The sequence below is a fragment of the Schistocerca cancellata genome, chromosome 3 (assembly GCF_023864275.1).
Source record: "Schistocerca cancellata isolate TAMUIC-IGC-003103 chromosome 3, iqSchCanc2.1, whole genome shotgun sequence".
NCBI lineage: Eukaryota > Metazoa > Arthropoda > Insecta > Orthoptera > Acrididae > Schistocerca > Schistocerca cancellata.
Window position 1 is genome coordinate 160602857 of NC_064628.1, and position 72089 is coordinate 160674945.

Sequence of the window (72089 nt, forward strand, 5' to 3'; positions counted from 1 at the left end):
ATGCCTTGTAGGGTGCAGTCCACTGAGCCCAAACCACCGCCATTTGCGACTTACGAGGCATCAAGCGAGAGCTCAGTGGTGGTCAGAATTGGGGTATGTTGTCGTTTAAAATGTAAGCTGGTTCTGCCTCGGTGCCAGTGATGGCCGTAAATCGGTTAGTACCGACACACTGAACATAAACCTGGTGTTACGACCAGGGGTGCAATTTCGTATGACAGCGTATGAATGCAAATTTGTGTGTCACGGTGATTCGACCTGTTGTGCTGCCTTTGCCTTGCATGGTGCTGAGGTGTCTATTGCCCAGGGTAAGCGAGTCACCCTACAGTGTTGGCAAGGTACAGTACAATCACTTTCTACGAGACCTCTTACACACTTGCGAACAGTACCTGCGCGAACACTGAAAGAACGAGAGTTTCCTGCACATGTGCGGATCAGGCGATAGTTGCCTCTGTCGAATTCTGAAGGTCTTTAATATGTCGCTCCTTCAAGCTGTCAAATACTAAAAAAAAAAAAAAAAAAAAAAAAAAAATTAAAAAAAACACCTATGCAAAAAATGTGGAAAAAACCCGCAAACTGACATTTATAGGAAGAGGAACAACACAAAAAATGCAGCAGGAGCGTAATATGTACAGAATCGTCCACGCAACCTGTATTTATAGTTCAAAATATTACTACATAGCCCGCAGCTCGTGGTCGTGCGGTAGCGTTCTCGCTTCCCACGCTCGGGTTCCCGGGTTCGATTCCAGGCGGGGTCAGGAATTTTCTCTGCCTCGTGATGGCTGGGTGTTGTGTGATGTCCTAAGGTTAGCTAGGTTTAAGTAGTTCTAAGTTATAGGGGACTGATGACCATAGATGTTAAGTCCCATAGTGCTCAGAGCCATTTGAACCATTTGAACCATTACTACATAACAGCAAAGACCAACCACCAGAACTGTTTATAACCTATAGGTATACTGACCAAAATGTAAACTAAGTAGCAAAAATATGTACATATTACAGACCAGTGAAGATACCTTGCAGAAAATAAAGGCGAAACGCGTATGGCACGAAAATTGTGTTTCATACAGTTGTAGTCGGACGGTCGATAAAGTAAAAAATGATCAGCATACCGTAACAAAAACGGCTAATTATTTATTACCTAACTAATTACGGTCATTGTCAATTTCTCAACCCACCTATTACAGAAAACAAACGTTTCTACGAATGGATGTATCGAATATGGAAAATAAAGGTATCAGTAATAACGGGGTCCAGGCTACTTACGGTATTTTGTATTTGAGATGTTCTTTGTGTGGACATTTCTATTTGTGTCATCACACTTCAGATGTAGCTTATTGTAGTACGTCAGTGTATCAGCGTAAAGTATATTTATATTAAATGTAGTCCCTTCACTGATCTGATCCACGCGACAACGATATTTCATTAACAATATAATGGAGAATCTGTTGGCGTTAGAATTCACTTTGTGTCATGCTCACTTATTTTCGTAATTTAGACGAATGTTGATACAAAGAATTTTATTATATGCTTTACATAATCCCTGAAACATTCAGTTTACTCTGTGTTCGCATTATCGCAATCGGAGTAATTAGGATATTTCAGAGATTAATGCATTAATGCAACCACAGAGTAAATTGAATATATCAGAGATTATGAAAGACCAAATAATAAAATCTTTGCATCAACATCTGTCTAAATTACGATACCAGCTGAGAAAATAAGATACCGTGGCACACAGTGAACTTCAGTGGCAACAAGTTTATGGGAGCCTTTATATTGTATGAAGTAACAGCTTTTTCATGAGATGAGAAAACATTTTATTTTCCAAGCACAGATCAAAAATTAACAAGAATAAACGACTCGTAACCAAGCCGACTACGGCAAAGATAAATATCTATCAGCTGCAGCTTTCACCCGCTGTTTTTGGCACAGTGTATAAATGACGTCGCCACATCAGCCCCCCTCCTTTTGAAACCGGGTGCACCAGGTATGTGGGGAAACTTGCACTTGATTTTTCTACCAGCTCTCGTGAAAACATCTGGTGCAGGCAATGGCTGCTCCTGTTCTGCACTTGCTGCTTCGTTATCCTCTTCTGAAACCGAGGGCTCGGCGAGACTATCTGCTGTTTCTTTGGCCTCCACGTTTGAAGGTGATTTTGCAGCACCCTCTTCGGTGTAAGCAGGTTTAAGCCGCTCAATTGAGACTGCCTCTTCTTTACCATCCTTATCGATTTTGAAGCTGTGGCTTCCTCTTGTGATTACCCTGTACGGTCCAGAGTAAGGCGAAACAAGCGGCGGGCGCACCGTATCATCCCTAAGCCACACGTGGGACGTTGCTTGCGGGTCTTTATGTACAAACACTCTCCGGTCTCCATGTCTGACAGGGTTAGTGGGTTTGATGTTTCTCATTCTATCTCTGAGTTGTCTCGCGAATTGCGTGCATAGCTCAGGGGCGAACGGCTGTGTAGATGCTGGAACGATAAATTCTCCAGGAACCCTCAATTGCTCGCCATAAACCAATTCTGCGGAAGAGCATTGTAAGTCCTCCTTCACGGCCGTTCTCAATCCGAGTAGGACCAGCGGTAGTGCTTCAGGCCATGACGTGGAACTACACATTAATGCAGCTTTGAGCGTGCGGTGTAGTCATTCCACCATTCCATTACTAGATGGATGATAGCTTGTGGTGCGTAGGTGGTTGCACCCGCACAGTAGTAAAAGTTCATTGAAAAGTTGGCTTTCAAACTGCCTTCCGCGACCTGTTGTTATGTTTTGCGGAACGCCAACCCTGGAGAACCATGAATGCAACAGTGCTTTTGCAACCGACTCCGCAGAAATGTCTTGTATTAAAACTACTTCTGGCCACGTGGTAAAACGATCAATGATTGTGAGCAAATAGCGTTGTTCTGAAGAGCATGATAGCGGACCCACAATGTCCACATGTATATGTGAAAATCTTGCAGATGGCGTCGGGAAGTCAGCAATAGGTGCAAAGACATGTCTGCTGATTTTATTACGCTGGCATGTTAGGCATGCACGCGCCCATGCACGACAATCTTTTTGTATTCCAGGCCACACTACTTTGGAGGAAACTAACTTGGCTGTAGCTCGTAATCCTGAATGTGATAGGTTATTTAGTGCACTATAAATCTCGCGACAACATTGTTCTGGTATGTAAGGTCGCTCCTTTCCTTTTGCTACATCACACCAAATTCCGTCTGGAACATTTGGGACAGACACACGTCTGAGCTGCAGCGCAGTTCTCTTTTTCTCTATTAGACGGCGCAAGAAAGGATCTTCTTGTTGTTTAGACGCTAACTCGGTCCAACGAATTGAATTTAAACTGGCACAATTCCTAGACAGGCAATCTGCGACCAGGTTGTCTTTTCCTGAAATGTGACGCACATCAGTTGTGAACTGTCCAATGTACTCGACTTGCCTGCACTGAAGTGGTGAATTGAGCTCTGTGTCTCGTTGAAATATAGCTACTAACGGCTTGTGATCGGTAAAAATTGCAAAGTGCCTCCCTTCGACAGACGTGCGAAAATGCTTTATGGCTAAGTAAATAGCAAGCAACTCACGGTCAATAGCACTCCATTTTTGCTGCTGTCGAGTCAGGTTTTTAGAGAAAAATGCGAGCGGCTGCCATCTGCCATAAAGTTCTTGCTGTAGCGCTGCACCCACTGCTGTTTGGCTCGCATCAACCATGAGCGCTAAAGGAGCGCTCAATCTTGGATGGCCCAGTAGTGTTGCCCGAGAAAGACATTTCTTTAAGTCATGGAAAGCTGCTTCAGCATCTGGACTCCATGGAATTTTACGATTTCCTGTTGTATTTTTACCTGCAAGTAACGTTGTGAGTGGCTCTTGGGCGGCAGCTAATTTAGGTAAGTGACGTCTGTAATAGTTGAGCATGCCTAAAAATCTGCGAAGTCCTTTGTAAGTTGTTCAAATGGCTCTGAGCACTATGGGACTTAACATCTGAGGTCATCAGTCCCCTAGAACTTAGAACTACTTAAACCTAACTAACCTAAGGACATCACACACATCCATGCCCGAGGCAGGATTCGAACCTGCGACCGTAGCGGTCACGCGGTTCCAGACTGAAGCGCCTATAACCGCACGGCCACACCGGCCGGCTTTGTAAGTTGTGGGAAGGGGCATCTGTTGTACTGCTTCAACCCGCTCAGGCAAAGGTGACAGGCCTGCTGCTGAAACCAAATATCCCAGGAACTTAACCTCGCGTTTTCCAAACGTGCACTTTGTTTCGTTAATAATTATGCCATACTCTGTCAGACGGCGGAAAAGCTGCCGCAGATGTTCGACAAGCTGATACACAGAACCAGAGAATACTAAAATGTCGTCCATATAACAAAATACGAATGGTAATTCTCGAAGCACCCCATGCATGAATCTCTGCCATGTTTGGGCAGCGTTTCTGAGGCCAAATGGCATAAAATTGTACTCAAAGAATCCGAATGGTCTGATAACTGCTGTTTTTTTAATGTCAGATGGAGCCATGGGAATCTGGGAAAATGCTTTGGCGCAATCAATCACACTAAATATTTTGGCATTGCTAATCGTACTGTTAAAATCAGTCACACTGGGTACTGGGTAGCGGTCGGGAATTGTGCGGGCATTGAGCGCCCTGTAGTCTCCACATACTCTCCATGAATTGTCTTTTTTACGGACCATGTGAATTGGAGATGTCCATGAACTATCGGACCTACTTACAATACCTGTTTTTAGAAGTCTGTCGAACTCAGCTCGCGCCGCGAGCAGCTTCTCTGGAGGCAGACGCCGCGGGCGGAAGGCAACGGGTTGACCTTGTGTCGTGCTGATGTGGTGTTGAGTACTGTGTCTGCATTTCCTGGTTGCGTTGACGGGTTCGGTAAGTACTGGAAAGCCTTGAAGCTGTTTACGAAAAAGTGATTCCTCCGACAGTGCTCTGATATTGCCTACAGTATACGAATCGTTACGACTGTCGGGTGTCTTCTTGCGTGACGCACACGTGTGCGCCCCGCTTAGTTGCGGGTACGAAATCGTATCACAATATCCCGACGCGGATGACGAGGTAGAGGAGCCGGAAATCTTCGTGCGGAAAAACACGGGCACATCGCACTGCACTTGAACCGACGCGGAAGACGCAGTAGGCAATATCCCTTCTGTGGGAACTGTCACCAAACGACGGTTAACCAGGTCGGGCATAAGTCGGTAGTTCCGTAAAAAGTCTGCTCCAATTACAGGACTCGGCACATCAGCAACCACAAAAGTCATTGTGGATGGAAGTTGGAATTCAGATTTAATGCCAACTGTTTCTCACCATAGGTAGATATTCTGGAATTGTTTGCCGCAGTCAGCACATGTTGCGTTGTTGTAGTGAGTATATCACTTCTCTTTCTTGGATAAACACTGACTTCTGAACCTGTGTCAATCAGAAACTTCTCACCTGAAGAGAGGTCCAACACGAACAATCGGTGTGATTGGTTGACTGCAGATACCGTGGCGTTTTCATCTCTTTGAATCACGCTATGACTCGGGCGCCTATGTTGTTGTTGACGAACGTTAGCGCCCTTTAACGCTCGCCTCTTAAGTTTGGGTAGCTGCAGGGTTGAATACATTGACGGGTAGTGTTGCCGAAGCGTCTGTGGTACCAGCACCATTGATCCGTAAAATCCTGTTGGATAGCATTTCTTCGTCTTTTCCAACTGCGACTTCGTAGCTGGTGGTGGTGTGAAGTTACTTGCACGTTGAGTTTTGCCACTTGTGCTGCCAGTTGCTGTATGGTGGGTTCGGTCGATGAGCACTGCTGTTGGGAAGTATTATTGCATGTTCCTGGCTCACTGGCGTCAGATTCCATCACACTACACGGTCTTGGGCCACTATCCTGGCTGTAGTTGAATTCGGAACACGCAGAAACTTCGGTTAAGGTGTTGGCGATGGTGTCTGCCTTTTTTGCTAAGACTTGCAATGGTAAGTCTGTTTCTCCTGCAATGACGGCACGGATGTTGGCAGGAAGTTTACGAAGCCATATTAGACGTAAAGACTCTTCAGGTAGGAGTTCCGGGCCGGCTAATGTACGTAAGGCTTTGAGTACTTGTGACGGACTCTTGTCGCCCAAATCTTCGTAAGTTGTTAGACACCCCACGCTGCCGAAATATGCATTCAGCTTGCGTAAACCAAAGCTGGGGGCGCGACGGCCAGAACGCGGGAAGCTTAACATTTCCTTGTCGCGCGTAGGTACTCCCATCTTTTGCGTTAACATCTGTCGTTCCGTTTTGTGGCGAATCAAAAGGCGTGGACTGCGATCCTTGGTCGAACAGACTGTAGTCTTCAATCTTGATTCCACTGCCCCATGCTTTTGTCTCTGAATTCATTATTCTCGTCGATATATATATTTTCTTTATGCTTCTGCTACGATTTTTCGGGGTCACCACTATGGGAGCCTTTATATTTTGTGAAGTAACAGCTTTTTCGTGAGATGAGAAAACATTTTATTTTCCAAGAACAGATCAAAAACTAACAAGAATAAACAACTCGTAACCAAGCCGACTACGGCAAAGATAAATATCTATCAGCTGCAGCTTTCACCCGCTGTTTTTGGCGCAGTGGATAAATGACTTCGCCACAAGTTCTTCATATTATATGGAATATCGTGTCACGTGGATCAGATCATGCTTCATACTGAATGTTCTACAATTAAAACAAATGTATGTTCTGCTTATACAATGATATGCTACAATAGATGTAGCTACAATTGCGACATATATTAACATGGATCTGAGCTACATTTAAGGTGTGATGACAAACAGAACTGCCCACACGGAGTATATTTCAAATACAAAATACGTAAGTAGTTACCATCTGGACCATAGGTTTGTTATTCTTGTTAGTTTTTGATCTGTTCTTGGAAAATAAAATGTTTTCTCATCTCATGAAAAAGCTGTTACTTCACAAAATATAAAGGCTCCCATAGTGGTGACCCCGAAAAATCGTAGCAGAAGCATAAAGAAAAAATATATATCGACGAGAATAATGAATTCAGAGACAAAAGCATGGGGCAGTGGAATCAAGATTGAAGACTACAGTCTGTTCGACCAAGGATCGCGGTCTACGCCCTTTGATTCGCCACATTCGAATGCATCCACTCATAAAAACCTTTGCTCTCTGTAATAGGTGGTTTGTGAAAATGGACGAAGTCCAAAACTAGTCAGCAAATAATTAATTAGCAGCTTTGGTGCAAACAGTTGAATCTCTCTTTTCTTGAACAGTTAGTACACTCGTGTCCCGAAGAAACAGAGCTACTTGAGCGGTCAGTACAGGACGTTCATATTCACAGAACATGCACATTAGTACGTTCTGCAGAAATGATTACCATTTCAACGATGTCGGCTCATGATTCAAGGTCAACATCGATATCGCGGCGGAACACCATCTACCGGTAAAATGTGCCTGCAGCTCTCGTTGTCGCCATAAACCGAAGGTAATGGATCTGTGCGACTTAAGCAGACGTCCAGGATGCCTCGCCAACGTATGCGCGAACCGTACCGTCAAATCAGTGAGTTTGAAAGAGGGCGCATTATTGGCATGAGAGAATGTGATGCATCCATCTGGAAAATTGCTGTTCGTGTGGGACGAAGCGTATCGGCAGTGCAACGGGTGTGTGCAGAATGGTTCACGAAAAGCCGTAGAACAGGACGAGATGGGTCAGGTAACATCACCCACACCAACATCCGGAAAGGTCGACACCTCAGCCGAATGGCATTGCAGGTCATATCTGCGCCCTCCTCGACTCTGGCGCAACAGTGGAACAGTTGAAAGGTGGCTACACTGAGCCACAGCGCCAGAGATCGTGCTAGAGAGTATTGTTCGGCCGCCTCCACTGGCAGTGATTATTGAGAAGTTGCGGTGGGCAGTGCTTGCTGAGATGTCGTGGTGAAGAGTTCTTGTCGAGAGGTCGTAGTAGGGAGTGCTTGTGGAGATGTTGTAATAATGAGTGCTTGTTCCATGTGTTATGCAGTTGTTTGATGGGCTACACAGCAGATGTTGTTCTAATGGAGATATTGTAATGATTAGAGTGCTTTTCATCAATATATATGAAGGTAACAAAACTCGCTTTTTTTCTCATTATTTCAATGTCTTGAATAATGCGTCATTACAGGTTCAGTCAACAAAGCATCTGGCTCGTGTTCTTGTATTAGAGTGTAATTCTGGTTTTCTTGCGTACTTATAGTTTTTCAATTTTTTTTAATTACTTCAGTATAAATGGTATTTAAAATTTCTTGTCTTGTTGAAAAAGAACCGTGCCAGATGTGTACGTTGAATCACACTCCCACACACAGAACAGTTACACTTGTGTTTTGGTTTCGTAGGTTTTATAGTTGCTGGGGACTTAATTAATTAATTGTGTTAACGAAAATTTTCATTTCATTCTTTGTTGTTGTTCTATGCAGTCAGATTGCGTACAAAAACTAGTCAGGGCCAACCGTTTACGAGGTTGCGTAACCGGACAGACAGTAAAATTATTTTCATAAAAATTTAATTAAGCCCCCATGCACAGTGTAACACATCGCACACTATCAGGGTTGACAGTCCGTAGCCGTTTCTTACGGCACGGGTTACGCGCGCGCCGTTCCCTTCTCCGCCGACCTTTGACGAATATGCAGAGATATGCTTCAGCCGGTGGGTTTCTGGCACCAGGCGATATCGATTCTTACTTCCATCTTTGATCGTTGTCCCTGTGCCTTGTTCTCTTTGCGTCTTTGAGGCAGGCTGTTTATGGTGGCGCGCGTGCGCAAGTCGAGGAGAGTGGGTCCGCGCATGAGCCGAGTCAGTCTGTGACGGGACGTGCTTTCGATGTTGTCGTTGTTGGCAGTTGGCGACACCATGTCACGTGGCACGGCCGTATGCCGTCAGGACCAGTTGACTTGGAGCAATGAAGAAGCATGGGCCGCTGCCGGAAAGTATTAAAGTTGTATTGACACGGCCGGCCAGTGGCGACCAGGATTTACTACTACCTCGAGAGCTATGTGGATGGATGGCGTGTGAATTTCACGCGAAGAAGAAAAAAATAATTGACAAGCTTTCGTGGTGGGCTCCTCCTATATATAGTGAATACACTCCTGGAAATGGAAAAATGAACACATTGACACCGGTGTGTCAGACCCACCATACTTGCTCCGGACACTGCGAGAGGGCTGTACAAGCAATGATCACACGCACGGCACAGCGGACACACCAGGAACCGCGGTGTTGGCCGTCGAATGGCGCTAGCTGCGCAGCATTTGTGCACCGCCGCCGTCAGTGTCAGCCAGTTTGCCGTGGCATACGGAGCTCCATCGCAGTCTTTAACACTGGTAGCATGCCGCGACAGCGTGGACGTGAACCGTATGTGCAGTTGACGGACTTTGAGCGAGGGCGTATAGTGGGCATGCGGGAGGCCGGGTGGACGTACCGCCGAATTGCTCAACACGTGGGGCGTGAGGTCTCCACAGTACATCGATGTTGTCGCCAGTGGTCGGCGGAAGGTGCACGTGCCCGTCGACCTGGGACCGGACCGCAGCGACGCACGGATGCACGCCAAGACCGTAGGATCCTACGCAGTGCCGTAGGGGACCGCACCGCCACTTCCCAGCAAATTAGGGACACTGTTGCTCCTGGGGTATCGGCGAGGACCATTCGCAACCGTCTCCATGAAGCTGGGCTACGGTCCCGCACACTGTTAGGCCGTCTTCCGCTCACGCCCCAACATCGTGAGCCCGCCTCCAGTGGTGTCGCGACAGGCGTGAATGGAGGGACGAATGGAGACGTGTCGTCTTCAGCGATGAGAGTCGCTTCTGCCTTGGTGCCAATGATGGTCGTATGCGTGTTTGGCGCCGTGCAGGTGAGCGCCACAATCAGGACTGCATACGACCGAGGCACACAGGGCCAACACCCGGCATCATGGCGTGGGGAGCGATCTCCTACACTGGCCGTACACCACTGGTGATCCTCGAGGGGACACTGAATAGTGCACGGTACATCCAAACCGTCATCGAACCCATCGTTCTACCATTCCTAGACCGGCAAGGGAACTTGCTGTTCCAACAGGACAATGCATGTCCGCATGTATCCCGTGCCACACAACGTGCTCTAGAAGGTGTAAGTCAACTACACTGGCCAGCAAGATCTCCGGATCTATCCCCCATTGAGCATGTTTGGGACTGGATGAAGCGTCGTCTCACGCGGTCTGCACGTCCAGCACGAACGCTGGTCCAACTGAGGCGCCAGGTGGAAATGGCATGGCAAGCCGTTCCACAGGACTACATCCAGCATCTCTACGATCGTCTCCATGGGAGAATAGCAGCCTGCATTGCTGCGAAAGGTGGATATACACTGTACTAGTGCCGACATTGTGCATGCTCTGTTGCCTGTGTCTATGTGCCTGTGGTTCTGTCAGTGTGATCATGTGATGTATCTGACCCCAGGAATGTGTCAATAAAGTTTCCCCTTCCTGGGACAATGAATTCACGGTGTTCTTATTTCAATTTCCAGGAGTGTATTATTGGGTATTTAAGGACTGTTGACTGTTGCAGTTGCTCGTGCTAGTGGGCAGCAAGACATTCACGGCAGTGGTGGCGGAGCGAGTTATGTTCTGGAGCAGCCATGAAATTATGTTACTAAAGTGGCTAGAAATAGCGCCTCGCATTTGTAAGTTTGGATTTGGTGCTTATTGGCACGCTGAAGGTAGCTGGTTCACTTCAACGTCATTTCTTAATTTAGTTATAGATTTAGAATTTTCTGATTTTTACAAATTAGTGGTAGTTGTTCTTTCTTAATAATTTCTTGCGTGTAATGAAGAGACATTAGTTTCCAAGGGGAATTTCAAACACCTATCTCAAGGTTGATTATCACGTTAGGAACTGCATGCTTCTTAATTCTGTTCATTGGTTAACTTGCAATATGTTTATATTCGTAACTTGTATATACTACAGTGTGTCTGCTGCTCGTATTTTCCTGTTTTCAGAAACGTGTATAGTGGTCGACGTGAGCAAACCTCGCCCCGCGAGCTTGCAGTGTGACGGAAATCTCAGGATTTGAACTCCGGGCAGTCCGGACCCCGTCAAGGCGCGATTTCTGTTCCATTCAAGGAGAGGCTTGTTTTAGGCAGAAGATTTCCTTCTGCCCTAAGTTGAGTATAGGTTCACCCTTTCGATCGTGTGTTTGTGAAATCGTAATAGATTAACGTTTGCTCACGTCCATCAAATGTTCATCAAATTGACGTTTCGCATAAAGTCTAGAATCTTCCGGACGTTGAGTGTAGTAGAAGGCTAAATGAAAAAAGAACAATTAATAGTACCCTTCAGGTCGGGTACCATTAAATAAATTTTACCTTTCAGTAAGTGTATAACTGAGTGAGAAAGGCGATACCAAACATTGTAAACATTTGGTTATCTGTTGTTACCGGCACGGGCCGTTGTCAAAAGTGCGACAGTTAATATTGTAAATACTAATTGTGGATAGGGCCTTGATATGCAAATGTTGTTAATTGACTATTACTGCTGATGAATTCATTGGCGCCTTACATGCATCGATGCTATCATATAGGAAGCAAATTAATGACACATTGCGGGCCCTGTGCCTTCGAGGCAACAGGACGTGAGGTGACTGAAATGCTAATCATTCATGCAGAACATACTAATGTCCTGTGAATATGGACCTATCTCTAGTCCTTCAAGGGATCTGCTTTTTTCTGAAGTAATTCTATGTTTATGATGCTTTTGTTAGTAGTTCGGTACTAGGAAAGACGATGGTCATGCCTGAGATAGAAACAGCAAAAGAAAGGAATCCTGTCCTGAAAAGAGATACTATTCACTATGTACTGCAGTAGACTGCAATCAAGCGAGTGAATCACGGTATATGGATACCAAATCGCATCAAAAATGATATATAATTGGAGGCTACTGGAATGAGACATTAAACAGAACATCGCGTTTTAATTCGGCAGTGTAACTAAATCTACAACGGAAGAATTAATATGAAAGAATTATTCCTCCTCTTATACTTCAAGTGATGTTGTCGTTCCTGGATTCTTCCCTTTGATATTCTGTAACAGTACCTTAACCATTGAAGTTTATTTTAACTATTTTTGTCTTCAGAATGAAATGTGAAGTTTGGAAGGTAGGAGACGAGATACCGGCAGCACTGAAGCAGTGAGGAGGTATGCGTCATGCTTGGGTAGCTCAGATTGTAGAGCACTTGCCCGCGAAAGGCAAAGGTCCCGAGTTCGAGACTCGGTCCGGCACACAGTTTTAATCTGTTCTTTCCTTTGAGCCATCCGTCTTTTCACTGGTTCGATGCGACCCGCCACGAATTCCTCTCCTGTGCCGTTTTTGCGTTGCTAGTCTGCTTTTGATGTCCTCCTTGCTCCGTCCGTCACTGTATATTTTGATTCCTAGGTACGAGAATTCCTTAATTCCATCTACTTCGTGACCATCAATCCTGATAAGTTTCTGGCTGTTCTCATTTCTGCTACTTCTCATTAATTTTGTCTTTCTGCGATGTGCTCTCAATCCATATTCTGTACTCATTAGATTGTCCATTCCATTCAGCAGATAATGTAATTCTTTTTCACTTTCACTCAGGGTAGCAATGTCGTCAGCGAATCGCAACTTTGATACTCTTTCACTTGAATTTTAATTTTCACTCCTGAACCGTTCTGTTATTCCCATCATCGCTTCTTCGATGTACAGATTGAAGAGTAGGGACGAAAGACTACATCCCTGTCTTACGCCCTTTTTAATCCGAGCACTTCGTTCTTGGTCGTCCACTCTTATTATTCACTCATGGCGCTTGTACATATTGTACATTTCCCGTCTCTCGCTACAGGTTACCCCTATTTTTCTCAGAATGTCGAACATCATGCACCATTTTACATTGTCGAAACCTTTTTTCCAAATCAACAAATCTTATGAACGTGTCTTGGTTTTTCTTTAGTCTTGCCTCTGCTTTCAACCGCAACATTAGAACTGCTTCAGTGTGCCTTTAACTTCCCTAAAGCCGAACTGATCATCTGACACATTCTCAACTTTCTTTTCCATTCTTCTGTACATTATGCTTGTCAGCAACTTCGATATATGAGCTGTTAAGCTGATTGTGCGATAATTCTCGCACTTGTCAGTCCCTGCAGACTTCGGGATTGTGTGGATGATATTTTTCCGTTAGTGAGATTGTATATCGCCAGATTGATACATTCTACACAAACGTCAAATGCAAGTTTTGTTGCTACTTGCCCCAATGATTTTAGAAATTCTGATGGAATGTTATCCATCCCCTCTGCCTTACTTTAATTCCTCCAAAGCTCTCTTAAATTCTGATTCTAATACTAGAGCCCCTATCTCTTCTTAATAGACTCCTGTGCTTCTACCACATCAGACAAATTTTCTCCCTCATAGAGACCTTCAATGTTCTCTTTCCATCTGTCCGATCTCTCCTTTGTATTTAACAGTTGAATACCGTTGCAATCATAGTGTTACCACCCTTGCTTTGAAGTTCACTGAAGATTGTTTTGACTTTCTTGTATGCTGTGTCAATTCTTCCGACAATCATTTATCTCTTTCGATATCTTCACATTTTTCATCAGCCATTTCGTCTTAGCTTCCCTACACTTTCTATTTATTTCATTCCTCAGTGACTTGTTTATCTGTATTCCTGAATTTCCCTTGAAATTTTTGTACTTTATTCTTTCATCGATCAATGAAATAGTTCTTCTATTACCCATGGCTTCTTCAGTTACCGTCTTTGTACCTATCTTTTTCTTTCCATCTTCTGTGATTGCCCTTTTTAGAGACGTACATTCCTCTTGAACCTTGCTGCCTACTGGACTAAACTTTATTGCTGCATCTACAGCCTTAGATAATTACAAGCGTATCTCGTCATTTATTAATACTTTCGTGTTGCATTTCTTTGCTTATTGATTTTTCTAGACTAATCTCTTAAATTTCAATCTACTCATCACTACTACATCTGGTCCTGGGTAGGTCTTACAATCCAGTATCTAATATCGGAATCTTTATCGGACCATGATGTAATCTGATATCTTCCCATATCATCTGTCTTTATCCAAATATACCTCCTCCTCTTGTGATTCTTGAACAAAGTATTCGCTGTTACAAACTGAAGTTTATTAGAGAACACAATTATTTCTCCTCTTTCCTTGTTCAAGCCCCTACTCTCCCATAAGCTTTCCTTCTACTCCTTCCCCTGCAACTGAATCCCAGTGCCCCATGGCTATTAGATTTTCGTCTCCCTTCACGTAGTGTATTACCCTTTCGATATTTTCATATACTTTCTCTGTCTTCATGTTCAGCTTGCGACGTCGGCGTGTATACCTGAACTATCGTCGTCAGCTTTGGTTTGCTGTCGATTCTGATAACAACCCTATCACTGAAGTGTTCACAGTAGCACATTTTCTGCCCAACATTATTCTTTCATTGGCTGTTCAATCATTTTCCCATGGTCACCTCCTCCTTGGCAGTTCCCTCTCAGAGATCCGAGTGGGGTACTTGCTACGTAACGCGCTCTTTCGCACATCGATGGCGGTTCTGCAACGTAAATTGTCCGTCTGCCTCGATACTGCTGCAGATCTGCAAACGTAGCTCCTGGCTGCAGCTACTTAAGAGATCTCAGAAAAGCAGTGTTGAAGAAACTGAGTTTTCATAACTACACGTCGGTTGCCGCTATAACTACAAAAAGCTGAAAATAGTCTTTTGAACTCTAAAGAATAAATCGGAAATGGGTTGCTGTTCAAATTTCTAAGTTCAAAGGTCCTTTTAAGCTTGCATTAGGATTTTTTTATTGCTACCGAGCAAGATCATCAGCCCACATGTATTCAAATCATTAAAGTTCCTGTTCACAGTCCTCATCACACTCAAACAGCCAGAACTTTTCCTATCCAATTCCGAAATCAATTACGAGAGTAACACAGTCGATAAACTGCTATTTACTTTTGCCCTCGGCATTCAGTGGTTGCCTTCAAATAGTTTTTGCTCGCCATAAATACTCAGTATAAGAAATTTACCTAGTACCGCCACACTTTTAGTTCAAAGTTTACACACGCGATTTTCTCCAGAACAAAATATCTCGAGACTCTTAAAATTTCACATATAGTTAATAGTAAACAACAGCTACCTTTATCACTGTACCGAAACGCGAAAGTCACAATATCACTTCATTTTACACATAATGCGTTCGGATCCTTTCAGCATGACCGGCTCCTTCGAAAGCTGGTCCACCACTTCCTTCTTCTCTCTGCCTCTACAAGCACCTCTATCTCATGCGTTAGGTGGCAAACAGTCTCACTTGTTACTGGCTGTACAGAATTACGGCCAATCAGAACTGAGTTTCAGGGCGTGGCTCGCGCCAAAATCTAGCAAGAACCAACCACTGCTCTCAGCTCATTGAAGACATTAAAATAAGCAACTCAAAACTCTTTTGAAACAAATAAATTGAAATAAACTTCAAGCTGTACTTTACGTATGGAATTTAATATATAGTCGAGAACATTGTCTCTTACATATTCAAACATGCTTGGACATCCGTCATCCACTAGTAGGGGAACCACTAGTGGATTCGTTCCCACAATACAAAGCTGAAACACTTGCAAGTTCCTATAGAGAATGACAAACTGAAAATTTAACATTGGCGAATGTCCCACATACTCACACAAATACTCTCCCACACTCATTCTAACACAAAACACAAATATCTACTTGAAATTCTTAAAATTATGACTACAGCAAAATTACGTTTTCTAGAATGAGAACTTTTCAAATTTGAATCTAAACACTGAAGGTGTTATCATATCTTTTCAAATAGTCACAGTTGGTTGACTTCACATTTTGACAAATTGTTCCTTTGCACAACAGAAGGTTATGGACCTAATATGAAGTTCCTTAGGCTGCTTCTAGATCAGTTATCAATTTTTATAGTTCCAGAGAATGTAACTACTCTGTAAGCGCCTCTCCACTACTTTCACATGCTGCAGTCACGCCATATGGTCATGACGCACGTCTGCAGGACACATCTCGCCCGTTGCAGATCGTATAAGATTCTGACTGCTTACGCTGGAGCCCACATACATTCATACAAGAAAGCTTTAATAGACAAATTGGATATCGCACCCTAGCTGCAACGCCTCATACCTCCTGAGGAACTAAAAATTTTAACCTCTTAAAATGTTTTTGTTTCTTACTAATTTTTCTATAAAGCTGTTACCCTAACTAATCTGATACTTTCCAACTCGAATTCAATTAAACTATCATAAGTATTAATATGACATTCTTTTATATATATATATATATATATATATATATATATATATATATATATGGCTGACCTACAATCAAATAATTCTAAACATACTTATTACATCATCATTGGATGTAAAGAAAAAACAAATACTATCTTCATAATTTTATAAATTGTTGAAAAAGAAACACCTACAATCTTCATATTTTATAACATCGTTTTTTCTTCTTTACACATCGCAATGGTGAGCGTCTGTGTAACAACATTTTACTCTTTGTACATCACAGGCACACTAACAACATCGCTTTGGAGAGCGTCTGCCTACGAACACTTTCACTTTGCTAGCACTCGTTGTCCAACTCTGTCCTGCTTTGGAGGTCTGAGTCTCGTGCTATCTCTATATTGTCAGCGCACCTGAAAAATTCAGCTGGCTTCAGATTCCATCCTTAATTGCTACTTCTTAACCTAACATCAATATACATCTCAAAATTCTTTTAATCTTTCTTTCAATGACTTTTTCTGAATAAATCTACTTTCTCATGTCACAGCGAATTTTTTTCAAAATTTACATTTACTGATAATCTTTTTAGCTAAAAGTGAACTAACTTTCCCTCAAGCAGTACCAAAGTGGCACATTGACTATTAATCTTTTTTCAAAATCTCCCTGCAATCAAACAAGTTACTGTTACAATTTTATATGCAAATGACTTCTTAAAATCATTAGACAAGTAAACATCAAATGTCAGCCAATGTTTGTGGCTCTCCAATCCTGCATAACATGTTACCTTAAAAAAAACAATATTATTAATTAAACAAGTTTTCTCCAGGCCCTCTCCTGTAGTCATGTAAACCTGACATATACACATACCTAAATATAATTATTAGTGAATCCACTGTGTGGCTTCAACACCTTCTCCACACCTTTAGTTCTTTCCAACTACCGTGACCCTCATAAGAGGCAGCATCATAACCACATACTGAAACCATCTTCCAATCAACTGTGTGGTTTCCAAACACACTTATACCCTATATGTACAAGAAAAAAGAGCTGAAAACACAAAACACAAAACATTTCTTAAAACCACTAATCTTGAAAATTGTTCTGCCGACTTCTGTGGCACTTCAACATGTCAAATTCACATACATTTTACTATTTACTAAAGTCCACTTAAGGTTTCTCAATCCAGCCTTTTATTGCTCTGTTACAATAACATCCACATCAGGTTTCACAAACTAGCTCTTTTACTGTTCAGCTTCAATGTCTCACAATTACATCAGGGTCCTCAGTCACATTCAGTCTTTATTACATAGTCATGTCCACACCACTCAGATTAGTGATGGTTAATTACGTACGTGTCTATTATTGGTTACTTCAGGTCCTTATTTATGCCTCTTGTTAGCACTTCCACCTGTTTCTAAACTTTGATCCCTTTTGTTTAACTCTTTGTTTACTACAATTAGTAGGCAACACCTTGCCTCTCACTCATTTGTTTATTCATTACCATTGTCTTACAGTCTGCCTTGCTGCTTTGTAAATACTTCCTTAGACGAAATATAACACCTTCTGAGGGTACCCAAAACCTCCATGTCTAAATTTACTTAAATAATTCATCTCTTCCTGGACAATATTACCATTGTCTTACAGCCAGCCTTGCTGTCCTGTAAATATTTTTTCGTTTCTTCTTACAATAACAACCTTCTGATGTCTCCACAGGACTCAGGTCTCACTTAATATTACTAAAGTGAAGAAGGAAAGACGACAGTCAAAAGTTCTGAATGATGAAGAGGAAGAATGACAACACGAAATGAAAATTAAGTAGTATTGTCATTAACTCGAGTCCTAGTTTTTGTCAAACACTTAGCCTTGCAAAGAGTGCAAAGCCCTCTGAGGTTTATAGTTACTCCTGGCTACGTCTCATGTTTGAACATATCTCTTTAAATCAATAATATTTCTTAAGCCTAGCAGCTTATGAGACCAATCGGTAAGCATTAGGGTGAAGTTTCTCTATTGTCCTAAATGGACCCACATACTCGTCAGTAAACTTTTTGGTTCCCGAGGTAAGGTTTTCTGATTTCTCCTTGATCTTTATCAAAACTAGATCACCAATATGGAAGCTAGTAGGATTAGCTCTAGCAGCGTGTCTCCTCTTTCTTTCCAGTGCCTTCTTCCTTATAGTAGAACGTGCTAGTTTCTTCTTTTCTTCCATAGTTAAATCAGTAAGACTAGGGAATTCTACAAGATCAAACAAGATGTTATTTGGCGTAATTCCACACATTAGTTCTACATGTGCAAATCCGGTGGCTTCATGTTTAAGATGGTTAATGACCTCAAAATACTGTGTAGTTGGCCCACGCAGAATGTTTCTTGTGGCAGTAAGTCCTACGTAATCGGTTTAGTTCCTTCATGATCTTCTCACAAATATTACCTTGAAGAAAATACGCGGAGATCTTAATATGCTCTACCCCAAGTTGTTTTAGGCACTCCTCAAACCTCTTAGAAATAAATTGTGGCCGATTGTCAGATGAGATAGCCTTAGGCACTGCTCTATTTACAAAGTAATCCTTTTCCAATATGCTAACTAGTACCTGAGAATTAGCTTTCCTGATAGGGTAAAATCTAACGTACTTGGAAAAACCATCTACCATTACAACACTGGAAGCGGGCCGAATAAATCGACTGATACCAAATCCAATCGATTCTGTAGTTCTACAGAATTGATCTGACCTTGAATAATTTTATTGTTGGCTCTGATTTTCTGACACCGATCACTTGACTCTAACCGCTGTTGAACCCTTCTCCACATGTTGTTAAATATCACCACTTCACTCAACTTAGCTATGCACTTACGAGCTCCGTAGTGTCCGTCCTTACAGTGTATATAGTCAATTAATGCACCTACATGCTGTTCTGGCAAACAAATTTTCCAGTTCTCCGTATTTTTCCTACGCCTAAATAAGACATCTTTATGCACCTTATAGCATACAGATAGTTTTGGAAAATCAGGGTGATCTATTCTGTTCTTTACTAGTCTTGGTTTTGCTCCCTTCGCAGATTCTTACAAATACGTTTGATCGAGCCTTCATAATGCAGCTGCATAAATGCCAACAACACTTCATTACATTCTCTATTACAGATGAAATTCACGCCCTGTCCGTTGTCTTTTACACTTCTTGATAAGGCGTCCGCCACAATGTCCACCGAACCCTTAATATAGATTATCTTATACTTACTGTTGTAGATACAGGGCCCCATCTCCTTCACCTACCATACTTAAGTTGACAGGTATCTAGACAGGTGAGTGCACTATGTTCCGAGAAAATCATAATCTCCTGTCCTAAAAGGTACTTCTCGAATTTTTGTAAGCCAAAAATTACAGCTAAGGCTTCTAATTCGGATATACTGTAGTTCTTTTCTGCTTGTTGAAGAGACCTACTTGCAAAAGCAATGATTTTGTGTACTTCTTCTTCTCCTTCTTTCTCAATCTGAAACAGTTCAACTCCTAATCCATATCCACAGGCATCAGATCAAAGACAGAACGGTTTTGAAAAATCTGGGTAGTTTAAAACTTGACTATTAACTAAGGCTTCTTTTAGATCTTCTAACGCCTTCTTTCATTCAATAGTCCACTTATATACTACATTTTTCTTTAACAGTTCTCTTGAGCAAGGTGCATTAAACAATTGACCAGACACAAATTTTCTGTAAAAACCAAACAGAAAATCATTTGTAAGAGCATCAGTGCATCGCGTGTTGCTGGTGAAGCATAGTCTCGGATAGCTTTAATTTTCTATGGATCAGGCATGATACCTGCTCCACTTACTACATTCCCCAAGAATTTGACCTTCTTGACAAATTCTGTCTTACCTAACTTGAACTTCATTCCTCCCCATTTTAAGTGTTTTCAGTACCTCATCTAGTAATAAACAATGTTCTTCTCAAGTAGGAGTCGATATTAAAACGTCATCTACATACACATTTCTCTTCTTAACAATTGGTACCATAAGACCTGTGACATTGCTCTTACAAATGCACACACACATTTAGGACAAACGGCACCACCTTGTATTGATAACATCTACCTTCAAATAGAAACGCCATATACTTTCTTGATTCCTTGGCTAAAGGAAGATTGCAGTAACCACAGGTTACATCCATGGATGTGAAGAACTTTAACTTCTGTAACAGTTCTTCTATATTTTCAGGTCTGTCACTCTCACGTAATACAATATTATTCAAGGCTCTAGCATCTAATACTTATCTGATCGAGCCATACTTCTTTGGTACTATAACCAGCGGGTTGTTATACACACTTATTGCTCTTTCAATGATCCCCCACTCTACCATAGTCTGAATCAGGTCACGTACTGCATCCTTGTGCACTTCAGGAACTGCAATCGGTTTTTTGAAAAAATGGACATCCTTTTGTCACTGTCAAAAAACATTCGTAATCTTTAATTAGACCTGGTTGATCAGAAAATACTCCTATATGCTTAGTGAAAATTTGTCTTAGGTCATTTTTTGTCCCTCATCTAGGTCATTTTATTCTAGCAATTTATGATTGATCCTAGCTCTGACACTATCCAGCTCAGACGGATCCACTTCTTCACTTCCACCATACTCATTATAGCCTTCAATTAGTTTTGTTGTCCTGCAAATACGGATTGGCAAGTCATTTAGTTCTTCATCCTCACTTGGTCTCTTACCTATGAATGGTATAGTGATAAGATTACCATTAATTCTTATTATTACTTCATTGGTCCTGAAATTTACCCATCCTTCATGTTTACTAAGAAAATCGACACCCACCAGCATATCAACACTTAGACCACTAATTACTAAGAAATTCTGCTTAATTGCTACTCCCTTTACCACTATGGGTAGAAATACACTCCTGGAAATGGAAAAAAGAACACATTGACACCGGTGTGTCAGACCCACCATACTTGCTCCGGACACTGCGAGAGGGCTGTACAAGCAATGATCACACGCACGGCACAGCGGACACACCAGGAACCGCGGTGTTGGCCGTCGAATGGCGCTAGCTGCGCAGCATTTGTGCACCGCCGCCGTCAGTGTCAACCAGTTTGCCGTGGCATACGGAGCTCCATCGCAGTCTTTAACACTGGTAGCATGCCGCGACAGCGTGGACGTGAACCGTATGTGCAGTTGACGGACTTTGAGCGAGGGCGTATAGTGGGCATGCGGGAGGCCGGGTGGACGTACCGCCGAATTGCTCCACACGTGGGGCGTGAGGTCTCCACAGTACATCGATGTTGTCGCCAGTGGTCGGCGGAAGGTGCACGTGCCCGTCGACCTGGGACCGGACCGCAGCGACGCACGGATGAACGCCAAGACCGTAGGATCCTACGCAGTGCCGTAGGGGACCGCACCGCCACTTCCCAGCAAATTAGGGACACTGTTGCTCCTGGGGTATCGGCGAGGACCATTCGCAACCGTCTCCATGAAGCTGGGCTACGGTCCCGCACACCGTTAGGCCGTCTTCCGCTCACGCCCCAACATCGTGCAGCCCGCCTCCAGTGGTGTCGCGACAGGCGTGAATGGAGGGACGAATGGAGACGTGTCGTCTTCAGCGATGAGAGTCGCTTCTGCCTTGGTGCCAATGATGGTCGTATGCGTGTTTGGCGCCGTGCAGGTGAGCGCCACAATCAGGACTGCATACGACCGAGGCACACAGGGCCAACACCCGGCATCATGGTGTGGGGAGCGATCTCCTACACTGGCCGTACACCACCGGTGATCGTCGAGGGGACACTGAATAGTGCACGGTACATCCAAACCGTCATCGAACCCATCGTTCTACCATTCCTAGACCGGCAAGGGAACTTTCTGTTCCAACAGGACAATGCACGTGCGCATGTATCCCGTGCCACCCAACGTGCTCTAGATGGTGTAAGTCAACTACCCTGGCCAGCAAGATCTCCGGATCTGTCCCCCATTGAGCATGTTTGGGACTGGATGAAGCGTCGTCTCACGCGGTCTGCACGTCCAGCACGAACGCTGGTCCAACTGAGGCGCCAGGTGGAAATGGCATGGCAAGCCGATCCACAGGACTACATCCAGCATCTCTACGATCGTCTCCATGGGAGAATAGCAGCCTGCATTGCTGCGAAAGGTGGATATACACTGTACTAGTGCCGACATTGTGCATGCTCTGTTGCCTGTGACTATGTGCCTGTGGTTCTGTCAGTGTGATCATGTGATGTATCTGACCCCAGGAGTGTGTCAATAAAGTTTCCCCTTCCTGGGACAATGAATTCACGGTGTTCTTATTTCAATTTCCAGGAGTGTATTTCTTGCTTCATCACCTTTTTTGTTTTTCCCTTTGCTACAATTATATTTAGGTCACTTACTGGCATCCTTACTACTTGCTTATTTGCTGGGATTTCATTTAAAAAATTTTGGGACACAGCACACCTCAGATCCTGTATCAATGAAACACTTTACATTTTCATCAAAAACATTTATCTCTATTATAGGCTGTCCTACGTACTCTTATTTGCAGGTTCTACCTCGTCTAGTAAATCCTGCACCGTTACCCTTCTGTCAAAACCTTTGTTCCGTGTGGCTGTCATATTTATGTTTACTGGGTCTTCCTTATGCTTAATATTATTACTACTAGTGGCAGCTCCTACCAGTCTGTCTACTATCGTGTTTCCCTTTCTGTATTTACCTCTGTTTATACGACCCTACACCAGGTGTCGTCAGCATTATATATTTCCTCTTCTTCCTTTTCCTCCTCTTCACTACTCTCAATTACTTCAAATAACCTATCAAGCACCCCGTCGACCCCTACTCCATTAGTGATTCCACAACTGCCACACAGTTCCTCCTCTGTTTCTCCGTGCAGATTTACCTCCACCTCCTGATTCAAAATCATATTATTAGTACTTATCTCCTCTATAAATGTGTTCTTATTACAGGTGTTACTACTACTGTGCTCCCTTAACTCTACATTGTTTATTTCTCTTGCCTCTTGCTGCTTCCTGTTATTCTCCCATTCTTCCTTAGTGACTACATTAATACTAGGTGGTTGTGCTGGTGCCGTTGTTACAAATGGTTTCGCCAGCGGGTTCAACTGGTAAAGTTGTTGTCTACGAGCGCCAGCCACCTCGTAGACTCTTAGCAGTTTTCCTGTCGAGGTACATCACCGCTAACTGATGCCTTCAGCCAGCTGGCTGCGTCATCTCCTGGCAGCTGTTTACAGTCGCCATACTGACCTCGGTCACTGACCAGATTATCATATGTCCGGCCTCTCCCTCGTAATCGACCTCGGTATCCGCTTCCTCTCTGTACACTCATTGTTTGTTTACCTCGGCTCGATTTTCCTTCTGCCTAACAGGATGTCGATACTCTCTCCTCGCGCTGTCATCCTCTTTTAGTACAGATTCTACACGTTCAAGATATTGCACGAATTTATCTACATTAACTCTAGGTGCAAATATAATCTTATTATTCCAGTACCAAGGTAGCTTATTTTCTACCCCCCATAACTATTTGTTGAGTTTCTACCTAGGTACTAAGATAGGATAGAGTAGTTACCCACCTCTGTACGAATCTTTTTCTCCCTTCTTTCTTGGGGTCGTATTTTTCACCAGACCAAAACTGATTTAGCACATCCATTTGTTTACGCTTTCCCCAGTACTCTTCAAAGAAAGCTTGGTTAAATTCCTGTAACTTATTATATTTATCTGAGGCCAAGTGTCCCCAGATTCTTGCCTCCCCCATTAAGTCAGAAGTAATAAACCCGATCTTCTGCTTATCACTCCACACTTTAGGCAAGATATCCTCAGTCATTCCAAAATTCACGTGGATGTACACTTTTATTTGGATCAAGCTTAAGAAACTGACGATGTGTGACATAAGCAATCTCAGTGGATTCTATTATTCCACTAGAAACAATACTACCCCTACTGTAATGACAACTGTTCTACTTTTGTTATTCGACAGTCATGCTCACACAGTTGCTCATTCACACTGTTACTGAACTGATAAAGATGGGTTTCCAAGCTAGTCACTTAATTACCTGTGCGCCAAGTTTTTCACACTTATCATTACTTTCTTTCAAGTTACATTCTAATGCTGAGTGATTTATTTCACCATAATTTTCCACCCCTTGGATATGTTCACGAGCCTTGACTATCTCTCATTTGACATGCACTTTGAACTGTCAGTGGTCATCAGTAACTTGTTCGATCTGTGTTGTTAATTCACTTTTTACTTTAACAATAGATTGTGTACATTCCTGTTTAACCTGGTTGATTCCAATTTTGCCGCGCGGGATTAGCCGCGCGGTCTGAGGCGCTGCAGTCATGGACTGCGTGACTGGTCCCGGCGGGTTAAGTAGTGTGTAAGCTTAGGGACTGATGACCTTAGCAGTTAAGTCCCATAAGATTTCACACACATTCGAACATTTGATTCCAATTTTTATATTATTGTTAAGCACTGCCATGTCGTGCTTCCAAAATTCTCTTAGATCTGAATTTTTTTTATCCAGTTTAGATTCTATTTCAACACCCACATTACTCATTTTTGAATCTAACCCACTCATTTTTGTATGAATATCAGACCGCATCTTATTTACTTTAGATTCCATCTCATCACTTAATAACGTACCCATTTGTCATATTAGAATCCAACCCATTCATTTTTGTCAATATTCATTAACATTCCTGCTAGACTATCATTAGCCCCATCATTGACTAACCCAATTTCCTGATCTATATTAGCTACCGCAACACGTAGGTCTGAAGCACTGGGGTCCGATACATTGTTCCCCCTCCGATCCATAATTACCATGTAATGAATCTAACAAACTGCTACTAAAATTTGGTTGATACATCCAAACTAAAGCTCATGGGATCATTAACTTCTCCCCTTTTTCTTTCCCCAAATCTACCTTCAGGTCATCCTTTACACTTGTCTGCTTACTTTCAGCCATTTTATTCAATTTCTGCGCACTCTCACACGAAGTTTTACAGGTTACACTAAACTTTGCGCTTCTGATGTCTGACACACCTAGCTGTAACTGCAGGTCCGATCACTATGCGCCGGGACGTCGTACCAGTTTACGGGCCACCACTCAGGTCAGCACTGCCAACTGCTTTCGTTGTCGGTTTCGCCTCGTCTCTAGTAGCTTGTAGGCTGCTTGAAGTCGCCGCTATCCGCTACTCCAGTCGGCGAGATACAACCGCAAATCCGTCCGCCAAGCACAGCAAATGCAATCACAGTTCATGGGCTATCACTTTCTTTCTATCTACGTGGCGATAGTTCACTCATAATATTTGTCCTTCGCAGTTCCTATTTATTCGCGAGCACATTTTCACAGTCCGATTATCCCAACATTACTGATTTTCTAGAAAATCGCTTACCTCCGCGAACTTTACTAATTTTTTTCGCGGCCGATCCAGCACCAATTGCGTCGTAACGTGCTCTTTCGCACATCGACGGCGGTTCGGCAACATAAATTGTCAACCTACCTCGATACTGCTGCAGATCTGCATACGTAACTCCTGACTGCAGCTACTTAAGAGATCTCAGAAAAGCAGTGTTGAAGAAACTGAGTTTTCATAACTACATGACGGTTGCCGCTATAACTACAAAAAGCTGAAAATAGTCTTTTGAACTCTAAAGAATAAATCGGAAATGGGTTGCTGTTCAAATTTCTAAGTTCAAAGGTCCTTTTAAACTTGCATTAGGATTTTTTATTGCTACTGAGCAAGATCATCAGCCCACATGTGTTCAAATCATTAAAGTTCCTGTTCAGTCCTCATCACACTCAAACAGCCAGAACTTTTCCTATCCAATTCCGAAATCAATTACGAGAGTAACACAGTCGATAAACTATTTACTTTTGCCCTCGGCATTCAGTGGTTGCCTTCAAATAGTTTTTGCTCGCCATATATACTCAGTATAAGAAATTTACCTAGTACCGCCACACTTTTAGTTCAAAGTTTACACACGCGATTTTCTCCAGAACAAAATATCTCGAGACTCTTAAAATTTCACAAATAGTTAATAGTAAACAACAGCTACCTTTATCACTGTACCGAAACGCGAAAGTCACAATATCACTTCATTTTACACATAATGCGTTCGGACCCTTTCAGCATGACTGGCTCCTTCGAAAGCTGGTCCACCACTTCCTTCTTCTCTCTGCCTCTACAAGCACCTCTATCTCATGCGTTAGATGGCAAACAGTCTCACTTGTTACTGGCTGTACAGAATTACGGCCAATCAGAACTGACTTTCAGGGCGCGGCTCGCACCTAAATCTGGCAAGAACCAACCACTGCTCTCAGCTCATTGACGACATTAAAATAAGCAACTCAAAACTCTTTTTAAACAAATGAAATACACTATAAGATGAACTTTACGTATGGAATTTAACTATATAGTCGCGAACGTTCTGGCTGACTCTAACATATTCGAACATGCATGTATATCCGTCATCCACTAGTAGGGGAATCACTGGTGGATTCGTTCCCACGATACAAAGCTGAAACACTTGCAAGTTCCTATAGAGAATGACAAACTGAAAATTTAACATTGGCGAATGTCCCACATACACCCACACAAGTACTCTCTTTCACACTCATTCTAACACAAAACATAAATATCTACTTGAAATTCTTAAAATTATTACTACAGCAAAATTACAAACGTTTTCTAAAATGAGAACTTTTCAAATTTGAATCTAAACACTGAAGGTGTTACCATATCTTTTCAAATAGTCACAGATGGTGAATTATTGATTTAATCTTTTAAGTGTCTGATAATTACGTTTGTTACTGACTTTTCTTTTTTTTGTATCTTTCAAATTATTACAGTTATTGACTTCATTTTGACATTGTTTGACAGAAGGTTATGTGCCTAATATGAAGTTCCTCAGGCTACTTCTAGATCAGTTGTAAATTTTTATAGTTCCAGAGAATGTAACTACTCTGTAAGCGCCTCTTTCACATGCAGCAGTCACGTCGTATGGTCATGACGCACGTGTGCAGGACACAGCTCGCCCGTTGCAGATCGTATAAGATTCTGACTGCTTACACTGGAGTCCACATACATTCATACAAGAAAGCTTTAATAGACAAACTGGCGATCGCGCCCTAGCTGCGAAGCCACATACTGTTCCGGAACCTTTTGCCAATGGAAAGCTCATCATAACACTTTTTCAATTACAGCCCACATGTCCTGTGGATACACACTGTGTCTTTAATGCAGTGGTTTCCATTGCCTTCTGTATCCTTGCCCCATTGATCGTGCTGATTTTTTGCCTTTAATTTAGTTTCTTGCCCCAAGGACAAGAGAGTGCCGTGAACCTCTGTCCGCTCCTCCGCTGTCTTCGACAAGGCTGTTGGCAGAATGAGGGTTTCTTATGCCGTAAGTCTTTGGCTTCCAATGTGTATTATTAATCAAAATTTAGGCGCTGGGGTCATTCGAACCAGGTCCAGGGGGGTTTTGATTAATAATCAAACATGCTATCGATAGACCACGGGTACAAGCTATGCAAATGCATTATGTAATTGCTTAATGATATGTAGCGACTGTTGAAGACCGCAGTTAGGTAAGGAGGCCTACTAAAAGGTAGTCCGTAGTACGTGTAACTGTTGTATATTAGCGGGTCAGCACAAAATGTTGAAACTAGGCATTATCCATGGGTGATTATAGTCATGCATATTTGACTTTGTAGTTATGTGCGTCATGTAAATTTCATAATTTCAACGGACAAAATATTAGACTTCCTCTTACAGTATTGTTCACTTCAGAGCAATTTATACAGTCAGTCCAAAAAGTTTTGGGGCTGAATTAACAAAAATACAGAAAGTTGAAACAAATGATTTATGATTCAGGTGTCTTCCCTCTCACTTGAGTAAAAAGCATAGAATGTTCATACAACCAAGTGACACTCTCAGAAAAGTCTTTTGGGGCGTTGCACAACTTACACCTGACATTGGCCTCAATTTCAGTTACGTTGTCAAAGCGCTGACTATTTATATGAATATTGCTGTTGATCGGTCATGGACTGGGGACATCAGTATTAATGAAATTCTCCAACAGCCGTGTAGCTAAGATATTTTCATTTTATTTTGCCGACAACCAATTTTGGCATTCCACTATGCCATCTTCAGGCCCGATATGCACCTCTCAATGTCTCTTGCTATTAAATCAAGTGAAGCGCTTGTGAAACGGTTTGAACTCACTAAACCTAGGAATATATGGCACTTTAAGGCATTTTCGTTTATTCTGAGGCGCATATGGGGCCTGAAGATGGCATAGTGGAATGCCGAAACTGGTTATCAAAATAAAATATCTGCACGACTGTTAAAGAATTTCATTAATACTTAAATTTATGTGAATTTATGCGCTTTGGCGTTTTGTGTTAGGAATGGTTTGATAACAGTTTCGTCATCCGTGACGATTTTTTCCAGAAAACAATTGTCCGCGTTTCATATTTCAACAGCTTATGGCAGGCTTTCGCGCATCGTCGTTTTTGTTTGAGAGTGAAGGTATTTTGGACAAATTTTGCACACACTTTTCTCTTCCTGAAAACGTTTTGGAGACGGTCTTACATTGGCAGATGTTCCTCCATTGCGATTTGTGATACCACCATAGCAACTGCGCTTATGTCAGTTACATGTCAGGAATAAAATCAATCTCGGAACGTTGTGAACAGGCGGTGTAAATGGTACAGATGATACCAGGTGGTCAAATTGCCCTCCAGTGCTGACGTGGCACGGCAGTGAAGTGTATGTATATGCCAGTGTGTATCGAAGCAGCACAAAAATACGCGTCAACGTGGAGAGGTGACAGAACGGCTGAAAGAAATTGTCGTCTTTAGAAATGTCTGTGATTAAACGATGAATGAAACGGACTGATTTTTTTGGCGTATCAAAACGGGCTTTCCAATGTATCTTAAAGGAATGATCTACCACTCGTAGATATGTAACACAGCATAAGAACAGTGGCGATAATATGATTCTGACACATATATAACGAGTGTCTTGACTCAAGGTCACTCGGTTTCTAACCCAGCAAAAAATTACACAAGTCAGTAAACGCAGCTCAATCTGGACCACTTTCCGAAAGAACGTGCTGTCGGTGCACGTCTTTTTTGGGCCAACGAATGCAAAAGCTGGACGGTAGCTCGAAAAGTGGTAAACCTTTCGGCTCGTCTCCTTTCATTCATATTTGATAAGTACACGACTAGCCATTGAAAGTGCTACACCAAGAAGAAATGCAGATGATAAGCGGGTATTCATTGGACACACATATTATACTACAACTGACATGTGATTACATTTTCACGCAGTTTGGGTCCATAGATCCTGAGAAATCAGTACCCAGAACAACCACCTCTGGCCGTAATAACAGCCTTCATACGCCTGGGCATTGAGTCAAACAGAGCTTCGATGGCGTGTAAAAGTACAGCTGCCCATGCAGCTAGAACACCACAGTTCATCAAGAGTTGTGACGAGCCAGTTGCTCGACCACCATTGACCACACGTTTTCAATTGGTGAGAGATCTGGGGAATGTGCTGGCCAGGGCAACAGTCGAACATTTTCTGTATCCAGAAAGGCCCGTACAGGACCTGCAACATGAGGTCGTGCATTATCCTGCTGAAATGTACGGTTTCGCAGGGATCGAATTAAGAGTAGAGGTACGGGTCGTAACACGTCTGAAATGTAACGTCCACTCTTAAAAGTGCCGTCAGTGTGAGCAAGAGGTGACAGACGTGTAACCAATGCCACCCCATACCATCACGCCGGGTGATACGCCAGTATGGCGATGACGAATAGACGCTTTCAATGTGCGTTCTCCGCGATGTCGCCATACACGGATGCGACCATCATGATGTTATAAACAGAACCTGGATTCACCCGAAAAAAGGACGTTCTGCCATTCATGCACCCAGGTTCGTCGTTGAGTACACCATCGCAGGCGCTCCTGTCTGTGATGCAGCGTCACGGGTAACCGCAGCCATGGTCTCCGAGCTGATAGTCCACGCTGCTGCAAACGTCGTCGAACTGTTCGTGCAGATGGTTGTTGTCTTGCAAACGTCCCCATCTGTTGACTCAGGGATCGAGACGTGGCTGCACGATCCGATACAGCCGTGCGGATAAGATGCCTGTCATCTCGACTGCGTGATACGAAGCCGTTGGGATCCAGCACAACGTTCCGTATTACCCCCCTGAACCCACAGATTCCATGGTACGCATTTCTCCTCCTTAAACGAGGCATCACAACAACGTTTCATCAGGTAACGCCGGTCAACTGCTGTTTGTGTATGAGAAATCGGTTGGAAACTTTCCTCATGTAAACATGTTGTAGGTGTCGCCACCGGCGCCAACCTCGTGTAAATGCTCTGAAAAGCTAATCATTTGAATATCACATCTTCTTCCTGTCGGTTAAATTTCGCGTCTGTAGCACGTCATCTTCGTGATGTAGCAATGTTAATGGCCAGTAGTGTAATTCCATTGTACATGAATTGGTCCAGTCAGGGTCTGAGAACAATAAATTTTTAATACAGATCTATCCGATTATAGTGGTTCTACGCACTATCATCTCTTCTCAAAATTCTTCAATTTAATCTGGAGCGGAGTATCTAAATTGATTTTTAGGATGAGCTTTAGAACTCAGATGGCACACAAAACCAACCCCTTGTGGGCCGATGGAATGCGGCCTTTACAGAACTGGTATCGCGTTATCCACAAGTAGAAGCTGCCCTCCCGTTGTGGGAAAATCCTCCTCGGTTAGCGTTACACTGGCGCCCAGCCTATTGTGCATTTTACAGCATGTATCCACTTCGGATCGCCGAACTAGAAGCTTTCATTCTGGACGATGGATCCCTGCCGGGCAGGAGGTGAGGGTCCAGACCATGCCAAGTAAAGTACATTCACGTGATGAACCTCTCCCGTCCTCCCCCCGAAAGAAAACATGGTAAACTAGCTCTGGCATGTTACATGTTCAGGAAGGAGATACCGCAAAGTTTACGGACTGCCTCGAGCACAGCTTTTTTTATCTTTTCCCAGTGCCTGTAATGCAAGGCTAGCTGCTGCTTGAGAGGGCATCGATCGGCGAAATTTGTGGCGTCGGAAAAACATGACACGTAGTGTGAAGTTTTCAGCAAACGTGGAATCGAGATTATTTGTTTTTAACGTTTCACCTCTGCTGGCGGAAGATTTTGTTACGACTAAACAGCTACGCCTTTGGCGGTATGGATAACTTTAAGACAATTATTTGTCAAGATGCCTGGTGGGAATAAGCGAGTAATTATTTCTTTACCGACTATAAATTAAGGGATTCGTCTCGAAACTCGGCTCTGAATACATCGGAACTCGACAGGCTTCACTCTCAATTGGAACAGCGGACTCCATTAACAGAGTGGGGTCCAATGTTCGAGCCTTTGGGAGAGCGGTTCTAGCGATGTACTTGATGTCAGCCAGACACGGTGTCACCGATCTGCTCATACCGGACTGACGATAATGATGAGTATAATTTACAGCTTCAGCATGTTAGGACCACTGCGATCTAGATATTCAGAATCGTATTCGGATTCACTCTCAGTTGAATGGGCTTCTTCGTTTCTCCAGTCAGACAATCATTTTAACTGATGTGTGGGCAGGTGAAGCTGAATTTCAGAATATAATGTATATGATTATGAGCTAATTCCGACCCTCACTACGTAAATTTTCCAACCATTAGTTCACTTATCTGTTTCTCATAGTTGCTAATTAAATTTATAATTTTCGTGATTTCATGAATTACTTAGATGCAGTCCGCCCCAGTAGCTGAGTGGTCAGCGTGACGGATTGCCGTCCTCCGGGCCCGGGTTCGATTCCCGGCTGGGTCGGAGATTTTCTCCGCTCAGGGACTGGGTGTTGTGTTGTGTTCATCATCATTTCATCCCCATCCGGCGTGCAGGTCGCCCAATGTGGCGCCGAATGTAATAAGACCTGCGCCAAGGCGGCCGGACCTGCCCCGCGAGGGGCCTCCCGGCCAATGACGCCAAACGCTCATTTCCATTTTAGATGCTTATTGTCTCTTGTGTCTTTTTATAATAAACTAAACAGTTCATTTAAATCATGGCTTTGGTGCAAGAATTTGTCTCCATGATCTAATTAATATTTTTCAATGACAAAATGAATATTCTTCGCTTTATAATTCACTGCTACAGCCACGACCTTTCATGGTTAGTCACACCGCTGCGTGCATTTATTCCAGCATTGGATCCTAAGGGTGTGTCTGAATCACGATTAATTCTGATCCAGTTAAATTCACTCTGATTGGAGGCTTTTAGAGTTCCGCCGGTTCGTGATTTTGCCCATCTTAAAATGATACTAGTCTCTTAGTGCATCGTCGGCCCACTGAGGCTTTTAACACTTAGTTATAGAAGATGTCATTCTGGTCACGTGGTGGTCACGTCATTTTCGTATCATGACTTTGGCCCTCTGTCATGCTACTGTGAACATCAACCACTACGTTTACTTCAACATTCACAGTGTCCAAAAATTGCCATTTCTTGTGTTTTTTCATGATAAGAATACTGTGAGCATTACCATCTGTGCCGGCCGGAGTGGCCATGCGGTTCCAGGCGCTACAGTCTGGAACCGGGCGACCGCTACGGTCGCAGGTTCGAATCCTGCCTCGGGCATGGACGTGTGCGATGTCCGTAGGTTAGTTGGGTTTAATTAGTTCTAAGTTCTAGGCGACTGATGACCTCAGTGGTTAAGTCCCATAGTGCTCAGCCATTTGAACCATTTGAACTACCATCTGTCAAGGTAACGACAGCTGTGCTCACAGGGCTTCACGGATACAATCCTGGTTTGACGAACACTGAGACACAGTATCGCACCTCGACTGGCCCGCTAAAGTGCCCGGTCTTAATCGCAAAGAAATTATGGGAACACATGTAACACCTAGCGAGGTGGCGCAGTGGTTAGACACTGGACTCGCATTCGCGAAGACGACGGTTCAATCCCGCGTCCGGCCATCCTGATTTAGGTTTTCCGTGACTTCCCTAAATCGCTCCAGGCAAATGCTGGGATGGTTCCTTTCAAAGGGCACGGCCGACTTCCTTCCCCATCCTTCCCTAATCCGATGAGACCGATGACCTCACTGTCTGGTCTCTCTCCCCAAAAACAACCCCAACCCATGTAACAGGTTACTTACAAAATATTTGCTAAGGGTGTCTGACGCCATGACGCAACTGAACTCAATATACAGTTTCACATACATATTTACATCTACGTTTATACCCACCAAGCCACTCTACGGTGGGTGGCAGTGGGTTCTTCTAGTATTAGTATGCGTTATTTTTGAAGACATATGTGGAAGCAAGTGACATCTTGTCCGACGGTTCTTGGGATGTGCGCTCTCGGAATTCCAATAGTAAACCACACCGAAATGCACACGTCTCTCTTGTAGTGTATGGCACTGGCGTTCGTTGAACATCTCCGTAAAGCCCTCGTACTTACTAAACGAGCCCGTTTCGAACCATGTCGTTCTTCTTCAGAACTTCTCTATCCTTTTTAATAATGCAAACTGGCGATGATCTAACAGCTATTTTGTAAGCTACTTCTTTCGTCGTTGAATTAGCTACGTTTCTTGTCCCAATGAATCTCAGCCAGCCATCTGCTTTTCCTTCAACTTTTTCTTACGTGATCAACATGCTTTGTGTCCTTCAATGTATAATATGGCATTTGCCTTTCATAGTGATTTTTCACTAGTATTGTAATCGAAAATCAGTAATCTCTTTGCCTATTTACGCGCAGTACGATACACTTCTTAATTTCAGAGGCAACTGGCCAACTGTCAGTGCATGCACAAATAACTATTCTGTGTAGGTTTTCTATTATCTTTTGGCACTGTAGACTTCATTTAGGTTGGTTCAAATGGCTCTGAACACTATGCGACTTAACTTCTGAGGTCATCAGTCGCCTAGAACTTAGAACTACTTAAACCTAACTAACCTAAGGACATCACACACATCCATGCCCGAGGCAGGATTCAAACCTGCGACCGTAGCGGTCGCTCGGTTCGACTGTAGCGCCTAGAACCGCACGGCCATTCCGGCCTTCATTTAGGTAACATATTTCGCCACCAATAGCTTAACGGAGGCTACAGCGTTGTTTACTACATCTACACTAACAATAAAGCTGCAAAATAGTCATGTCTGTCATATGCACGGTAAATTCTAGAACTATTAGACCAATTTTCATGGGATTTTCACAGGTAACTTGAGCGTAGCTTGGGGCAATACATGGCGTTATTTTATCAAACGGGAACACCGGAAAGAAAGACATCGTGATTTAAAGTTTTATGTAATACCCTCATATCACTCCACCGAGCGAGGTGGCGCAGTGGTTAGCACACTGGCCTCGCATTCGGGAGGACGACGTTCAATCCCGCATCCAGAGATCCCGATTTAGGTTTTCCGTGGTTTCCCTAAATCGCTCCAGGCAAATGCCGGGATGGTCCCGTTGAAAGGGCAAGGCCGACTTCCTTCTCTAATCCGATGAGACCGATGACCTCGCTGTCTGGTCTCCGCCCTCAAAACCACCCAACCCATATCGCTCTGCTTGAACACGCAATGTCCAAAACTACTAGACGAATTTTTATGGCGATTTCCCTGCTAAATTCAGTGTAGTTTGGGGCAGCAGCCTGCCTTGATTTGATCAAACTTAGATCACGAAAAAAAGTTTCATAATCTAAAGTTTTATATAAAATCGTCTGGTGAGCTTAATAGTTCGGATGTTTACCTCAGTGACACAATCATAACTGCGTACTACACCAAGTAACAAACAAAAGGTGCTGTTAGTTTCGTAGTACACCAAAGAACCAACAGATGGCGCTGCTAGTTTTTACCTCACTGACAGACGTTTTTGGTAGTTTACGTCAGTGACAGAATTAAGCACCGCAGTCTTTATTTATGGATACAGACTAACAACTAATCTACTTGTCTAGGAATACCGGATTTTTTTGCTTTCGTTTTGGTTTCAAAACGTTAAGGACGTATTTCTTCTTTAGATAGGTTTAAATTATATTCCTTACTAGGAAAAACCTTTGTGTTTAGGATGCTTTCTAATTACATTTTGATTTGCCTTGAAACTGGTACTCTTCCTGAAAACAACAGAATGGATAAAAGTCTGAACAGTATACGTGGCGAGAATCCATGAAGATCGTGAGGTTGGACTTGCTGAGGCTCGAGAGCTTTAACCCACTCTTCGGAAAATCCTTTGGAAAATGAGACGAGATGTAACTCTGATCGACAGCGTCATGTCTTATCTCGCTCCTCACTACGTATTATAGACATTTCGTCTGGCCATAGATGTTTGTCCCGGCAGTTATTAACCTGTAGAGAGCAACAGCTCTAATAATCTCCCTCGGAATTCTCCCAAAATTACGTCTGAATCCATCGAGATTTTTCCCGTGAGAACAAAATGTTCAGTCCTGATCCATGCACCAGCCTGGTCTAATATTTTGTTCACTAAAAGAAAGTGAACAACTGTGTCGGAAGCCAAGGAACTCTGCGTCAACGTGGGATGTCTGGATCTGACACATAAAAAAACGTGTTGAGTTTCTCTCTCTCTGTCTGTCTGTCTGTCTGTCTGTGTGTGTGTGTGTGTTATACGGAAAAGATTCTTGTCCTCCAAAAAGCTTGGGCACAAAGACGCTCTACAGTTGTACATTAGACTGATGTCAGCCGCCATCTCAAGTGTCGGTTAACAATGAGTACCTCTACCATTGTATCCCATTCTTTTTAACTCCAGACACATTCGTTGTGCTAAGTGGATAGAGGGCAGCACTTTTGAATTCAGGAGTAATGTATTATGCACTTTATTTACGAGCGTGAGGTTTGCCTGACTCTCATTTAGCTGTTGTTGATCCTTTACCTTTCCACTGTCATTAGCACTCAACTTGGGCAGCTTCAGAAGGCTCGAAATGTCTGATGGATTTGTTACTCAGGTAACATCCGCTGACCAGTGCATATTTGAAGCCACTTAACTCTTCTGACCAAACCATTCTGCTCTTGCCGATTTTTTTACTGACAATACTCTCCGCCTCTTTTTATTCCGGCGGTTCCACCTCTCGTGAAATACCAGCGGCCAATTCCGCGTTAAATAGGAGTGTCCAGATATTTTTGTTCAGATAGTGTACCTGTTCAGAGTTGTACGACTAGGATAACTGATCGTAGAAGAAACAGCAAAACTGGTGCAGTAAGTTTAAGAGTTGTGAGGTGGGTTTCTCGGTGATCCGCGGCCTCGAGATTCTCGCTGCGAGCGAACGAGACGAGGAGGAAGCGGAGGCGCCGCATTGCGGCCATTCGGAAGAGGAAGTGGGCAATGACAGCGGGAGGCCGTAATCCCAGCTTGGATTACACGACTGGAGAAAGTGCGGCCTGCGGCTGTAGCGGCAGCGTCGCTCTCCCGTGCCACGCGACGTCTCCGCTCGCCTCCCGGGGGCGTCTTCCGCTCGCCAGACCACCTCAGCCGAGCCGACAGTCCTCAGCAGATGCTACAAGCTGCTACTTCTATACCATTTATTGTCTGGTCGTTCGTATCACACACAAGATTCCTCAACAAAAAGTACCGTGGCTGAAAAGTCTTTGTGTTAAAAATGTATCGTGTGAACTGAAAGACAGGGTTCAAATGAAAGTGTTTCTCACGTCAGGCAGTGGGAAGCAAGACTCGTATTTAAACGAAATAGGGCTAAGTTCCAGTGAGAAACCGGTTAAAAATTTCAGAAAAAGGCTACGGAGAAGTACGAGAATTTACTGTAATTGAAAGGATTAAAAGCCTTTATTCGAAAATTTATTCACGGTTTTACGCTGTCTAGTCACACTGGTGGGTCTGAATAACAACCTTTTGCAGTGTGGTCTGCTGCGACATGAAGAGTGTGAGTGGGGTCCTGGGAGGTATCGACAAGTATGCGGATCTCTGCCGTGGCCAGCTGCGCTAGGTTCCTTGGTTGAGGATCCACGGTGCGAACAGCCTGATCCAGTTGGTCCCACAGATTCTTTATTGGGTTGAAATTCTGGGAGTTTGATGGGCAGGAGAGTACAGTAGACTCATCCTAATGCTCTTAGAACCATGCATACTGTCTCATACGTTTTACTGTCCTGCTGATACATTCTACCGAGGAAAACAAATTGCCTGTACGGGTGGACATGGTATCCAAGAATAGATGCTTACTTGTGTTGATCCAATGTGCCTTCGAGAATGACGGCATCGTCCACGAATGCTACAAAAGGCTTCCACGTTCGGAAACTGTGTAAGTAGGCTGTTTAGGTTCTTATGTTGATAACGCCACGTAGCGCTCTGTATGAAAATCACTGACTGTGCTGTGTGCCGTCTGTGGCTGGATTGCATTGTTGGAATTTGCTATTGTAGTGTTGGGCAGCTGGATGTGAGCAGCGCGTAGCGTTGCGCAGTTGGAGGTGAGCCGCCAGCAGTGGTGGATGTGGTGAGAGAGATGGCAGAATTTTAAGAGCGGACGATCTGGTCGTGTGTCCGCCAGAAAGAGTATATTTGTAATACTGGATATCATGAACTGATGTATATATTATGACTTTTGAACACTATTAAGGTAAATAGTTTTCTATCAATCTTTCATTTGCTAACTATGCCTATTAGTAGTTAATGCCTTCAGTAGTTAGAATCTTTTATTTAGCTGGCAGTAGTGGCGCTCGCTGTATTGCAGTAGTTCGAGTAACGAAGATTTTTGTGAGATAAGTGATTTGTGAAACGTATAGGTTAATTTTAGTCAGGGCCATTCTTTTTTAGGGATTATTGAAAGTCAGACTGCGTTGCGCTAAAAATATTGTCAGTTTAGTGTTGATCAGAATAGGCAAAGAGCGAAATCTCTGAGTACGTTCAGTTCTGCTCAGCTTTTGAAAATCAAATAATGTAAGAGGTTTATCAGCACACTCATTCATAAATTTTTCTAAGGGGGTTTTTCAACTGTTGCAGGGTGTTGCTTTCTGACGATTCACGGTGTACATGCCAACAGCAGTCTGTCAGCTGGAGCACAAAATGTGATTTATTTGAAAAGGCCTCATGTTGCCACTCACTGAACGTCAAGTTGCGGGATAGGCATGAATATTCCAGCTTTCGGCGCCGACGAACAGCGGTCTGCATGGGTACATAAACTAGGCACCTGCCGCGGAGCCTCAGAAGCAGCAACGTTTTTTGAACGATCGTTGAGGAGACATCCGTCCCAGCCCCTCGGTTAGGCTCTCATCGCTCAACAGTTGCATGTCTATTCGTCCGTACGCGTCTGCACAGCCTTTGTTCACCCCTGTGCACCACAGTTGTCTCTGCGCCATTTTGCCTTGCGCGGTATGCTTTAATGACAGCGGCAACTTCTGACTGCTTTGATGTATAACTTTCAGAATGTCATTTGAGAAATGTTTAAGAGGGGTTTCGCATGAACAGCGTTTTCATAACCGATGCCGTTTGACCTGGAGCAGGGTTTTCTGTTACAGTATCTCAACATGTTTGAGCTTGTAATATGCTCGATATTGACGAAGTCGTCAGTACATTTAATAGCTTACACAACAAAATTGCTTTCACAGTTGAAAAAGGACAGAATGGAGTCATTAATTTTTTAGACCTAACCATTGGAAGGGAAAATGGAAAACATACATTTGACATTTACAGAAAATCAACATTCACAGATATCATCTTAGATTATGGTTCACAACACCCAGACCAACACAAAAAAGCGTTTTTCCACTTTGCATTTCATCGTATGTTCCGATTACCATTATCTAATGAAAACCATGAGAGAGTTAAACATACTTAAACAAATTGCAAGAAATAATAATGACCCGTTGAAATACGTCATGAACATTTATGAGATGACATCCAAAAAATATAGTAAAGACAATTTAAGGCAGAATGAGACAAGCGAAACTAAAAACCAAAAATTTATCACATTGCCTTTCTATGGTCCCATTAGCAATAAAATTGCCAGTGTATTCAAGAAGAGAAATATTAATGTAGGTTTCTCGACGGCGAACAGACTGGGCGTGCTTTTAAGGAATAACATTCATGAACGCAAAGTCTTACATGAATAAGGTGTTTACAAACTTGTGTGTGCCACGTGTAATGCAGGTTACATAGGGCAAACCGGACGAAAATTAGAAACAAGGTTCCGTGAGCACGTTGCACTTGAGAGGAAAGATATTGCTGGAAAATCGAATTTCGCAGCCCATCTGGTAGCAACTGGTCATACAACTCCAGATTTGACATCGCAATTGAAGTTGTTGCACAAGGGTAAAAAAGGTCGCCTCCTCGACCTTATGGAAGAGATGGAGATTTTTTGTCATAATAAAGCTCCAGATATCGCGCTACTTAACGAGCAAACGATATCGAGAAGCACACATTTTTGGGAATGCTTCTCCGATTTTCTATGAAATAGTCAACTTGTGGTCAATTATCACAATTAGCAATTCATAGTCAGTTGCTTGTTATCCCTTATATACAACGCATCAGTCATAGTCGCTACGACAACACGTACAATGGCCGCTATTTCAACTATCTCAACACATTGACACATGTTTTCAGTTTGTTTTAATAACATTACTAATTTCGGTTTTTAAAAGATGCTTCTTCCTTTTTTGTTCTGTAATTTGCAGAACTCATGGACGGCTACTGAACATAATTTTACTACAGTCGACATCTCGTAGGCGTTGACACAAAGTAATACAAACCGGTTATCACTTTACGTAATTATTTTTAATGTATGTTAACAATTCCTTTGCTACTTCAATAAGTGCTGGATATCGTGCATAGTCTGTTTAATTTCTCTAAAGTGCGATGTATATTTTGGTATAAGTGACACTATTACTTGTCCTTCCTCATGATGGTTTCTCGATGATTGATGTATACTACTTGTTCGCACCTTTTATTTTCACGACATTTTAATTATTAAGTAACGGCAGTTTCGTACTGTCAGTTATTTTTATATATTTGACTCCTTGGTCTTAACGTTTGTTACATAAATTACGAACGTTGTACTTCTGACTTCCCACGCCAGATGGTGGGTATTAGGTTTTTTAAAAAGCCTGTGTTACACCTCATTCTATGGTATTCATGTATTTTTCTTTTGCATTATCTTTTGCTTTTTATATGTCCTGCACTCTAACAACTTATCATCGATCTATTTTATGTTTTATATTTTATAAAAAACAATACGCCAATGTATTTTAGATATTTCCTTCCCCCTGCGTCTGCTATGTGTTGTACGTATATTTTAAATTTGAATTACTACACCATTCACAAAAGTACAAGAGTTATTTAATGTTAATAATTCGCAAAACCAGTAATACTATGTCTTCACGTGACACATGTCACATAGAGGGCGTGTCAAGCCCCGTCACACCGAGGTCTGCTGAACAAGTGCAGGTAAACAGCGACCTCAGTCTATGTGATTGCCGTAAGCTTAGTGACAACAGTGCATCCTAATTTAAGTTATACAATATAGGTTTGTTTCTAACTATTGTTATGTTCATATGCAGATATAATTGTGATTTTCTATGTTATACTCTGATCGTAATGTGAAAAATTTTTTTAACTTCTAGCACTGAAGATGGTCACTCAGTGACAGAAAATCGATTATGCGATAGTAAAAAAAATATACGACCAATGCTGTCTTTTTTTTCAAGTATATCTGTTATCTGGTCGTAGTGCACAGGACAACATGGAGTCGCCAATCAATAATATGCTGGATGTTACTGATAAAGGACGCTAGGCTTGTGGATCACATCTGCTAGCCTTTGTAACACCACAAGAAACCCGAAAACTCTAAAAAGAATGTCATGATTTAAACTAGGGAGCAGTGTTATCGTGCCAGGTACGACAACTTTGACAATAATATAACACCTTAAAGTTTGGATGAACACCAATTTTAATAATTACTAAGTATGTCATGGTAGAAAGGTACAAAGACAGAAATGTTACTTTTAATTACCTATCAAACATCTCAGTAGTAACTGCAAACCAGTACGACGAAAGTTAAGTCCAAAGTAATATGTCGGTCAGAGATAACATTTATCGTGAAAGAGTTGTAAACGCGGCAAAAAGGAAATTCAATGCGTCTAAAATGCTCGATCATGGAAATGATAGTCGCTTGCTTGCTATAAAGTCGTGAGGGAGCACCGTTTGTTATAGTACTACAGACGGAACGCTACGAGATTGTTTCTATTCAAAAAAAAGTACTGTTGCGTGATAGACATGCGCGGACTTTGTTCTCAGTTATTCTGACGAGAACTTGAACTGAAGTGATATTGTGAACTTCAATTATTTGAGATATTATTGTTGCACTAAACCTTCATCAAAGTGAACAGTTACAACGAAGAATGGACATAGTATCGAAGACTGCAATACGTGATTAGCCTGGAGTAGGAGGCATTAATACGAACACACGAAGATAATACAAATACGCCGTTAGTAAAAGTTGTCCTAATTGTCACGATCAGCGAACTGAAAAGAATCGTAATTGACGTGATCCATCGGTGTGCGTGTGGTGTGATTATAAACTGCTAAGAAGGAAGAATAAAAATTTTTCGTGAGTTATGGAAATCTTACGTGTTGGCTCCATCATTAATTGAACTGTGTGATAGTTGATGATCAAAATTAACTGCGAACATTTTAATTGAAACAGTGACTTGATGAACATTGACCATTGAAAGGAGTGTTTTGCCGAAATAATATTACGACGCACGAAAACAAGATAGCATTATAGATTCTCTGGATTTGCGTCGTGCCGTAGTGAACAATTCTGCCTAGCAACGTAACAACTACTGATACTGAACCGAAAATGAATTTTTCCTCGCTTCGGTGGTGTGAAAAGACGCCGGTGACGTATGATTCACTCAATACTGCAATAACTCACTCAATGCTGCAATAACTAGCTAACCGGGCATAGCAAATCATCATAAAACCATAACAGATAATTAAAATCTGCAGTTCGCATCGCTGAGAAGACTGTGCCGACTCGCAAACGGACTTTCATACATTCCGCGAAGAACAATTTTCTTTAGAGATTTTCAGGTGCTGTTTCACGTTATCCGACGGGGACAACCATCACTGCGCGTCGCGTCTCCATTCCACCGAGCGAGCTGTAGCAGTAGCGGCTCAACGTCAACAGCAGGGGACGTCACACTTTCTAGTAGACGGTGACCTGTGATTGCTTCCGACTACTGGGAATAGTTTTCGGTTCGATGGTCTACGGTAAATTACGTTCGAAAGACGGGATAACTCAGTCACAACTTCTGTGTAAATTTTGACAGGAATTCATGGGACCCTGCAGCTTTCTTCTGTTTTATGAATTTCGGATTGTTTCTCAAAGGCAGTCATCTGTGCGTGGTCTGAGAATTACTGGGGATAAATTCCTGGAGTTCCCTTTCTAAACGGACGTTCGTTGAAACAGTTCACTGGTTCAGTCGATTTCGGTCTATGAAGCATCTTCTTCGGTCGCCGGAAAATAAGCATGACAAATGTGACGGATACTGACACAAAGTAATTCTAGGATGGCTAGAACGTAAGGTCTAGACGAACACAATGTAGTGAGAGATAGGACACAAGCTCAGATTGGACAAGAGTTAAGGGGAGTGGGGGGGCGGGGGACACGGAAGTTTTGGCCTTACCCTTTTCAAAGACATCAATAGTCGGTTTTGCAGGAAAACAGTGGGTAACTCAATGAGGATGGTTACAATACGATATTGCTGTGTTACTTCGAATTACGATGACAAGTTCCTTTGGACATGTGTGGCACTGCGGCGACTGCAGCCGTTACGAAATATATGAAATGTATTCAGTTACGAATATGGACAATCATCAGCTATATAATGAAATGAAGACAGTGAAAATTTATGCAGGACCAGGACTCGAACCCGGATATCCCGCTTATCACGAGCGGAAAATGCGGATTCGAGTGCCGATCAGGCACAAATTTTCATTGTCGTTACTTCAATATATAGTTGATGGTTGTCCATATTCGACACTGCGAATACATTTTACGAGGCGTGTTTTTTAAGTGAGTACCGTTTTGAAATATAAAAAAGCCGTGCTAAGATATCTCAATAATTTTATTTTTACGTGAAAACATGTACCTTAATCTACTTTTCTACATAATTTTCGGCAATATTGAGGCACTTGTCATAACGTTGTACCACTTTTTAAATAACCTCATTGGAGTCTGCCGCCTGACTTGTTAACCATTGCATCACCACTGTTTTGACTTCGTCTTGAAGACGCTGACCGCCCAGGTATTTCTTCAAGTGCAGGAACAGATGATATTCACTGGGCGCAATATCGGGGCTGTACGGAGGATGATTTCGAGTTTCTCATCGAAAAGATGTGGTGAGATTTTTGGTCTGATTCGCCACATGCGGACGGGTATTGTCTTGCAGCAAAACGATGCCCTTGCTCAATTTCCATGGACCGTTACTTTGATTCTGGTGTGACGTAGGCCACCCATGTTTCATCGCCCGTAAAAATTGGGCTTAAGAAATCATCACCGTCGATTTTACCGCTCAAGAAAAGTAAATGCACTGTCTAAACGTTTGGTTTTGTGCATACCCGCCAACATTTTCGGTACCCAACGTGCGCACAATTTTCGGTAATTAAAGTACTCGGTCACAATGCCATACAAAACACTACGATAAACATTAGAAAAGTCATCCCGGAATGAGGAAATCGTAAAGCGTCTGTTTTCTCTCACTTTGTCCTCTTCCTGTACCGAACTTTCATTAACGACCGAAGGACGCCCACTCAGTTGTTCACCATGCACATTTGTGCGGCCATCTTTAAATGCTCTCACCCAATTTCTTACTATTCCATCACTCATACCGTTTTCTCCGTAAACTGTACAGATCTCACCATGAATATCGATCGCCTTTAGGACTTTAGCACTAAGAAATCTTACAGCCCGTACTTCAGTCGGCGGGACTCAAGATTATCGGAGGCATCTTAAACACTCAGTACACAACGTAATCGAGGAAGAATCAGACTGTAATGGCGTTAGTGCGTAGATTAAGGTACAGGCTTTCATGTAAAAATAAAATTACTCAGATCTCTTAGCACGTCTTTTTTTAATTTCAAAACGGTACTTCCTAAAAAAAAAACACGCCTCGTATGTAATCAGGATGGAATATTGAGGTCTCTTCTTCCCGAATTCTGTTAAGGTACCTTAATCACAGTAAACGCTTACTCGGTGGTGAAAACTCCCTATTGGAAGGGACCGTGACCATGCTATGTACACAGAACTAAAATTAACTCCAGTGACGTTCATTTACTTCCAATAATTTTGGGTAATCCTCTTGTAGATTTGAATAAATATTCCTTTTATCTTGTCAATCGCTTTTTCATCGTGCTATTGCCGCTTTTGTGGGACGCCACATCTGCACGACAAGAGATTACAGAGGGGTTCCCACAGCGTTCGACAATTGTCCGACTACTATTCTTGGTTCGTTTTAACGATCTGCCATCTCGTTTGAAGGCAGAGGAAGAATTTGTGCTATTTGCAGATGATACAAGCATTTTGTGAAGCTGAGAAAAGAAGTGTCAATAGAGCAAATCCTAAAACGATTTATAGAATTTACTGACTGGTTTTGCACAAAGTATAGCTGAAACGCCGGAAAAAATATCCGTAACACACTCAGTGTTTTATTATCAAAATGTCCCACCTATTAAACTACTATACCCGTAACAAATAATAAACTGGGTAGAAAGCTGTAAGTTCTAAGGTCCACACATTGATGTAACTCAGAATGTAAAACCGTGTAGTGACCTGCTAAAACGTTTAGGTTCTACTTTTGCCTTACGAATAATTCCCAAATTCAGGGATACAAAAATTATTTTGTATATTTCCATCCACTGATGTCTTACGCCATAATATTGTCGGGTAACACATTTAGGCAAGAAGTATTAATTGCACTAAAGATACTAATAATTATGTGTGGAGGAAACGTTTTGCGTCCGTGACATTCCTTACGTCACACGTGTCGTATGGGTGGTGCTAAAGAACTGTCACTTCAAGGCAAAAACCGAAAAGCGAGAAGTATATGCAGCCAGATAATGTCAAAGATTTCCTGGCTAATATGAATTTGACACTGGACGTGCACTCAAACGGTGCACTCAGTTATAACCTTCGGACGCTGAAAACGGTGAAGTCGTTGTAAACTGGGCAGAGGACAATAATTAACTTCTATTTGGCGTTGCCGTGAAGTGTAGAGGAACATTTATATCGGCAGCTATGACAGGGGTATAATCCCCATCTATGCTTCGTAATAACTAATAAGAATATTTTACTCCTCCGATGTTCCAGTTTGTTTTGCATGACCTCCCACACAACCAACAACGTTCAATCCTCATTGAAATTGGGACAAGTATCCCACTCGCATCAGCCTGTGCACCATCTAGATGAGACTTCAGAAAATCAAAGTGGGATGTATTAGTTAAAAATCTGGACGAATGGTTTGGTTGGATCTCCGCAAAAGCAAATAACTATGAGGAGCATTTTGGAGCATTGATAGGAGCAATAAATAAGACAAACCCTAGAGAGTTCTGCACACAATATATCCTGATCGGAATGAAATTAACGAGGAACAGTATGATAAATGTCTTAAAAGTGCTGACCCGGAAGAAGCGGATTACTTACTTCATAACCTCGATGCAGCAAGACGTACCAGGTGTATAGACACTGCTGAGTTACTCAATTTTCATACTTCAAGAAGGGAAGCATGATCGTTTGAAAGGAAGGTGGCTGGAAATAAAATTAAAGTAAGGGACAACACTCATATATAAACAAACAACATTGCTTCACATTTACTGTCCACATTCAGAGCACTAAGGAATAAATCGCATACAAGATACATCAGACGCTAACTTACATTTCTCAAAAAGACTAATGAACAATCTGAGTTTTCAAGAACGTTCTTCGTATTTGAAATTTATGCTGGCCTCAAAATTCAAAAACCTGTAAGAGCACCCCAGAATTTCTTGCACATCGTGAAAACTACTCAAAAAGACGGCTGATGGATTTCTTCTGTGACGTTGTGCAAGTAGGCTGTTTATGTTTTCTTTATGTAAGTTTGCTGTTTATGTTTTTTATTGGCAACGTTACATAGCACTCTGTATGAAAATCACTGGCTGTGCTGTGTGCAGTATGTGGCTAATTTGCATTGTTGTCTGCAATTGTTGTCATGAACTGCTATAGCTGGATGCGAACAGCGCATAGCGCTGGGCAGTTGGAGGTGAGCCGCCAGCAGTGGTGGACGTGTGGAGAGAGATGGCGGAGTTTTGATAATCTGTAAGACTGAATGTCAATTATGAATATTAAGGTAAATACATTGTTTGTTCTCTATTAATATCTTTCATTTGCTAACTATCCCTATCAGTAGTTAGTACCTTCAGTAGTTTGAATCTTTTATTTAGCTGGCAGTAGTGGCGCTCGCTGTTTTGCAGTAGCTTGAGTAGCGAAGATTTTTGTGAGGTAAGTGATTTGTAAAAGGTATAGGTTAAAGTTAGTCAGGGCCATTGTTTTGTAGGGGTTATTGAAAGTCAGATTGCGTTGCGCTAAATAATATTGTGTGTCAGGTTAAGCACAGGCTTGTATAAATTCCTCTAAGTGGACGTTTCAGTCAGTATAAATTGTTCAAAGGGGACGTTTCATATGTCGACCCTTAGCCTAGGATACCTCACTGGAATCTTCTGATTTTTTCTTGTAGTTTGTGTATTTAATGTAGCTTTTGTTTATTGCTAGTGCGTAATTGTAGAGAGAATCTCCTGGGTAGTTGCAGACTTTCATTGTTGCACAGTAAAACAGTTGTGGCATGCATGTAGATTTGCACCAAGTATTTCGCAGCTGCAATTAACTAGATATTATTTTCAGTGCTATGTTAATGTGTTCTCTTATTTTTGCTATTCAAATTGTGCTTTTCTGTGTTATCGTGTGAAATATTGTGAAAATAATGGCGTGTGAAAAACGTAACACTCGACTCCAAAGTAAACTGAGAAATGACAGTGAAGACGAAAGCAGTGTGTTGGCCCCACCATGTAATGAGTTAACTAATATTCAAAGTAGTAATTTGGTAACTGTGCATAGGGAAATGGAGCGGGCGTCAGACAATGGCGTAGGCAGTGAAACAGGTAGTGAACAGGGAAGCATTATCGATCGATCGGTCGGCAACAGCTCGCCTCAGGAATCCGAAATGACAGGACACAATTTTGCAAATACTGTAGATTCAGGTTTTGCGTCCTCACCGTTTTCTCAAATGAGTCAAGACACATTTTCTGCTTGTCAAAATGTGAATGCTGCCGGTGAAAACGCACTGCCAAAAAGCATAGAGAAACAGATTCCAGACACTAATACATTATTATTGCAATTAATGCAACAAATGGAACTAAATCAGAGACAGATGGGACAAAATCTTCAAAAGTTAGACACAATGGAACAAAAGCTTCAAAAGTTAGACACAATGGAACAAAAGCTTCAAAAGTTAGACTCAGTGGAACATATGCTTGAACAAACACGTGAAGATTTAACTACTGAGTTACATAAAATAGAATCGAAATGTCAGAAAGTCTGTAATGACGTAAAAACACAAATTTGTGAGCATTTCCAACCTATTTTTTCGCGTCATGAGAATGTATTACAGAATGACGAAGCAGCCATAAAAGAGCTGCAAACCATTGTTCATGAAAATCATGAGACCTTGTGGGCTAAAATTGACTCAGTTGCATCTACCGATTCGGTTACGCAACTGGCAAAAACTCAGGAAAACTTAAAGAACACAGTAGATTCGATTTCAACACAAATGGACACTCTGAAACTTGGTTCAGAAAAACACACTGAGGAAATGTGTTCACTATCGGAGAAAGTAGCTGAACTTTCGGATCAGGTCACTAACTTATCTACAAAGGTAGATGATGATCTGAATGACACAAGACCCGTAGCCTTCACTGACACAGAAGACTATGAACAAATAAGAAAATTCAAACAAAATCAAAATCAAATTAATACACAGTATAAAAGAGAAATCCGGGAAGTACAAGATCAGTTGACGCAGGTGATACAAGAATTACGTATTTCAGAGGACACTCGCGCCCCAATACTGGAAGAGGGACATAGAAATACGGAACAGCCACAAAATAATAACACAGGGCATTTCGGTAATTATGAAAGGAATTGGCAAGGTGCACCGAATTTTGAGATGGAACCGCCGAAACGACGTAACAATGACCGATATGTGACTCGCCGACATGATGATTTTGACTATAAGCTGTTCATTACTACACGTAAATTCAAAACATTCAAGAATTCTGCCAACGACATTCATCCACAAGCGTGGCTCCATCAATTCTCTCATTGTTTTCCTCCCAACTGGTCCTTAGAACACAGATTAGAATTTATGTGTGGCTACTTAGAAAATGAACCAGCTGTAAGAATGCGATCGGTCATTCACGATTGTCACAGTGAAGGAGAATTTTACCATGCGTTCCTCTCAGCATATTGGTCACAAGCTACACAAGATCGCGTAAAACATAGCATCATGATGATGAAACACTTTGAACAATCTGAATTTTCCAGTCTTGTCAAATATTTTGAAGACATGTTGCACAAGAATCAGTACCTATCAAACCCATACAGCCCCTCAGAACTCATCCGCATTTGCTTAATCAAACTGCCTGAACATTTACGACATATTATTTTGGCAGGACGTTGCAAAGACGACATTGAAGCTTTTCAGGGACTGTTACAAGAACTGGAAATTGACACAGACAGTCGCGGGATGCGAAAACAGGAAAACAATCACTACAGGTCACATCCATCACAATTCCGTGACGACAGAAACAATAAATGGCCACGACAAACCTATTCTTACAACGTAAATCGTGACCAAAACAGACACCACCCATATGACAACCACTGGCAGAGTAATAGTTACAGGGAAAGATCACCTTTCCGCGGTAATGACTATCACAGAGACAATCAGAGAAACAGAAAATATGGGAACCAAAATAACTATTATCAAGGGAGACAGAATAACTTTAGACGCAACGGTCCAGCGCGTAGTTACGATTCAAGGAGAAATTCTCCACCATGTGACCAACAAGAAAGAAACTATGGAAACTACCGACATGACGACAGACGATATGATCGTAACGACAGACCTGAACTGCATCAGAACTGGCGAGTTTTAAACAGAGCTGGGCCCTCTGGGCAAGGCGAATTTGTGGAAGTTAGGCCTCCCAATCCCAGTAACGGCGCGCGCCAACAAAGAAACAGACAATGACTCGCACCGCAGGCAGCTGCGTGCGCCGGCTGGCTCCGAGAAAAATAACATTGACGCTAACCTTGAGCAAAATTCCCGTATTCTTTACGGACGAATACCGCATGATAATTGCATTCAAGTTGAAACTCTGCGTACTAGGAAGAGTAAAGGTTTACACCACATTTCTCATGTAAAACCATTTATTGACAGATAATCTGCTTTTTAACTTAGTCTTTGTAATTTTCACTTCACGCTACTTGTACTATTTGTCACTCTGAGAAACTGTTAACATGCAACAATGTTTTGAAGTTCAATATCCACTCAAGAACCAAGAGAACTTCTTCAAACAGAAATTACGAATGCATTGTTATTGCGAACAGATGACACAGTAGTTAGTTAATGTGACAGTTACACGAATTTATCACGACACTACTAATGAGTGACAATTTACAATGTTGCTTATGCGGTGTATCTGTTTTATATCTGCACAGTTTTTTCTGAATTCTTCTATAATGTGAGACATGTTTTAGTGGTGACTTTTGTGCTATTGCTACAAGGAGACAGCCTTTTCCGTAGCACAACAATACTTTACAGCACAGTAATTTCTTCATCACGGCAATAAGCGTAATAACTAAGTTATCTATACGCAAAGCATTTCACTTTTGTGTATCATGAGGTAAGTACATTGACTTCTGCAGAACTTAGCTTTCGGAGGACAATAACTACGACACTTCCCAGAGATTATCTTACAGCAAGACGCATATTTAGCGCTACTGGACACGTATTTGAGTGATTAATTTTGTACTTAAAACATTTATTTTTAAAGATTTTTGAATTACAAAGAAAGTTTTTCGTGATACATTTCATTCCATTGCTGTAATCTGTAACACCTGAGGGTATAATTACAACAACCTCAGGGGGGTACACGCCTACTTTGTGTACCATGTGTTTGGCAAGCACAAGGAGCCCTAGCTAATATGGTATTTGCTTATACAACTTTACACATCGGTACCATATTTCTCTAACACATAAATTACACACCTATCTGATCATTTAACTGAGAGAGACAAATCTTTTTTTTTACTACGTCAGTGACACATGTTTACGCAATTACAGAGTTGGATTACTTCACACTTAAGAAATTGTACTTTGTCTGTACTGTGTGAACTGTTCATATTTTTTGGTACCATTGTGATACTATGAAAGCTTTGAATGATGTATTTGGTGTGAGATCATGATTTTTAAAGTACGTTTGATGTAGATGACACTACTGAAATGAGCAGAGAATTTTCTTTAGATTTTGAAACAATTGCAGAAAGCTACGACGTTTTTGAGATTTGACTGAGGTGTTGATGGTGTTATTTTTACGATGACTATGTGTATTATGCTGTTGCGGTATGTTTATGATCAATAAGCTGATGCTATATGAGTTATTTGAGTATGCTATGTATCTGTTATGATGAAATATTGAAGAAGTGTCGACGAATAAGGTAAGGAATAATGAGTAGTGGTTAGGGACTCTGGTTTGTGAAAAAGGTTGTTGGAAACCAAGAATCGTACTTTAAGAGTTATGAAATGTATGTAAATGCGTGAATGTATTACAATGCCGACGAAAATTTTTTGGACTCTGTTATGTCAATTGGATTTTGTCTCTACAGATTTGTAACGCAAATTCTTGACCTGTGAAATATTTTTATATGAGACTGTCACTGTAGCGGAAACTGCTGTTGTAAATATTTCCGTAAGAAAGTTAAGTGACCACCTGCACATAATGCGACGTGGGCACCCAGGTGTGTCAGACACCTGGAGAACAAGCCTTTTCAGACGCTCAGGTAGAAAAGAAAGCCATTAGGGTGTGCCAGAGGCACAGGTGGAAGAGAAAGACAAAGAGAGGCCTATACCCCTGTTAATGACAGAGGGCATCGCTAATGCGACACGCTCGTTACTTGAAAACATATGATTTTTGTAATGCGTTGTGGGCACACAGCTGTGTCAAACACCTGGAGAACAAGCCATTAGGGCGTGCCTTTCATCGCTAATGCGACACCCTCGTTACTTAAAAACATATGATTACTCGCACTTTGTGCTAATTATTGAAATGCTTATGAATTGATGGGAAATATTCGTACATCTGCTCACCTGATTATGACAAGTGTCTTTCTACGAGAGTTGAGTGCTACTGACTTACGAAATGCCACATGACTATTGAATGATATTTTTATGCTTTGCTTTTCGTAGTTGCTTATTTCATTTGATGTCTGGTTTCCAGCTGTGTTGCAACATTGCTTTTATAAAATAAAATGCATTTGCTAATGTGAACTCTTTCTGTCAACAGATCTATTAAATAATTATTTTATGATCCACATTCTTTAAAAAGGAGCACTTGGAAAGGAAAGAACAATACGAAGGAACTCGTAACAGTAAAACATGATTTTCTTTTCAAGTACATGGTAATATTTTTTTACAATAAGTTGTTATGGTGCACCACTTTAATTACATAGACATTAAGATGTGAATAGACATTTCCCTTGTCTGCATTGTTGTTTTTCCTGTAATATTTTTTCTGCTTGCGCTATGTCATGTTTAGGTATAAGTTGCTGCTGTTTGTCAGGCATAGTGTTACTGAATTTTACTTTGTGTTACTCTTCTAAGCTAGTTTTTCTTGTTTCCTGCATTGCCTTATATTAGTTGTAATATTGCACTTGCTTTGCTAATTTATGCTGCTTGCTTTGCCATTTCTATATTTTGTCATTGATGTCTGTGTTAATTATTTTTTTTGCTGCATTGCCTCGTCCCTTGGTATATATATCTGAGCTCAGTAGATTTAAGTTAGCTTAAGAGGGGGTAGACTATATAAGAAACTGACTATGGAGAATAGGTAAAGAATGCATTGCGAAGAAAGATTTGGGCCCCAATGAGTATTGTACAATCAGAAATAATTATTTTGAAAGAAATATGAATGGAATACAGGAAGGAGGTATAGGTAGGATTATCTTGGAAATAAATAATGAGGTAAGAAATATGTGAACACATAAATACAGAAAGCATGCTTGGATAGGATTTTTTTGGTGGAAGCAAAGGTTGAAATAAGACGAACGATCTATGGAATGAAGGGAGATCTCCAAGCAAAATACTGCAGTAAAAGAAACCCTGTCCTTTCCTCTTTGCTGCTTTTTCCCAATATGTAATTGTGTGTTGTCCTTTCCATTTGTGTTATCCCACTGTGTGTATTTGTGTTTTTCCTGTCTTTATGTGTTTAGCTGATGAGAGCTATGTTGTAGAATTTTTCTAATACTCTGTTATTTTCTTTGTAAAGATGCTTAGACATTATTTATTCTGTTTTGTTTTAATGCTCATGTGTGAAGTTGACGTTTCAAAAGTGATTCTGATCTTTTATGTATGTACTCATGTCATCATTCCTGTAACACTGATGTATATGTTTATTTCTATTGTTTTGTAAAGCCTGCACTACAAATATTATCTGTATTGTTATGTTTTTAATGATGTATTTTGTATCTTTGTAATTGTATTCTTATGTTATAAAATTGTAATTGACGCCAGTTAATCCAATTAAGCAACTTGTACGCATTCATTTCACTGCACACATTCTGTTGGTCATAGTATATGGACAATATGTGAGAAGTAGGGACTGATAGTGTTTGCACGTGTGTTAATAATTCAGCAAGGGACTGGATAACAGCATTGCTGGTTCTAAGGACAATTCCAAAAAACTTTGTGAGTGCACAAGTGGTGGTTATGGACTTGCTCTATTATCCGCAAGACTCTTCAATGGTGATTGTGCACCTGCACAGTCGCAACAGATGGCTGCTGGCCATCTCTACAAGGACTACAGTGGGTCTACACCTCTGGTGGCCCACCAATACCACAATCTCTACCAGGACTACAGTGGGCCTGTCCACACTTTCTACAAGGACTACAGTGGGTCTACACCTCTGGTGGCCCACAAATACCACAATCTCTACCAGGACTACAGTGGGTCTACTCTGTGATGACCTATCTACCAATATTCGTCAAAACGTCGAATGACTCTGCTGTGGGTTTACTCTGTTGTGGCCCATTACCTGTCTGCATGTCAAGAGTCAGCACTGTCTTTCTGTTGGAAGGACAACACTACTTCTTCAAGACTGCATGGGAATCCACTACTTCTGTGTGCAATTTCTTTTACTAATGAGACTTTGTGAAGAAAAACTGTAATTACTATTATGATGAACGATCAGGACTGTCTTTATGGACTGTGAGAAAATTTTAGCTGTTGACCAACATTGTATCAATAAGTGTGTGCATTGGATATCTTTGTTAGTGTAATTATGAAAAATTTTATCAAATCATTATTGGCCACTGGCCAAAAACATTTGTAAAATTTTTTGTGGGGAGCATGGGGGCTATGCAAGTAGGCTGTTTATGTTTTCTTTATGTAAGTTTGCTGTTTATGTTTTTTATTGGCAACGTTACATAGCACTCTGTATGAAAATCACTGGCTGTGCTGTGTGCAGTATGTGGCTAATTTGCATTGTTGTCTGCCATTGTTGTCATGAACTGCTATAGCTGGATGCGAACAGCGCATAGCGCTGGGCAGTTGGAGGTGAGCCGCCAGCAGTGGTGGACGTGTGGAGAGAGATGGCGGAGTTTTGATAATCTGTAAGACTGAATGTCAATTATGAATATTAAGGTAAATACATTGTTTGTTCTCTATTAATATCTTTCATTTGCTAACTATCCCTATCAGTAGTTAGTACCTTCAGTAGTTTGAATCTTTTATTTAGCTGGCAGTAGTGGCGCTCGCTGTTTTGCAGTAGCTTGAGTAGCGAAGATTTTTGTGAGGTAAGTGATTTGTAAAAGGTATAGGTTAAAGTTAGTCAGGGCCATTGTTTTGTAGGGGTTATTGAAAGTCAGATTGCGTTGCGCTAAATAATATTGTGTGTCAGGTTAAGCACAGGCTTGTATAATTGTTCTAAGTGGACGTTTCACATGTAAAATTGTTTTAAGGGGACGTTTCAGTTGTGGTATTTGGTTCAATCCCACAAAGTAAAGTTGTCGAAAATCTCAGCTATACTCAAACTCAGCAAGGCATGAGAATAGCCAGAGAACTATCGCTTGCTGAGTTCCTTTAAAGAAGATGCGTATAATTGGATTAATTCAGTGGTCTTTCAGAACCTTCCTGTTGAGCAAGTTGGATTCCGACCAGAACGGGGCTTTCCACATTCGTCTGTAGCACAACACCTCACATGCTTAGATTCTCTTCTTTACCGGTTTTCCTCGTAGTCCATGTTTCAATACCACCCTACAGTGCTGTGCTCCAAACGCATTCTCAGAAATTTCTTCCTCAAATTAGTTCCTGATTATAAGTTCCTTTAAAGAAGATGCGTATAATTGGATTAATTCAGTGGTCTTTCAGAACCTTCCTGTTGAGCAAGTTGGATTGCGACCAGAACGGGGCTTTCCACATTCGTCTGTAGCACAACACCTCACATGCTTCGATTCTCTTCTTTACCGGTTTTCCTCGTAGTCCATGTTTCAATACCACCCTACAGTGCTGTGCTCCAAACGCATTCTCAGAAATTTCTTCCTCAAATTAGTCTATTTTTGATATTAGTAGATTTCTCTTGGCCAGTAACACCTTTTCCCAGTGCTAGTCTGCTCTTCATATCCTCCTCGCTCCGTCAATCAGGGGTTATTTTGTTGCTTACGTAGCAGAATTCCTTAACTTCTTTTACTTCCTTATCCCCATCTCCCATGTTAATTTCTTGACAGTTTATTTATGCTACTCCTGATTGATTTAGTCTTTCTCCGGTTTGCTCTCAGTCCATATTCTGTACTCACTAGACTAATCTCTCCAACAGATCCTGTAATTTTTTTAAATTTCACTGAGGATAGTTATGTCATTAGCGAATGTTATCATTGACAACCTGTCAATCTGAATTTTAATCCTATTCTGAAGCTTTTCTTTTATTTCCGTTATTGCTTCTTCGACGCACAGACTGAACAGTAAGGACGAAAGACTATGCCCCTTACTTGTTGTTGTTGTTGTTGTTGTGGTCTTCAGTCCTGAGACTGGTTTGATGCAGCTCTCCATGCTACTCTATCATGTGCAAGCTTCTTCATCTCCCAGTACCTACTGCAACCTACATCCTTCTGAATCTGTTTAGTGTATTCATCTCTTGGTCTCCCTCTACGATTTTTACACTCCACGCTGCCCTCCAATGCTAAATTTGTGATTCCTTGATGCCTCAAAACATGTCCTACCAACCGATCCCTTCTTCTAGTCAAGTTGTGCCACAAACTTCTCTTCTCCCCAATCCTATTCAATACCTCCTCATTAGTTACGTGATCTACCCCCCCTTATCTTCAGCATTCTTCTGTAGCACCACATTTCGAAAGCTTCTATTCTCTTCTTGTCCATACTAGTTATCGTCCATGTTTCACTTCCATACATGGCTACACTCCATACAAATACTTTCAGAAACGACTTCCTGACACTTAAATCTATTCTCAATGTTAACAAATTTCTCTTCTTCAGAAACGATTTCCTTGCCATTGCCAGTCTACATTTTATATCCTCTCTACTTCGACCATCATCAGTTATTTTACTCCCTAAATAGCAAAACTCCTTTACTACTTTAACTGTCTCATTTCCTAATCTAATTCCCTCAGCATCACCCGACTTAATTCGACTACATTCCATTATCCTTGTTACTTTTGTTGATGTTCATCTTATATCCTCCTTTCAAGACACTGTCCATTCCATTCAACTGTTCTTCCAAGTCCTTTGCTGTCTCTGACAGAATTACAATGTCATCGGCGAACCTCAAAGATTTTACTTCTTCTCCCTGAATTTTAATACCTACTCCGAATTTTTCTTTTGTTTCCTTTACTGCTTGCTCAATATATAGATTGAATAACATCGGGGATAGGCTACAACCCTGTCCCCTTGCTTAAACTCCTTTTAATAACAGCACTTCGTTCTTGCAGTCTCCTTCATGGTTATTGTACGTATTGTGTATTACCCGTCTTTCCACATTTTAGCTTACTCCAATTTTTTCTCAGAATGTTAACATCTTGCACCATTTTACATGTCTTCCTTTTTCTTTAGTCTTCTTTCCAGTATCAATCAATGTCAGAACTGCCTGTCTGATCCCTTTACAGTTATTAAGGCAAACAGATCTTCTAACAGACCCTCAATTATCTTTTCCATTCTTCTGTATATTGTTTTTGTTAGCAACTTGGCTGCATGAGCTGTTATGCAGATTGTGCGATCATTCTCGCTCTTTTCGGCTCTTGATATCTTCGGAACTGTGTAGCTTACGGTTTTCCGAAAGTCTGATGGTATGTCGCCAGTCTCGTTCATTCTAGGCAACAATGTAAACAGCCGTTTTGTTGCCACCTCCTCCAAAGATTTCAGAAATTCCGATGGGATGTTATCTATCCCTTCTGACTAATTTGACCTCAAGTCTTCCAAAGTTCTTTTAAATTCTGATTATAATACTGGATCCACTATCTGTTTCACATAGATTCCTGTTCCTCCTATCACGTCATCAGACATGTCCTCACAGAGGCCTTCTGTGTGCTCTTTCGACCTACCCGCTCTCCCCTTTGGATTTACCAGTGAAATTCCGCTTGCACTCTTAATATTACAGTCCTTGTTTTTAATTTCACCAAAGATTATTTTGACTTTTCTGTATGCAGAGGCAGTCTTTCCGACTATCATTTCATTTTCGATTTATTTACGTTTCCATGCAGCCATTTCGCCTTAGCTTCCTACACTTTCCATTTATTTCATTCCTTAGTGACTTGTATTTCTTCATTGATAACTATCAAAGACGTTGCGCCCAGACCAGGGATGAACACTCACATTTACTGTAACTACAGGATAAAACACTAGCTATCTAAAAAAAATTACTAATTGCTTACCGCAGATATACTTCCTTACTGCTCTCTCGCGTAAATTAAATACATATCTGGTACTCCTCCAGCGCAGTCGAAAAAGTTCAGATATTCGAACGACTTGTCAGTAACTTCAGAACACAAAACATTTGAAATAACTGAAGAACTGTTAAACCTCTGATCTATACGTCTTAAGCCAAAATATCATGAGCTGGTGCGCTGCTGGCGCCAGTCTCCATCGATTGTCATCCGGATCGTTGAGTCGATTTTCGATGCCTGCTTGTCTTCTTCGCATCTTTGGCGGATGGCTATTTAACTGCCACGAGCGCGCTCTCCAGCGGCTTGCGTTCGGATATCAGCTGTGTGAGCGACAGTGGCGTGTGGCGCTGGCGAGTGGCCGAATCGCTACGACGAAGGAACGTGGGCAGCTGCTGCGGCGTGTTTCGTTGTTTGAATGCAGATTCGTTGCCGACGGTGATTGGGATTTCCTGGAGATTTGAAGGACAGATTTCCCTCTCGCCTGTTACATGTTACTCAAAGTGAATGAACTGGAGTCGAGAAATTGTTGTCCGCAGCTCGTGGTCGTGGGGTAGCGTTCTCGCTTCCCGCGCCCGGGTTCCCGGGTTCGATTCCCGGCGGGGTCAGGGATTTTCTCTGCCTCGTGATGACTGGGTGTTGTGTGATGTCCTTAGGTTAAATAGGTTTAAGTAGTTCTAAGTTCTAGGGGACTGATGACCATAGATGTTAAATCCCATAGTGCTCAGAGCCATTTGAACCATTTGTGAGAAATTGTTCCTTGGTGGGTTCTGTTCATGTTACTTGAATACCCGAGTGCACTGAATACTTGATAGTTGGCAATACTCTCTTAGGATTTAAAGGTTGGCTACAGCGCGCATACACAAACTCTGGAATCTAAGATATTGTTGTCGCGCTTCGCAGCGCACGGATTAATTAGTGGCAGTTTGGAAGCCAGTGTAGGAGCCCGCCTGCTGTGGTGCGCACGTGTGTTGGGCGAGGGGTGGTCGCCGTACTGCCGTGTCCGCCAGCAGCGACACAGGATTTGGTATTGAGTTGATATTTTTTATAATTTGCAGCGCGCTTCTTAATTTAAAGGAAAGGGTTTGTGTATGTGCGTAGCAGCAAGAGGTAATTTTGATAATGATAAGAGTTGAATTCTTAAGGGAAACCATAGTTAGGCGAATAGATTAAGTATTGATTTTTGTCATTGATTTCCTTTGTAATTGTCAGGGAATTGTTTCACTATGTATTTAATTGAGAAGTATTTCAGTCTGTCTCAAGAGTTCGATTAATTTGTAATACTGCTTTAATGCCGCTGGAGGCAGATTTACATACGAAGCGATTGTTCAAAGAGCTTCTAGCGTTTTATTAATTGAATGAGAAAGAATCGCTTTCAGAATATAGTTTTTGAAAAAAAGGAATTACTTGTTTGGTTTATCATTTATCGAGTTCAGATTTGACCAAACCCTTTCTCTTGAATTTTATGTAGTTGTAGTAAGCAGCAGCAGCCGCAGCAACAGCAGGAGCCGCCATACAGAACATGCATTGCACTCAGCATGAATAATAATAGGTTTTTATGTTTTTATTATATAAGGGAATGCAGCAGATCAAGCAGTGGCAGCAGAAAGACCGAGTAAGTTATTTGTGGCGCACTGGACCAAATTAAAAAAAATAAAGTTTAGGCGATCTCTGTAATAGGTAAGTTAACAAGAGTACAAGCACGAGATTTTCGGTAGAAGACACGAGATAAGAAGGTAGAGCTCGCGACTTTCGCCAGTCGCCATGCCTGCCAGGATAAGTGTTTTTTTTTTTTTTTTTTGTTTGGATGAGTCGTAGTTAGAGATGCTTCGTCTTTCTACTGCCAACTGCAAGCTTACGCAACAGTAATCATTTATGGTGGCACAGCATTTTGATCGCTTGCGCACTGCTTTGTATTAACACAAAATTTTATTTCAGCAGCTTTGTCTTTGAATTTGTTGGTGCATTGTGTAATAGTTAATTGAACAGTGGTATTTTTAGGATAGCGGTATATGTTAGTGACATGTTTTCGTTCGTATTGCGACTATGACGACGCGAGCACAAAAGAAAATGGTAAAGAATGCAGATGCTACTGCAAACGCGAACCTAGATACGGTTCCGAACATGAATGTAGAAGTGGTTTCAAACGCAGTTTACAAAAATTCGGAAGAGAGAGCAAAATTCTTTTGTGAATATTGAGATCTGGGAATTTTCGAACAATACTGCGGAGAATCGAAATGTAGGCTATCATTTGCCAACAATGCGTGATGAACAACTGTGTGCTACACGCAACTTAGGACATGACAATACAGTGACACAAACCGAACTCAATATGAGAAATTCCAGCGTTGCTTCTGCCTCAAGAGCGCAGAATAATTTTCCTTTCCCGACTTTCGGTGGAAATTCAGGTCTCGTTGCCACTCCGATAGAGCGGAGTAATTTTGCCTTTCCTTCTGTTAGTGGAAATGCAGGTACTGCTTCTGCTTTAACAGAGAAGAGTAACGTTGTACTCCCTGCCCACAGTAATGATGTTGTACAATTATTACTGAGTATACTCACTGAATTTAATGACAGGGGAGTAAACTTACTGAATTTAACAACAATAATGAAAATAATTTCAAATCGCTTCAGAAAGAAATTAACGAGAATCTCACATCTGAAGAAATGGCCAGTCAGTTGAAAAGTCAGGTACGTGAGGAATTCAAATCAAATATTAATAATCTTGTATCCCGACATGATCACGTACAAAATGTTGTTATTGTTGAAGTGAAACGACAGACGTCACAACAAGAACCGCAAGTAGAGGAATTGGCGAAAAATGTCGAGTCACTGCAATTACAGACCACCAATGAAGTTTCAAAGATAGAAACTCAATTAACGGCAGTAGCTAAACAGGTAGATGAATTATCCATGAAAGTGACGGAACTGAGTAGCGGGTTAGATACGAGGTCAGATGACACTCAGCCGGTACCGTTCGCGGATATCGAAGAATTTGTCTCTGCAACGTTTTCAACAAGAGCAGATGACAATTAATTAGCAAAACAAACGTGAAGTGAAAAATATATAGGAACAGCTTGCCAGCATCGAAGAAAAGATCGATCGCAGCAATGACACTGGTAGATTTGATAATTACCAAATTGGTAACGACAATGAGCGCGTTAATTATGGAAATGCTGACCACTTTTCTCGTGAATGACACGTTTGCGGGACGTAATAAAGGAAACGCGAGTCATGCTGTAAAAGAAAACTCATCCGCTAAGAAAAATGACGAGTTTGACTATAAGCATTTTCTCACAGTTAGGAAATTTAAAATTTTTCGGACTGCTAGTCACGAAATCCACCCTCGAGAGTGGTTACAACAATTAGACTATTCTTTACCACCAACATGCCCAATTGGCCACAAACTGGAATTCATTTGCAGTTATCTTGAAGGAGAGCCTGCAACAAAAATGCGCTCAATAGTACGTGAATGTCACACATATGGTGATTTTTATCACGCATTCTTATCTGCTTAGTGGTCGGAGACTACACAAGATCGTGTAAAACATTACATCATTATGATGCAAAGTTATGAGCAGTCGAAATTTTCAACTCCAGTGCAATATTTTGAAAACATGATGCGCATGAACAGATATTTAACGAATCCGTACAGTCAGTCGGAATTAATTCGTATCTGTTTGACAAAACTGCCGATCAGATTACGCCACATAATTTTAGCAGGTAGGTGCAAAGATGACTTGGAGGCATTCCAAGCTGTTTTACAAGAATTAGAATTTGACAACTATGAACACACACAAAGAGATAATAGTAACCAGTATTGAGAAAATAATATCCGCGGCGAGACCTAAACGCGTATGGAACTCGGACGAACCTCACGAGTACAGGGCGGAAGAAGATAGGCGCTATATGCGGCATCAACCGTATAACACAGATCAGACGCCAGAGAAATGATTTTTATGATCATAGGAACTCCCAGTACAGTAATAGAGATCGCGGACAGCAAAAGCAAAGGCGTAATGGAAATGAAAATTATTTTAGAAGAAATGGTCGCGTTAGAGACAACCGAAATTGGCGCGGACACGCAAATTACAATTCGGAACGCGGTACTTATGCAGAATACAGAACATAGAGCCCACGCGATAATTATGGTCATAACAACTATGAGAACCAAAACAGTTATGATGAGGGGACAGGATCACAGAAATTCCAATTTAGAGCGTGGCGACAATGTAGAAATCAGACCACCCAACCCAAGCAATAATTCGCGGCAACACGAGCCGGCACAACAGTGACTAGCAACAAGGACTACGAACGAACCGTTTGTAGCGGCGGAAAGCCGACACACAAATTATGTTAACTTTGTTGGACTGGAGGACATTAGAGACACATTATTACAAGAAAATGACAACAGTGAAATTATATATACTCATCCAATTACAAAAATCTCGGTAGGAAATATTCTACTTTCAGCTGTACTTGATTCTGGCAGCCCTGTGAACGTAATTAGCGAGACAATGTTTAAGAAGTGTGAACAGGCATCTGTTTGTCCAACCTTGCTATTATTGAAGACCAAATTAAAGGGAGTCATTCAAGGAAAGAGTGTAGGTGTACGCAATCAGAGTTCTTTAGTTTTCAGGTGTCAAGGACACGAGTTTTCTACAAGTTTCTTAGTAGTCCCGCTTTATCAACAGAAATGATTTTGGGTGTGGAATTCCTACGTGAATATAAAGAAATGTTAAACTTTTGTAATGCTGAAGTCATGTTAAAAGTAAATCAAATGCTAGTGACGCTTAAATTTCAAGGATGGTTAACAAAGGAGGATGAGGAAGTGAATTACCTGCGTTTCTCATTCCGCTTGAGGCACAACAATCACTGAATTTGTCTAATAGTTGCACAGATAACATCACTATGTTTTACTGAGAAACATAACAATCCATTAGTACAGAACAATTAATTGAAAGGAAATCATTCCATGTAGGCTTTCACGGCCGGCGTCTTCATCAGTAAACACTTCCGGGCTAAGTTGCCGTGGTCGATCTGTAGAACTTCTTCTCCCTGACGTTTCGTTCTCAACTACGGAGAACATCTTCCGAGGTGAGTCAACGACTGGCTGCTAGGAGCTGGGGCCGCCGCTTATATGGATATCGTAGGGGGCGCCACCGCACGTCACGTGGCGTCGATGTGCAGCTATCTCTGGTTATCGTCTGGAAGATGTTCTCCGTAGTTGAGAACGAAACGTCAGGGAGAAGTTCTACAGATCGACCACGGCAACTTAGCCCGGAAGTGTTTACTGATGAATTAAAAGATAAGTTTACCGAGACAAAGTAGAACCTAAAGCAGGCCTTGATGAGTTACTTGAAATATTACAAATTGTGAAGTTTTTTCTCACAAGACAGGAGCAATTTAAAGAAAGTTACGTATTCAAGGTCACCATACGTCATCCCATTAACATACAGAGACAGTCAAACAGGAAATACAATCCATGTTAGAGCAGGGTATCATCGAACCTGCTGTGAGTTCATATAACAGCCCATTACACGTGCTTAAGAAAAGGGATAATTCCATTAGACTGGTTCTTGATTCCAGAAAAATTGACACAGTAATTCAACATGAAACCGATAGACCACAGACACTAGATGAACTATTCCAAAAATTCAATGGAGTGAAGGTGATGTCATCTTTGGGCTTACAAAGTAGTTTTTGGCAAATAGAATTAAATCCAAGGTGTAGGAAATACACAGATTTGCTCTGTTTTGGAAACTGTTACCAATTTCGAAAATTGCCATTTGGTCTCAACGCTTCGTCAGCTGCATTTATCCGTGGTTTGAATACAATATTACCGACACACTTAAGACAGGATCACCACTTATGTTGACGACATTTTGATTGAAGAAGATTCATGGACAAAACATAACCAACTATTAAGTGAATTATTATAAACATTTCGGGAACATGGCATTACAGTTAATTTAGAAAAATCAGGCTTAGGTAGAACACAAATCAAACTTCTTGGCCACATTGTTACAACAAAAGGCATTCTACCCATTCCAGAACAATTAAATGTGATCAAAGAAATGCCCCTACCAACAAACAAGCGACAGTTAAGAGGACTTTTGGGAATAATAAATTTTTATCGTCTTTTATTAGCCTACAAAGCTTCTCAACACCAAGATTACGTCAACTAACAGGTAAGAACACAGTTTCGGACTGGGATCATGTTGCCTTTCGACAGATAGCTCAAGATCTGGGCTTGGTGTCCATCTGTTTCAAGAAGTTGTGAAAAATGGAATTCTTACTCAGAAAAGTATAGCTTTTGCCAGTCGAGTATCAACAAAATCAGAGCGCAGCTATTCAGTCACAGAGCTGGAAGCATTAGCCATAGTATGACTATCTGCAAGGCAAGCACACAAAAGTATACACAGACCATCGGGCGTGACAATTTCTCATATCATCATCATCATCATCATCATCATTTAAGACTGATTATGCCTTTCAGCGTTCAGTCTGGAGCATAGTCCCCCTTATACAGTTCCTCCATGATCCCCTATTCAGTGCTAACATTGGTGCCTCTTCTGATGTTACACCTATTACTTCAAAATCATTCTTAACCGAATCCAGGTACCTTCTCCTCGGTCTGCCCCGACGCCTCCTACCCTCTACTGTTGAATCCATGAGTCTCTTGGGTAACCTTGCTTCTCCCATGCGCGTAACATGACCTCACCATCTAAGCCTGTTCGCCCTGACTGCTACATCTATAGAATTCATTCCCAGTTTTTCTTTGATTTCCTCATTGTGGACACCCTCCTGCCATTGTTCCCATCTACTAGTACCTGCAATCATCCTAGCTACTTTCATATCCGTAACCTCAACCTTGTTGATAAGGTAACCTGAATCCACCCAGCTTTCGCTCCCATACAACAAAGTTGGTCGAAAGATTGAACGGTGCACAGATAACTTAGTCTTGGTACTGACTTCCTTCTTGCAGAAGAGAGTAGATCGTAGCTGAGCGCTCACTGCATTAGCTTTGCTACACCTCGCTTCCAGTTCTTTCACTATGTTGTCATCCTGTGAGAATATGCATCCTAAGTACTTGAAACCGCCCACCTGTTCTAACTTTGTTCCTCCTATTTGGCACTCAATCCGTTTATATTTCTTTCCCACTGACATTACTTTCGTTCTGGAGATGCTAATCTTCATCCCATAGTCCTTACATTTCTGATCTAGCTTTGAAATATTACTTTGCAAACTTTCAATCGAATCTGCCATCACAACTAAGTCATCCGCATATGCAAGACTGCTTATTTTGTGTTCACATATCTTAATCTCACCCAGCCAGTCTATTGTTTTCAACATATGATCCATAAATAATATGAACAACAATGGAGACAGGTTGCAGCCTTGTCTTACCCCTGAAACTACTCTGAACCATGAACTCAATTTACCGTCAACTCTAACTGCTGCCTGACTATCCATGTAAAGACCTTTAATTGCTTGCAAAAGTTTGCCTCCTATTCCATAATCTTGTAGAACAGACAATAACTTCCTCCTAGGAACCCGGTCATATGCCTTTTCTAGATCTATAAAGCATAGATACAATTCCCTGTTCCACTCATAACACTTCTCCATTATTTGCCGTAAGCTAAAGATCTGGTCCTGACAACCTCTAAGAGGCCTAAACCCACACTGATTTTCATCCAATTGGTCCTCAACTAATACTCGCACTTTCCTTTCAACAATACCTGCGAAGATTTTACCCACAACGCTGATTAAAGAGATACCTCTGTAGTTGTTACAATCTTTTCTGTTTCCATGTTTAAAGATTGGTGTGATTACTGCTTTTGTCCAGTCTGATGGAACCTGTCCCGACTCCCAGGCCATTTCAATTATCCTGTGTAGCCATTTAAGACCTGACATTCCACTGTATTTGATGAGTTCCGACTTAATTTCATCCACCCCAGCCGCTTTATTGCACTGCAATCTATTGACCATTTTTTCCACTTCCTCAAATGTGATTCTATTTCCATCATCATTCCTATCCCATTCTACCTCGAAATCTGAAACATTACTGATCGCATTTTCACCTACTTTGAGCAACTCTTCAAAATATTCCCTCTATCTGCCCAAGGCATCCACAGGATTCACCAGCAGTTTTCCTGACATGTCCAAAATACTTGTCATTTCCTTCTTACCTCCCTTTCGAAGACTGCTAATTACACTCCAGAATGGTTTTCCAGCAGCCTGACCCATAGTCTCCAACCTGTTTCCAAAGTCTTCCCACGATTTCTTCTTCGAAGCTGCAATTATCTTTTTGGCTTTGTTTCTTTCTTCAACATAACTTTCTCTGTCTACCTGGGTTCTGGTATGTAGCCAATTTTGATACGCCTTCTTTTTCCTTTTACAGGCTGCCTTGACTGTATCATTCCACCAAGCTGTTTGCTTCATCCTACTTTTACACACTACTGTTCCAAGACATTCTTTAGCCACTTCTAGTACTGTGTCCCTGTACCTTGTCCATACCTTTTCCAATGACTGTAATTGACTACATTCAACTAACTGGTACCTTTCTGGGATCGCTGTTATGTACTTGTGCCTGATTTCCTTATCCTGAAGTTTCTCCACTCTTATCCTCCTACATATGGACCTGACCTCCTGCACTTTCGGCCTCACAATCCCAATTTCACTGCAGATTAAATAATGATCAGTGTCATCAAAGAATCCCCTGACTACACGTGTGTCCCTCACAGCCTTCCTGAATTCCTGATCTGTTATTATATAGTCAATGACAGATCTAGTTCCCCTGCCTTCCCAAGTATACCGGTGAATGTTCTTATGTTCAAAAAAGGAGTTTGTGATTACTAAGCCCATACTGGCACAGAAATCCAAGACTTGTTTCCTGTTCCTGTCGGCCTCCATATCCTCTCCAAATTTACCCATAACCTTTTCATACCCTTCTGTTCGATTTCCAATCCTGGCGTTAAAATCACCCATGAGCAGAACACTGTCCTTGTCCTTTACTGTAACAACTACATCACTGAGTGCCTCATAAAAACTATCCATCTTATCTTGATCTGTCCCTTCACAACGCGAATATACTGACACAATCCTAATTTTCTTGCTAGACACTGTCAAATCTATCCACATCAGTCGTTCGTTTACATACCTTATTGCAACTACGCTGGGTTTCATTTCTTTCCTGATGTAAAGCCCTACACCCCATTGTGCTATTCCTGCTTTCACTCCTGACAGGTAGACCTTGTATTCTCCCACTTCCTCTTCTTTCTCACCCCTTACCCGAATGTCACTAACAGCTAAAACGTCCAGCCAAATGTCGGCCAAATTAAATCACGACCGTTTAAAACGTTGGGCTTTGTTTCTTTAGGAATTTAACTTCACTGTTATATATTCCAAGTTCACAAAACATCATTGCTGATGCGCTTTCACGAGCACCTGTTGGTTTAGCTCAAAGTAACGAGGAAGATTGCCTAGAAAATAATTACAGCTTACTCTACATGCAGAAGGTTGCTTTTGAAAACTTCATTTCATCCTCATTAAGTGACGTTTCTCATGAACAAGAAAAGGATTCGATTTGGAAGGATATAAAAAGGAAGTTTGAGAATAAGTCACATCCTACTATAAGACAGTTTTATATCATACGTGATAACATCTTATTCGGATGCAGACGTCCTGACAGTCCTTCTGGGATTTTATGCATACCAGACAAACTTGTAAATAAACTCATTTGTTACACACATCTCAGTTATGCCGACTTTGGTGCGAAGAAATGTTTTCAAAAATTAAGAGACACATGTTACTTTTACAATATGGAAAAGAGAATCCGTAAAGTCCTGGCAATATGCAAGTTATGTCCGAAAGCAAAACCACCAACAGTGACACACCGAAAACCACTATTTCCAATTATACCAGTCAAATTAAGAGATGGCTGCCGTGGACATCTTGGGGCCAGTAATAAGATCTAGTCAAGACCATTCATATGTTTTCGTAGCTGTTGAGCTTACTTTTTATTTAGCTGGCAGTAGTGGCGCTCGCTGTATTGCAGTAGCTTGAGTAACGAAGATTTTTGTGAGGTGATTTGTGAAACGTATAGGTTAAGGTTAGCCAGGGCCATTCTTTTGTAGGGATTTTTGAAAGTCAGATTGCGTTGCGCTAAAAATATTGTGTGTCAGTTTAAGCACAGTCTTGTATAATTTTTCTAAGGGGACGTTTCATATGTCGACCCTTAGCCGAGGATACCTCACTGGAATCTTCTGATTTTTTTCTTGTAGTTTGTGTAATTAGTGTAGCTATTGTTTATTGCTAGCGCGTAATTGTAGAGAGAATCTCCTTTGTAGTTGCTGTCTTTCATTGTTGTACAGTAAAACAGTTGTGGCATTCAAGTAGATTTGCACCAAGTATTTTGCAGCTGCGCTTGCAATTAACTACATATTATTTTCAGTGCTATGTTAATGTGTTCTCTTATTTTTGCTCTTCAAGTTGTGCTTTTCTGTGTTATCGTGTGAAATATTGTGACAATAATGGCGTGTGAAAAACGTAACACTAGGCTCCAAAGTAAACTGAGAAATAATAGTGACGACGAGCGTAGCTTATCAGCACCACTGTGTAATGAATTAACAGACATTCGAAGTAGTAATTTGGTAATTGTGCATAGGGAAATGGAGCGGGCGGCAAATAATGGTGTAGACAGTGAAACAGGTAGTGAACAGGGAAGCATTATCGATCGATCGGTCAGCAACAGCTCGCCTCAGGAATCCGAAATGACAGAACACAATTTCGCAAATACTGTAGATTCAGGTTTTGTGTCCTCACCGTTTTCTCAAATAAGTCAAGACACATTTTCTGCTTGTCAAAATGTGAATGTTGCCGGTGCAAATTCACTGCCGAAAAGCAATGAGGAACATGTTTCAGACACCAGTGCATTGTTATTACAATTAATGCAACAAATGGGACAAAAGCTTCAAAAGTTAGACACAATGGAACAAAATCAGAGACAAACACAGCAAAAGCTTCAAAAGTTAGACACCACGCTTGAACAAACACGTGAAGATTTAACTACTGAGTTACATAACATCGAATCGAAATGTCAAAAAGTCTGTATTGACGTAAAAGCACAAATTTGTGAGCATTTCCAACCTATTTTTTCACGTCATGAAAATCCATTACAGAATCACGAAGCAGCCATAAAAGAACTGCAGACTATTGTTCATGAAAATCACGACACCTTGCAAGCTAAAATTGACTCAGTTGCATCTACCGATTCGGTTACGCGACTTGCAAAAACTCAAGAAAACTTAAAGGACACAGTAGATACGATTTCAACACAAATGGACACTCTGAAACTTGGTTCAGAAAAACACACTGAGGAAATAAGTACACTATCGGAGAAAGTAGCCAAACTTTCGGATCAGTTCACTAACTTATCTGCAAAGGTAGATGATAATCTGAATGACACAAAACCGGTAGTCTTTAATGACACAGAAGAGTGTGAACAAATTAGGAAACTGAAACAAAATCTGAATCAAATTAATACGCAACACCAAAGAGAAATCCGGGAAGTATAAGATCAGCTGACACAGGTAATACAAGAATTACATATTTCAGAGGACACTCGTGCTCCAATACGGGAAGAGGGACATAGAAATACGGAACAGCCACAAAATAATAACACAGGGCACTTCGGAAATTATGAAAGAAATTGGCAAGGCACACCGAATTTTGAGATGGAACCGCCGAAACGACGTAACAATGACAGACATAAGACTCGCCGACATGACGCTTTTTACTATAAGCTGTTCATTACTACACGTAAATTCAAAACATTTAAGAATTCTGGCAACGACATTCATCCACACGCATAGCTCCATCAATTCTCTCATTGTTTTTGTCCCAACTGGTCGTTAGAGCACAGATTAGAATTTATGTGTGGCTACTTAGAGAATGAACCAGCTGTAAGAATGCCATCGGTCATTCACGATTGTCACAGTGAAGGAGAATTTTACCATGCCTTCCTCTCAGCATATTGGTCTCAAGCTACACAAGACCGAGTAAAACATAGCATCATGATGATGAAACACTTTGAACAATCTGAATTTTCCAGTCTTGTCAAATATTTTGAAGACATTTTGCAAAAGAATCAATATCTTTCAAACCCATACAGCCCTTCAGAACTCGTCCACATTTGCTTAATGAAATTGCCTGACATTTAAGAAATATTATTTTGGCAGGGCGTTGCAAAGACGACATTGAAGCTTTTCAGGGACTCTTACAAGAATTAGAAATTGACACAGACAGTCGCGGGATGCAAAAACAGGAAAACAATCACTCTAGGTCACATCCGTCACAATTGCGTGACGACAGAAACAATAACTGGACACGACAAGCCTATTCTTACAACGTAAATCATGACCAAAACAGACACCACCCGTATGACAACCACTGTCAGAGTAATAGTTATAGAGAAAGATCGCATTTCCATAGTAATGAATATGACAGAGACAATCATAGAAACAGACAATTTGGCAACCAGAAATATTATCACGGGAGACAGAATAACTTCAGACGCAACGGTCCACCATGCAGTGGTAATTCAGGGAGAAATTCTCCACCACTTCACCGACAAGAAAGAAACTACAGGAACTACCGACATGACGACAGTCGATATAATCATAACGACAGACCTGAATTTCATGAGAACTGGCGGGATTTAAACAGGGCTGGGCCCTCTGGGCAAGGTGAATTTGTAGAAGTTTGACCTCCAAATCCCAATAACGACGCGCGCCATCAAAGAAACAGACAATGACTCGCACCGCAGGCAGCCACGTGCGCTGGCTGGCTCAGAGAAAAATAACATAGACGCTAACCTTGAGCAAATTTTAGCATTCCTTACCGACGTATACAACATGATAATTGCTTTGAAGTTGAACCTCTGCGCACTAGGAAGAGTAAAGTATTGCACCACACTTCACATTTCTAGTATGCTTTGTCAGACTTAAGAAACTGTTAACATGCAACAATGTTTGAAGTTAAATATCCAGTCAAGAACCAAGAGAACTTATTTAAACAGAAATTACGAATGCATTGTTATTGTGAACAGACGACACAGTGTTATTGTGTGTGTGCATTCTTGCTTCTTAGTTGCACAATTACGTAACGACTATAAGGCTTACATACTTAGAACATATACCAGTACTGCTAATGAGATTTTACTGCAACATTTTGTTTTACTTGAAAATACATTCTGGATTTAAAGTACTTTCAGTTAGATACCAGATGACACAGGGATTAGTTTATGTGACAGCTACACGATTTTATCACGACGCTACTAATGAGTGACAATATACAATGTTGCTTTTGCGGTGTATCTGTTTTATATCTGCACAGTTTTTCTGAATTCTTCTGGAACGTAAAACATGTTTTAGTAGTAACTTTTGTGGTATAGATACAATGAGACTGCCTTGTCCGTAGCACACCAATACGTTACAGCACAGTACTTTCATCACCACGGCAATAAGCGTAATAACTAAGATAGCCATACGCAAAGCATTTCACTTTTGTTTATCATGAGGTAAGTACAATGACTTTTGCAGAACTTAGCTTTCGGAGGACGATAAATACGACACTTCCACAGAGATTATCTTACAAGACACACAGTTTACCACTACAGTACACGTATTTGCGTGATTAATTTTGTACTTTAATCATTTATTTTTAAAGATATTTGAAGTACAATGGTACAGAGGATTTCCATGATACATTTCATTCCATTGCTGTACTCTAACACCTGAGGGTATAATTACATTAATCCTCAGGGGGTACACGCTTACTTTGTGTATCATGTGTTTGGCAAGCACAAGGAGCCCTAGCTAATATGGTATTTGCTTACACAACTTTACAGATCGGTACCATATTTCTTTAACACATAATTACACAGCTATCTGATCATTTAACTGAGAGATACATTTTTTTTATTACATCAGTGACAAATGTTTACGTAACTACACAGTTGGATAACTTCACACTTATGAAACTGTATTTTGTCTGTACTTTGTTAACTGTTCATATTTTTTCAGACCCATTGTGATATTATGAGAGCTTTGAATGATGTATATGGTATCAGATCATGATTTTTAAAGTACGTTTGAGGTAGATGACGCTATTGAAGTGGCAGAGAATTTTCTTTAGGTTTTGAAATTATTGCAGAAAGTTATGACGATTTTGAGGTTTGACTGAGATGTTATGATATGATGTTATTATTATGACGACGATGTGTATTATGCTGTTGAGGTATGTTTATGATCAATAAGCTGATGCTATAAGAGGAATTTGATTATGCTACGTATTTCTTATGACGAAATATTGAAGAAATGTTGACTAATATGTATATGTATAATAAGGTAAGGAATAATGAGTAGTGGTTAGGAACTCTGATTTGTGGAGAAGGATGTTGGAAACCAAGAATCGTACTTTAGAATTATGAAATGTGTGTACATGTTTGAATGTATCACAATGCCACTGAAAATTTTTGGACACTGTTGTACTTATAGGAATTTGTTTC